This window comes from Grus americana, chromosome 6, assembly GCF_028858705.1.
Source record: "Grus americana isolate bGruAme1 chromosome 6, bGruAme1.mat, whole genome shotgun sequence".
NCBI lineage: Eukaryota > Metazoa > Chordata > Aves > Gruiformes > Gruidae > Grus > Grus americana.
Window position 1 is genome coordinate 9,922,831 of NC_072857.1, and position 72,089 is coordinate 9,994,919.

The window sequence follows — 72,089 nt, forward strand, 5'->3', positions numbered from 1 at the left end:
TTTGAGCTTTAATTGATGTCACGCTGACCCGTGCTGGTTGGAGAGGACTATGCGTTATACAAATGTAGCAGGTGAAAAGACTGTCATAGCAGGCAATTAATGACAGAGAAGCACTGAAAACAAATTATTCCCTGATGCACCTTCTGAAAACTGCATGAGAGAAGGCACAGTCAGTAGTGATATCCATAACAAAGGGTATGACCCCATTATTCAACCTGTTTTCTATCCTATAGGATTAAAATCTGGGTGATTCTGCCATACACATCCAACATGAGCTGCTTACCCACTTTCTTTTTAGAAGAAACTGAAACAACAGGCACTGCTAGTGCAGCGCTCATCTCACCGCGACAGAACTAATCCAGAGTGCCTTTTTGTTTCTCCACCCTCTCTCAAGATTTAGACAGGTCTCAAGTCTGGATTTATACAACTAAAATGACAAAATTCTGTGAATTCTGCTCACATTACTGACAAAACAAACAAGTCGGTGAGACAGCTATTTAGATGTTGCACCTCCAGCTGAGCTGATTGCTACTGAGGAGGATACAAAAAATCTGGTTGTATTAGAAGGTAAAATTTACTCCTTGTGTCTTTATCAAGCCTAACAGCAATCACCACTTTTCTTATTCCCAATGGATTGTGGTTGTTGGGAGATGCACTAAGGCTTTTTGGATAATGTTTCACCTAACAAGTAGTTGCTAATTGCATATCACCTCACCTGATTTAACATACATGGATCAACCCTTCCATACGACTTCATCCGGGGCCTCTTTTCAGATTATACATAATACCTACAAGGCTTAATCTCCTCAGCCATGTCTCTAGACAAGCATTTCAGATGCTGTACTTCTCACCGGGTGGGCACGACAGCTGCTTGGAGATTTACAGCTGTCTTTACTTGAGCTCAAAGTTATTCAGCAATTTAGTGCTGCACTAATCGACATAACATTCTTGTCACCTTCCCCCGTACACAAAAGCTGCTCAGACAATTCCATCTTAGACCTAGTTTAAAGATACGTAAAATTACAGATAAGCTGTGTAGTTTAAACACAGACATCTCAGAAAGTTCTTCAGTGCAGCAAAGCCCCTTTTAACTACAGAGCCAGTGTAATCCTGGCTTAACTGCACCTCGACTCTCCACGGACCGCGGCATGAAGCCAGCAAGCAAGAATGCTTGGGTGACAGGAGAGACTGTATACCTGGGGCACTGCTAAAAAGCACCAAACCATCAACTTCATTTTTTGTTAGGGCTTTCTGTAGGTCCTTTATCTGACAGTATATATAAACCAATGCCACATTTGCTCCAACAATTATGGCGAGGAGAGGACGTAGTGGCAGGACACACCTAGCAAAGGTGAGCACCGCTGTCTGACCGTGCATGCCGAAATGTGCACCCCAAAGCCATATTTTGCCTGGAGGTTCGTGACACTTATTTAACAGGGATAACCTTTGCTACCCCACCAGAGAAAACAAGAAGTTTTAAGAGTATTGCCATGAAAATGTGCGCGCTACTTCCAAGCTGCTTGGGAGTCAGCGGTCCTGTCTGTCGGGGTCCTGACGCTGTGCTGACGCTGCTGTCAGAGTCACTCTAGTTCAGACTCTGAAATGAGACGTAAAGATGGTGAGTTTCACCTCATGAGTTGTTCCATGTATGGGGTGAAGGTCTGAGAAGCCTTGTATGCTCTTCCTGCCTGGAGCGAATGCTCTCTTAACAGATCTGGCAGAATTGCTAAACACTTAAAGAAATCCAAATGCACTCACACAACAGAGAAAGCAAAAGCAAACAAACGAAACGGAAAAGGAAACATCCTACCCAGAAACAGGACTATCCTCACTTCCCGACTGCGAACAAAGACGATCCAGAAAAGTGCTTGTACAGCGCGTGTCTCAGGCGGGCATAAACTCCCTTTGATATTCAAGACAGTTTAAAGTTTCAACTCAATATTTCTCACAAAGACAATTAATAGAAAACAAATCAGGAAAATAACTGCACATTTATGAAAGATAACACAGTTATTAAGACGTCTGTTGCTTTCAGTGTACTCCTGATTTACCCTAATAAGTGTGGACAGTCGACGTGTATGGCTGGGCTGGCGTAAGCACCGGAGCGCAGCCCGACTGTCCTCGCCAGGACCGCCCGCGGTGTTGGTAGTCCTGCTGACCTGACGAGTACCATGCAAGGCTCACTCAGACACGACTGAAATCTAAAGTTATATACGTATTTTCAGCGTGTGACTAACTGCACCGCGAACATGCTTAATGCACACTAAGCATTTAAACATCGGTGTGAATCTGGCCCCAAGTCTTGGGTATCAGCTGTCAAAAGTAACACAGAGTATCATAAAGATTCTCATGGCATCAAGCCAAGGAAATAAACAAAAGAACATATTAATGGTTTTTCAACAGTAGTCACATGTCTGTGCAAATTCAAGCCACTGACCCAGGCACAAAAGTTTCGGTACCAATTACAAGCCCCTTCAGCCAGTCAGTCCTCCCATCACCTTTTCATTTGTGTTTGCCATATCACTTTTACTTTGCACTGGTTCAGATCTATAGTTTTTCACATCTTGAGACTCTTTCATCAATTACAATTTTCTTTTCAGATGTTTTCTGAGCTTTCTCCATTGATTTCCACCTAGAATCAGCTGCTACATCTCCCTGTGTCTGCTCTCTTCCAGAGAGTGCTTACCGTAGGACCCACCTCCTCCACATCAGAGCAACAAGCCTGCCCTCCACAAGATGCTAAACTCGTGAATGGTTTTAGACAAGTCAGTATTCCACAGTGAAAAGCAATTTAATTTTTATGAAATTGCACTATTTGAGTCCACAGAATCAGCATGCAGATTTTACAATCTCTGGAATGTAACGAAAATTAGGGACGAATGGTACTGCTGTTGGATAACAGGGAGGGCAACACCTCTCTGAAAAGGGAGGAAATGTTGAGAAAATTCAGTGTTTCCACAGAACTACACAAATAACAAAGTATTCTTGTTAAAATACAGCCAGATGGGCTCTATTCAAAACTCACCGGTTTATTATAAAGTTTAAAAAAAAAAAAAAAAAGCAGCATTAGGCAAGGTATTTTAAATGTATGAAACCTTGATATGAGCCATAGATCACGGACGAGATGTAGGAAACAAAAAACTACAGCATGCCTGTTGGGAGCACCTGAAACATTTATGCAGGGTGACACCTGAATGATCCAGGTTTCAACTTCACATTAGATATTTAGCAGTGTCATGTGGCAAGCCTGGTGTGCAATTCACCCTGTATTCTTTAGTCTTGTCTCAGAACCAAGGGTGCTGGCAGAGGTCTGCTCCCTTCCCTGTGTGGGTTTTAACCCATCAGCAGGGCTCGACAGCAACCTCTGCGTAGCGTAGCGTAGCATAGCGTAGCGTAGCATAGCACAGCACAGCACAGCACAGCACAGCGTAGCACAGCACAGCGTAGCACAGCGTAGCACAGCGTAGCACAGCACAACATAGCACAGCAGAGCACAGCATAGCACAGCACGGCACAGCACGGCATAGCACAGCACAGCACAGCACGGCATAGCACAGCACAGCACAGCACAGCGTAGCACAGCACAGCGTAGCACAGCGTAGCACAGCGTAGCACAGCGTAGCACAGCACAACATAGCACAGCAGAGCACAGCATAGCACAGCACGGCACAGCACGGCACAGCACAGCACAGCACGGCATAGCACAGCACAGCACGGCACAGCATAGCACAGCACAGCTCCTCTCCGTCCCCTCCCGGCAAAGCCTCGTTAGGGTACTGTTCCCCATATCGCTCCTTCCCAGCAGCACACGAGCGTGAAATGCTTACTAGCACAATATGAAATTTCACTACTGCGAATCAGAATGTCGGCTAACACCAGCAAGTAGGGTTTGTTAATCTCTGTGGTGCCGTGTAGGTTTCCTGGTTTCCCACTCTTACTCCCACAGGATCCCAACAATATTGCCTGACATTTGGGTTTGACATGGGAAGACCTGAACTACAGCAATAAAAAGGTGAATAATAAACCCCTGCGTCTCCTGATGAGTATAATTCTGCCCGGCTGTAAGATGGCTTTGGGCGTACCAGCCAGCTGGGCTCCCTGTGAGAATTAGACACAGCGTGAACTTCTGAGGCACCTAAAAACCCCATCAGGTCAAAGACACAGGCACCCAGTTTCAGGAAACAGCAAGGGGCTGAATCGAGCATTTTGGCTTACACTTTTGGAATTTAGTACCTAAATTCTGCCTATATCCTGCCCTAGGCATGGAAGTGTTTTCCTTATCTAGCTCTGAGAACTTGCAAAGAGTAATCTGGAATCACAAATGCTGTATGTTATAAACATAACTGACATGTATGCTCATATATTCCATACATATTATTGCCTCATGGTACTCCATTCTCACGCCTAATAGAAATATTACAGATTTACAACTGATTTAGGGCAGTAAAAGATCAGAATCTGATCCAGGCAGTACACTGAACTGTCACGCAAACAGAGGTTTTGTAAAAACCTTCACTGTGTGATATACCTAGTAAATCACAGATGAGAGGAAGTCTGGAGTCACTCCTTCTAAAATATATATTATCTTCCTATTAGAGATAGTTCTAAACCTCACTTTTATCTCCGAAAGTCCCTGACCTCTGGCAAGTTTCAGATTCCAAATTTAGAACAGCATCTGAATTTTGCAGCTGGTCTCGCCATTCGTAATGAGCCAAGTCCAAAGTGAATACATCCAAATTAGAGGGGAGTATCAAACTCTGGACTCACATCTGAGTTGTGTAGCAGAGTCTTCTTTCTAATGCTTATCATGTGCTCACAGCCGTAACGTACAATTATCTATCAAAATCATACTGATCTTTTTTTCACAGTAAACCCAGGTAATCCTGCACCAAACAGTCATTAGTGATATTCAGCATAAGCTCTCACATGTATTAGCAGTCTTAATACAAATTAATCAGTCTAAGCGTCTGGTGTACAAGACACTTCTGATTTATTGGAGGGTGGAGATCAGATCTGCACGCAGACAAGATCTACTGGAAGTGAATAAAAGAGAAACCATCGCTCCTCTATGAGTTTGTCATCTGCGTTGCCAATTCTGCTTAAAAAAAAAAAAAAAAAGACTACATCAAATTCTTCCCTAGAGAGACAACCAAAGTTCAGTTGCTCCTCCCATTTCTATTTGCAGCTTTCTTCTCCTAATGTCAACTCCATCTGTCTTCCACAGGAACTTAATGTCTTTTGAATTGTCTATTTAATCACTTGCAGGTTTGTCCCCTTGTTTGGCTGTACTCTGCCCTTCATTTGTCAGCTTCAGTGTTTGCCACACGGAGCATCCTCCCTCCCCCATCCCTGGAGCTCTTCCTTCCTTTTCAGTATATTGCATTTTATCAGGTCACTCTTCTGCTGTCCTGAGGTTGCTTTGTTTCCACCCAATGTGACCATTTCTGCTTGAGAGGCAGTATTTTTGTAAGCATATGCATCCCGTCTGCTACCTCTCTTTTTCTACCCCTACTTTACACAGCATTCTGTCTCTCATCTGCTTTCCATGATGCCCTTGGAGCCTGCTCCCCATTCTACTGGCATCTTTGTGCTTATAACAAGATTTTTTTTTTTTTCCTGGTTTGTTACTTGGAGTAGAGAAGGACTTAAGATTAGAATAAGTTTCTCTGCCAGTAGCAGCAATTTGTTCAGTGCAGTGCTGCTGCTGCTACACAGTGTTTTAGTTGACTATTTAAGAATCATTCTGCATTATTCATTTCTGTATCCAAAAAAAAAAAAAAAAATTACCAGGAAGTGCACTCAAACTCCATTCACTCACTCATATGTACTCATGTTATAAGAATACACACAGTATGCTTCTCCTTTATGCATATATGGAGATTCTAAACGAATATTTTTTTTTCTCTTCTGATTATGTATCAATAGCTGCAGGCTAGGACACAGATATTCAACTCAAAGGTAAATCTTCATGGCTGGAACACCCTTGACATTTCTTTCTGGCTGCTACAAGAGTCTACCCACGATACCGCATTTTCCAGGTACTATAGAGAAAATCAACCAATCATTATCCAAAATAAGCAATTTTCCTTTGATTTTCACTACCTGCTTTATTATCCTCAGGCCTTACGCTTAGTTTCAGTGTATTTCCACTTTAGGAGAAAGCAGCATTTCTACCAATAGCCAATTAGATGTGTCAGTCATACTTTGAAACAGGGACTACTGTTCTACATTCTGGAGACAACCCCTCCGGACCCCTGACTAGATAGAGGTTTTAGTAAACATGGGAATCTACGTCCCTGGAGAATGAACATAACCCAGGTTTCACTATGTTTTAATCTGAGAACAGAGCGTGCCGAGACATGATTTGAGGATTTTATTCAGATATATTCAGGAAAAGCCAGGTATGTTTTGCAATGTTCTGCCTCGGTGTAAGTATATATGTGATATTGCCTTCCAATGGCCAACCCCACGAGGAAACTAATGAAACTACCAAAAATATCAGCTACAACTGCAAGAACAGTTCTTCCTTCCCCAGCTGATCTTTGTGGCTTTTAAGGGTCTGGAGGATCAGAACCACACTCCAGAAAATTTTATGGACTGTCCAGTTTCTATGTTGGTTGCATCCAAAACCAAGTTACACATGAAGCTTTCATTTAATGCATTTCCATTTGCTAGAGGTATAATATTTACCTATGTTATTAGAATAACTGTTCCCCTGCCAGTCAGAGGAAGAAAAAAACCCAATATGTTACTTCTGAAAGACCTCCAGGGGCCACTCTGGCACTAAAAAACAAAACAAAACAAGACCAAGTCTGTGCTTTGTCATTTGTGCTGTCTTATTTTTTGTCGAGATGTATACACGTACATATATATATATACATGCCCACACATATGTATTTTCTTTTACCACTTCATGAAAGAAATAGAACTAAAATTTGGAAAATGAGTCATTCCCAGAATTTGGTCATAAATTCTTGCCTTAAATCTTAAGAAAAAAAATACATATATGGAAGTGCTTAATACAGTTTATCTTACAGTGTATGGAAAGTGAGATGTACTCAGTTGTAGACCAGCATCTCTGTAACTTTTGGTCACCAGCACCCCCATGAACTCTAGCTCCACCATGACCTGAGAACACTGAAGACTCAAATTCTCTAGCAAAACTTTTTGATAACTGCACTCTCATGCCCCACCATCAGCTCACCTGTTTCACAGATCAGCTCTTCAAAGAACTGAGTTTCCGTTGCAAGACTTATGGCAATGACTTTAGAAAATACTGAAAATCCAACATGCTGAGCTCTTTGTGAGACACGCTTATTAATTCACATTTGAAAATTAGTACTTGGTGCAGAAATCTTCAGAGCTTCCCATTTACTGTCAGAGAGCTGCCTCATCCTAACAACTTCACATGTGTCTTTGGTTGACCACAGGGGTCGTAAGCATAAGCTTGTTGGCCGTTTCCTGGCACTGATCAGAGCTGTGTGTGATGTACAGTAAGTAATAATATTTCAGAGAAAGGTTATTCTAAACCAAAATATTTACTCACCCTGACCTTCTTATTTGCTAATTTTCAAAACTGTCTGTCCTTGAATAATTGCAGTGTACCTAACTTGGCAATCTTTTCGCTTTCTGATATGCATCATCCCTGGTAACACCCAATTATTACAGAATCAATTGCAGCTTTGCTGTAGTTATAAGAGGTAATTAGTCAAAGGACCACGGCAATTAGAGGGCCTCTGCCTTTGCTTTCTAAAAGTCAGATGAAGAACTCTGTTTATGCTTTGCTCTTGTGCCTTTAAAAGCTAAACAAATATGTTGAATCAAATTCACATACAAATAACAATATTTTCATGAGCTTTATTCGGTGACTATAAATAAATAATCAAACAGAAAAGCATAAGAATGACTTTAAAAGGTAAATAACATTTACTTATCTCCTGCCCATTGATGGGAATGGTTTTGAGGGGTTACTCAATGACACAAGGTGGATGGTGTTAGCCTGTTACTAGAGGAAGAAAAAGCAAAGCAGTGTCAGTATGACTATTTGCTTCAGCAGCAGAAGCCAAAAAGCCCTTATTTTCACTAAAATGCATTAATCATCAGACAGTGCTCTCAGATGATGTAACAATCAGCCTAGCATAAAGTCCACGCACAGTATAAACCAGAATAAAAAACTGCAAGAAAGCATCTCAGCCATGTCTCAGCCAAGACTTCCACACGTCCGCTTTCAGCTCTTGATTTCAGCCTTTAGAAACAAATTCCAACCACAACAACAAAACAGTCTATACCCAAGCTGATTGCTCACGTAAAAGCTCCGCTAGACAAGGGGAAGCAAAACTTCCCTTTCTGCCCTCTCTACAACAGCTTCTTCTGTTCTTTGGATAGGACATAAGCTCTCAACCAGGTGATATTTGAATATCTAGTAACTCTTTCTATGTCACACCCCATTTTGTCATCCTTACAGAAACTAATCTTGAAAATCCCCAGTAGTTTGCTTTGATCCACTAATACTGGAACCACCAATTTCTTTGTTCCTTAATAAGAGGTCACACACTGTAACTTGATTAAACACCCAAAGTCAAAATGCCATGACAAGCATTCTTGGTAGTAGTGCAATAATTCCTCTGATGAACAAAAAGTGCCCTGAAAATAGCTTGGTTTTATTAATATGGGTAACAAAAGTAAGCAAATCAGAACATTTTGAGATCAAATCAAGTAGCACAATTTGAGGTTGAATCTGATTTCATCAATTGTAAGGTGACCAGTGCAGGATATTTAATGGAAGGAAACAATCTGTTTTCCTGATCTCATTGGGAGTTACATATGACTATATAAATCGTGTCAGCAGTGAGCACGTTCAACTGTCACTTCCCATTTTCTTATGAAGCTTTTATTTGTGAGAAAAGGGAAGAATTTGTTTCCACCAAAGTTGAAGCTAGCTCAAAACTTTTTATGCAGTCTTTGATTGTGTACATCCTCTGAGTTTCCCTCACTGAATGTCTGGTTTTAACACAATATTTCACCAGAAGTGGAAAATTACACATGCATGACAAAACACCAGATGGACATGCTTCTGAGTTATGTCTCACAAATTGTATTTTGTTTAAAAAAAACAGTCCATAGGTTGCAGAAATAAAATTATAATTTTATGTGCTAAAATATATCCTTAAAAAATATTTTCTTTGAATTTTAATGATTGTTAGTGGTTTCAAATTGATATCTGTAGTTTACCAGAATACTGTGTCTTCAAAATAATTTATTCCATTTGATACAACTCTCTGGCAAAAAAACCCCCCACATTAAAATGTTTTTAATATCCACATGCAAAGCTTTTGCCTTACTGATTTGTCATAAAACATTCAATATAAAGCATCAATAATTAATTAGGGCTGTCTGATTCATCAAAATGCAGATCACTAACTTGATCAAAGCACACTTTTGTAGATATAAAACTGTAGACTGTAAAAGTCTTGTGGAGTATACATCTCATGGATGACATTTACCTTTACAAAGAGGGAGCGTGTGTCATTTTGGATGTATTTAATCACTAATTTAAGAGCATGGGACTGAAATCCTGCACGGTCTTCATGAACATGGAACTAAATTTTAGGGACTGGGATGTTCAAAGTATAATCATGGATGTCAAATCACTTGCTCTCGGCAACCCTTTTTCTCTCATTCCTAAGGACTCCTCACAACAGGCTCAGGTGATGCTACATGTTGACCAGGTAGCGCTGTGCTGTGCACACACAAGCGGGGCTCCTCCCGGAACGATTACACCACACTGCACTAGGTGACTATATTGTCCAATGCAAACCCATAACAAGGTTAACCAAATAAGAATGGGAACAGATCCGGGAACAGATATCAAAGCAGCTGCTCTTTGGAAGAATCTGGGACAAGATAGTGCCTCACAAGCAGAAAATGAATCAGCAGTACCATATTACTGGGGCGGAGGGGGGGGAATCAATCTTGTTGAAATGTAGATATTTTCTACTGGAAGTATAGCCTGTAAGGCAAGTGGAAGAACCCTTCAGATATTTCAGCTTTGGTAAAACCTCAGCTAAAGTATTGTGATCCATGTGGGATGCTGCAACATACAGGACCCATACACAAGTTACAGGGAATCCAGAAGTGAACAGTAAAAATCATTCTATGACTTGAAAATATTACCTACGAGGGGAGACTGAAAGAGCTGTTGCTGGTTAGTTTAAAGGCAAGACAAATGAGTGTGGGCTGTACAATGTTCCTTAAATACAAAAAAATTATGCTATAAAGAGAAAATTAATAGCCTGTGTTATAAAGTGCAGCATAGAAGATGCAAGTGAAGCAGTTAGAGGAGCTGAGAACTGAAACAGATTAAGAGTGTCAAACCTCCATCCTCGAGGTTCATAGGACAAGTTAGACTAATATCTGTACATGGATATATCATCAGTAGCTGAGAAAAACACTTGAAGGCCCCTTTGAATAAATAGGGAAAACAATGATAGAGAATTGACCCTTGCCTCCATGAGGTTACCCTCTGTGGCACTTCCATCTGGTAGCATTGAACTGAACTAGATTTTTGCAGCTGAAGACTAAATATGCTAAATATGTTTTGCCTTGGCTAAAATATGCTTCAGCTACTTCTATCAAAGATCATCATAATGACATGATGACAACTAAGACTGAACAACAGAAGATTATGTAGTTTGATTATAACAAAAAAAATTAATCTAGCTAAACGCTGTCCTTTTCAAGGAAGGATTGATAAATTTCCATTAAAATAGAATATGAATAGACAAGTGAGGTTTTTACCTTAGTAGAGGATACTGAAGTATAGAACGAGTCAGTTATAGGCTTATCCAAAGCCTGTAGACATCATAATATGACTTCCCAGTTATTGTTAGAGCTGACAGATTATTGATAACATGTGTCCCTGAAATCCCAAAGGATTCCCTGTCAGTTCAGGAAGATCAGAGTTCCTGCAAAGAATTAGCAGTAAACTGAATTTAAGGTAATCACGAAGCTGCATGGAGAATCAATGTTTTAGAATATATATCTGTTACGGGGAATTTTATTGTGCCACAGCACGATGCTACAGCTCTGGGTCTCCCAACCCAACCGGTCTGCTTGCGTGTTTTGGAGCTTGTAGAAAAGGAGAAGCTACACGGCCAGGTGAGGTAGTAAGGGAGACATGTCCCTTCTTTGCAACTCCAGAAAGAAAGACACAGATCATAATACTGATCCCTGAGAGCATAAAATGGACATCAGAAAGTCAGTCTCACTTCATTCCTGAAGACCGAGCCAAGGCCATTTCCACAGTTACTAACATTCCTGAAGAGCATAGTCAGAGAGAAGAAATTGGCATATCCCTTTCCTCTTAGTTTCCCATTACTCATTTACAACTGAAGGCAAATATCCGTATGTGATTGGAAAAAGTGACAGCCTTTACAGCTACAGGAAAGCCCATCTCCCTTCCTAATGACTAGGTAAAGCATCCCAAGGCAACAATTACAGCTGCATTCTGTATTCACATGGTAAAATGGGGGAAAATATACAGACCCCAAGTTTCACTCATCTGAACAGGAAAATCTAAAAGTTTCCTAGGACTTGGAGGCACTAACTACCTTCAGAGCAGCAAGCTAATGTTTCTTCTGAAGTAGTTTTTGCACAAGCACGAGGGACTGGTTTCAAGAGACTCCACGGCGTAAACAGTTACTCATCACAAAAAGGAAACAAAGCATGAACTTTCTCCTTCCTTCCCGACAGCTCAATAACATCCAATCTGTGAAAGCTAATCAGCAGCAAAGAAGCTGTCGAGACCTGCACAACCGTTGCATCCGACACAGCTGTAAGCCTGTGGCATCTTCCCAAAATCTAGATGTGCGGAGACACAGCAGACTGGCATGACTCTGTAACGACACGTGTGCCTCTAGCCAAATGCCCAAAATATAACAAAAGGCAAGTCCGTCATCGCTCTTAATCTCTGCAGAGCAGCTGGGCAGGAAAGCAGCTGGCTGACACAGTCCCACTCCCAACGAGTAAGCACAGAGATGACACAGCTCTCCTCAAGGACACAACTCTTCAAAAGTTATCAGAGATCTCTTTCCAAGCTAGAGTGAAACACCACTGCCCTAGGTGGTCAAAGCTGCAAAATGGGAAAAGCTTTGTCATGGGGAAAAAAAAAATAAAATATTCTTACAGATTGAAAACCTTGTGTGCACATTACATTTTGAGCCATTCTTCTTTCAGTCAATATTCATTTTTCTCACAATCACTAGCTCCAACAGAAACCTATTCAAATACAATATTTGTCTTTTTTCCCCCAACTCTTCCCCCCATACTGTTTCTTCCAGAGAATCCACAATGTTGAATGTGACATTACATTCATTTCCATGGCAACAAATGGGATGCCTTAAAGAGTGTCTTAATCCAAAGACAGAGTGGTAGAAAAAAGTTAGATTCTGAAAGAAAGAATTCTTACTCAGACAAATATCAAAGATAATTGCAAAGAGGATATAGAAAATTACTTGCTAAGTTAATTTTCTTTTATATATGTAGAAGTTTGCTTCTCTTCACGAAGGACATTCTCACCTTGAAATGCTGAACGCTCAGAATAATGTTTATGGGGAGAGGTGATTTAATATGCTAATATTTATCTCATTTTCCTTGATTACATGACATGCATCTTTTTTTCTTATCAGCTGATAAACTAGTTTATATTAAAATATGAGGAGAAGATGCTATGCTTGATTATTCTCAGCCTACTGAAATATGCAGATGCCGCTATGTGGTAACACAATTTATGAGAGCAGGAAACAGGCACATTTACAATGACTTCCAGCCTGATGAATTCTACAACCCCTTACAAACCAGGCTGGATCCAAAAGACAGTTAAATTCTTACTAAGTATTATCTGCTTACAGTTTGATTCCTCCTTCAAATTCTTGAAGTCCGAGAGAGTTGGTCCCAAAAGGATCATGTGGGACACGGCCAAAAGAAATGCGACCCTTTATCCTCATCTCCTTTTTGCAATACAGCACCTTAACCTGACTTCACTTGATACGGACCCTCCTGTGGATGTGGAAATAAATAAATTGGAAAAGAACAGGATTTTCTGTCACTGAAAACACCCAAAACTTTTGCAAAAATGCCGTTAATAGCCAAGACAAAAATAAAACTAAAAATATTTTTTGTCAATCCTCCATTTTTTATGTGGACAGTATGTTCTTTCAAATGTTGTGATTTAACCATATCATTCCTCAGTTAATTTCTAAATTAAGAAAATGCTGGAACAAAGGAAAAAGTTAAAAAGTTGATGTGCAGAAAATGTCATTGAGTCCTTAAGCGACATGGACAGGATAGGAGCAGCTGACGTGATGGGGATGCAGGTGGGACTCTGTGTGTGAATGTCTCTAAGAGGTTGTTCTCCTCCAAAATGAATAATGCCAAAGAGAAAAACAACCATCAACTGAGTTATTTTTTTCCCATAAAATAATGTTTATCTCTTCTATTGTTCTGTAGCACATTTGGATTTAGCAGTTAATGCACAGAGCTACAATATAACTCCTAGCAAAAACACAGTTGTATTTTTCCTAACAATTCAAAATTAACCAGAGACTGCAAATATAGTTTACTCAGGAGGCATGCTCTAATTACATCTTAAAGACTTCTGTCAAGCTATTAACTATCAGAAAATAAAAGAAAAAAAAAATCTAATTCACGCTTGAAAACAGCATTAAGAAAGCATTAATGTTGTGACACAAACTGAGAAAAGTGATAAAAGGAACACATAAAAGCACATATGATACAATATCTTTTTTTAGGGTTTAGGCACAACAAGATACTTAAATTCTTTCTCAGTGCGCCCTGCTAGACAATCAGAGGGCATATGGCAGGGTTCTGCCCCACTACCTGTCGTCTTTGATGGTGCTTTGTACCCTCATGTCCTTCTCACTACAGGGTTTGTGTTTCCAAATTCACGTTCCTATAAACATCACAGAGCAAAGAAAAAGAAAAGAAGAATTGAGTGAGGTAAGGTTTGAACCTATCTTTGAAGTTTTGAGGGAATGAAAGGGACTGGTGGAGGTTTCCTAACAAAGCTCATTGGAAACTTTATGTAACTGGAAATGAACTGGCATTTCACACAACTGCGTAAAACACTTTCTTAAGAAATCCTCCAGTAAGATAAAACTAGTCTAGCTTTTCCCAAAGTGTTTCATCTCCCAAACAATATATTCATTTAAAGTATTCTTTTTTGTCATCTACTGTAGCTGTTGCAAAATGGAATGATTTACAAATAACTTAAGACACTTGCATATTTACATTGTTATAAGCTGCACAAGTATTTAGAAATTGTAGTAATGAAGGTATACCAGGAATAATAATACTTATACTATGATATCAATTGCAAATAATAGCAATCTTATTTTTCAGAATAATGTGCCTCTTTCCTCATTTAAATCACACTTCCATGGGACGTTTTACACACTATGTTTTTCTTTAGACAGGTGTTTTCTCCTGTGCTGAATACTGAACAACTAAATAATTATTTGTAGGATTTGAACCAGAATCAATATCCATCAGAACAAAACCATCCAGAGGACTGTGTGCTCCTTTTCATAATAATAATAAAGAACCATTTCAGTCCAAGAAACTGAAACAAAGAAGAGTTTTTTATAACTTTTAAAGTGACTAAACCAAATCACGCAGTGTATCGCAAGGAAGCTCACAGGTAGATATTAGAAAGGTTTTATTTTAACAAATGGAATATACATATTCCCTGTGTTCTTTCATTTAGATCTGAGACTTTTATGTCTTGTTTAGTTGCTTTTTTAACCATTCATGGCATGTGATGAAAATAAAAATAGTCCTCTGTAATATGGTACATGAAAAGTTGTCAGCTCTGTTGTGCTTCTTGCACCCTGGGTGTTACATCTTTGCTTTGCATATAGGTAATAACAAGACCTTTAAAGAATACTACAACATTCGTTTTTCCTCACCTGCCACTGATGTGAACAAGAAATCCATCTATCCAAAATTAAGGCTTATTTCAATCCTGCTTCACATCGGAGTGTCTCTGGTATAACCAGACTGAAATCAATAGTTTTTTGCTGACATTTCACCAGCAGAGGAACCAAGCTGTTCCTCCCTAACTGGAAATAGTGAAGCAACCTAATGCACGTGTCAAAGTTTCTTTTTACAGGCTAAGAATAAACCTGGAGTTCCTGCCACAAGCCACTCCAAGTGATCTTAGGGTAAGCCGTATCTAGCTTCTCAGCCAGAAGCACGCAATATTTGATTGAGCACTTCCTTGCACGGCGCATTGCAAAGAGTCTGGTGTATCTGGACCATAATACCTGGGCTGGTCACTTCAGCTTTAGAATGGATTTTTGATCTTTTTTTCACTATCTGGGGGTGAGGGGGTGGGAAGTTGCAATACGTGCTTTGCTTACAGCTAGAAGATCTCAGGGCTTGCTACATGACTACACAGAATAGATGGGGACCATTGTCCCCCAGTTTGACCTCAGAAAATGGGAGGATATCATGGCTCTGTAACCTTTTAATGCCTACTAGTCACTCCTCTGGTTTTAGACAGCAAGGTACGGCAGTTTGGGCTGGAAAGGACGTGCTGGAAAACTGCCTGTCTCCATCAGGAGCAAGAACTTACAGCACAAATACAGGGCTGGGCTTCAAAGGGAACTTGATCACACCAACGGGCAGAAAGAGGTAACGTTTTTATGTCTAAGCTCGACAGCGCATATAGTCACAACATTGACTAGGACACACGGTTTACTGTCTGATCTTCCAAGTCCTTTAGAGTAGTCACACCACAATTGGTACTAGCAACAGGCAAAATGTATCTGTAATCTGAAATTTACAGGTGCAGCTCTTGCTAAAACACACAGGAACCTCAGAATCTGTTTCTTCCTTTGAAGAAAGCTTAAGTGTATCCATATCCAAAGTTACAAGGAAGCTATTTAAAATTAACAAACTTATGCGTTTAAATATAGTGCATATATATGTTTAATAGGCTATGAATAACATCCCTGAGACTACACGTGACTGAACATTTAATCTAGAGAGCCTACATTTACTCTTGTGAAAATAAGCTCAGGTTTTGTTATTGAAGAGGTGGGAAACAAGATTAATGGTCTGATGGCTTGTGAGTTATTTTTAGCCTATTTCTCTCGCTGTATTGTATTGTCTGCTTGTGTAGTGTGAAGCAAAATGATGCTTCATATGAAATACATTTGGTTACCATATTTATCTGGCTATTAAATTAATTTCAATATGAAGGATAATGGACATCAATAATCATTTACTTCTAAAAAGCCTCAAGTTGCAGCTTTATGCTGAGATATTCAAAATGATGTAGAGGACTCATTGGCATTCTCATTAATTTTAATACAAGATATGTATCTAAATCATGCATCTAAATCCCAAGATTGTTTTGTAATCTCAACCCATTTTTCCTAATGACATGACTTCACTCAATTATGTAAAGATGTAACATGATTTGGCTATGAAATGTAAATCAGTGACACTATATTTGACAGCTCCTACATTCCTTTTAATATTTAATGGTTCTCTGGGTAGATAAGCAAGAAAATCTAACTGAATTAGCAGCATCGTGATTTGAAACATGTATGTCTAATGTTCAGTGGATGGTCACTATAAAGTAATTCAGTGGGTCAGATTTAAATACAGTCAGTATACCCCCCTACACAATCCTTAGGCAAAATAGAATACAAAACACTACATTAAAAACCCTGATATATATGTAATTTTGAAACATCAGAATAAATTATAGATATGATTATTATTTCATGACTCAGCAAAAAATAGAGGAGCCTTTTTGCTTTAATTACTTTTAAAAATTATTTGTGGGTAGACCTTGGCAAGCTTTTACACTAAAAAGAGAGCATTTCATGTCTAAGCAACTACGGGGAGGAATTAATACTTGAAACTTCTCAGTAAATTAGCACTACATTTATTATGATGAGGCATTAGGAGTAATCAAGAACTGGTCAGACATGAAACAAGGGATGCTTTGCATTAAAGGCACCACAAACAAGCCATAACAGAGAAGTTTTGAACACCCATCCAACTTGCTTTTTAATCATTACATTACGGACAACTTCAGATTCCTTTATTAAAGACCTTCTCAGCTTAAACCACTTAACTTGTGAACAACCTCTCTCTACAGTCTCTGCCCTGCTACTGCCATCTTTGCTCTGCGAAGCAGCTGGGACAGCTGCTGTAATATAGTGATGTCTTGTCAAGGTAATCAAGGTAGTAACATGGTAGGTGATAATAATTGAATTGGAGAGATGTCAAAAGAGTAAACAACGCGTGTGAACTGACTGCCTTTCTAGAGAACGGAGGTGGGGGGAAATTATCATTGTATGTCAAAATACTTTGTGCCTTTTAAAGACAGTCCTGGGTAGATGAAAGCTAAAGGATGTTCCCGCATTTAGGCAATTGATAAAATACACAAGGCAAGATAAAGACGAGGGAGAGACAGAATCAAAGCAAATCCTTTAAAGCAAGTCTTTTCCATCTCTGTAATTAACCAGAGTGCCAAGCTGTCGGCAGGAGAGGGTGCGTCTGATCTACGATCACCTCTGCATCTCTCAGCAGCACACGTAAGCGAAGCTTTCAGCTTCAGAAGCTGCGCTGTAAGGCAACCCAAATGTCATGCATCATATCAGAAAGGGAAGATGGAAGTCAAAGGGTAAACTCAGCCTGCTGCATGTGTGAGCTTCAGCTGAGCCGTTATCCAAATGTCAGGTGCCGACTAGTTTAGTCAGAACAGGTGAAGCCTTCAAAGAGGATCCAGAAGAGAAAAAAAAAAATCAGAAGCACCATTACAAAATAATAGGTCACCTATCTCCTTTTTTGCATGGTGTCTTACAGGGCTTGATCCAAAGCCCACCAAAGTCAAAGAAATATTCCGCTGACTTCTGAAGCCAAACTCAGAGGCTGATCAAATGCCTGGTGAAGTCATACCTTTATTTCTAAACCCTCGACTTCTGAACAGGCTTACAAGTGTTACCTTTGGGCGGGTTGTTCTGCATCACTTCTTTTTAAAGAACTGCAATAGATTGGACAGAAAGGCAGTACCCCTCCTGGTAAAATCATACAGCAAATTAACTAATAACTATTTCATTTGTGGTCCAGCGGCTGAATGATCAAACTTGAATATTTAATTGTAGGCATTTAAATATGAATCTAGACATGTAAAGAGGAGTTCAGACTGGCACTTGTCTAAACTATCATAATTCAGGTAACTGAGACCAGCTGTTGCTGTTTGATGCCTGAATTGCTGAGCAACAAGTGCCTGAAGTGATGTGTGAGTGCTCAGCAGCTGCAAACAGGACTCCTGACAACTGAAAATGTTAGCTGATAGCTAGTTGCTGCATTAATTTTCATTATTACCCTGGAAAAAGTTAAATCTTTATTTGCTCTAATTCTCATCAAGAGAATAAGTAAGGGGTTTTTAGGGTTTCTTATGTCCCAAGTGGAACCCACTTATACCTTTGGCTGGGAATGCTGTGAACACTCCTCCAAAAATTGTTTCTCAGACTTAAATCATGCAGTGCAGGATTTGCTCCAGTATAAATGCAAATGACAGTGGAATTTGGTTCCTGAGTGTTTAACACTATGACAGAGCATCACTAGGAAACAAAACCCAAAAAAGTACCACCCTAGTTGCGCTACTTGCCAAGGGTCCAGGTATGTACTTGCTTCTCTCTTCAAACACTTGTTCCTGAAAAAGCGTGAGTGATCCTAGCTAACACATCACAGGTACAAACTCTCCCATAAAAAAAGTTATCTGAGTGGTATTTATGTATTAATATTATAAATATTGAAGTTCTTAGGGTTGTTGGCAGAGTTCAAGGGCTGGCTGAGGAAAGACAGTCTGTACTGTTTTGATATTGGCTTTGCCTCTGGCTTGTAAATAATTTTTCCCCAAGTTAGTTTTTAGGATATGTTTTACAAAGGTCAAGACAAAGACTCTCCAACTCTTACCACAATCCAATAGATCATTTAGGAGCTATAAAAGTTTTACTTTGGACAACTTAACAGCTTTTGACTCCACCCTGCCACTGCTGCACCAGAACTTTGTGGGGTATTTACTCTTCCGTAGAATCTGAGGATTTTCTCATCAGCCTGTTTTCATAATTATCTCTCAGTCTCTGCTGGTATCTTGACTGAGGCAGAGATTCTGGTCACTGTAAAGAGGATTGCCCTACTCATAGTAACTTGTGGATATTGGCTATACCATGTGGTGTGCGGCCAAATGAAAGAGGAGCCTGGGAGACAGAGATGAAGCTATGGCTTAAGAATACAGTTGGCAAAATGATTGTTATGAAAAGCTCATCAGGAAATTCAGAGGCAAGCCTAAACAAGTTTTGGGCAGCAGGTCCAAAAAATAAAAAAGGCAAAATCAGCTGCTTTTTTACTTTGTAGTGTTCCTACCATCAAGTTATATCATGCTTTTGTTTTAGACGATGCCTTGGGTCATTTTATTCACATGTAGTCATAAACTCCCAGGAGAAATCCAGTAAGACATGATAAAATACAAGTGAGGCATTGAAATGTTAAACTTCTCTAAGATTAAGAACTGTAAGAGTTTTGAGCACGTGATATTTTGTACTTGAAGGATTGCACCCAAAGTACTCTGAGAAAGAATCATAAGCGAAGCTGTGATCAGAACTGTGGTACCCCTCATTTTCATTTTGCTAGGAAGCAATGGAAATGTAGAGGATAACAACTCTGGCACTTTGGGGTATGATTATAAAGCTCACTGGTTTTGGTGGACTTTTGGATGAGGTCCAGGCAAAACTTGTGAGCAATAAAACTTTATAAAGGACATCAGGAGACACAGTGAAAAACCACAAGATTCATTGTAGTCCCAGTGAGCAGTAACATTTTCACAAATTTCAGTTGAAGCTGAAAGGGGATCATGGCTGTGTTTAAATCAATGGACCTAGAACCACTTCCAAGATATTAAATACAGGTCTGTGCCCTTGAACATCCTGACTCCATTAGAGAGAGATATTTTTGCATGCAACAGCTATCATGCTCTGACTTCTGCTGAAAAGAAACCCAGCCCACACATCAGTATCTTCTAGCCAAGTCCTTGATCTGGAACAACCCACTAGGGAAGGTGCATAACCAAGTGAGTCATAGGCAATGTATCTGTCAACCCAAAATCCCTATTCCAAGTAAGACTGAGCATAATCACTTAAACAGATCAACGTTGAACTACTGTATATTACTGGGATTTCCTCATTGCACTTCATTTGATTTTATTTAAAGTGACTTCATGAGAAAATATTTTACAAAATTGCATGGAAAGTTTCTGCAGGAGTGGAAAACCTGAGACAGTTCATGCACATGAAGGCAATGTTTTGAAAACCTTGCTTTCACAGAAATTTTAATTTCTCAGGGGAATCAGGGCTTCCTACCCCTATAGTCAGTTTACTAACAATGAATAAAAATAGGTACTGTAGAGACAGATAAGACACATTGAATTTACAAAGGTAAACGTGTGTTCCCTGAAAAACACTCATCCGTAGTTCAACAAAAGGAACCTTGCACTGCCGGCAAAACGAGCAGCTAGCTGGGCACCTCCGCTGCGTGACACGGACCTGCCTGGAGCTCTGCTGGTGGAAAACGTTGGAGATGTTCCCAGTTGTGTGACTGGACTGAATTCCCACAAGATGGGAACTTAAGTTACAATATAGGCTCTTTTGCATGTACACTGCTTCTGGGACCAATATAAAAATCGGAGAAAAGAAGATTGAGCTGATGTGGAAGTTGGAAGGTGAATGGTAACATTATGTGTAAGTAAATGCCTTATATCTTATCACTTTTCATTATCATATTTTTCATTATTACCAAAACCTTCTCTAAGAAAAGTTAGTTAAAAAAAGATGTCACTCAAATGAGGTTAAAGATTTTCAGAGCTGCACCAATCAACTTATGGACTTTTTCAATGACTTTGCAGTAACTGTCAGTGTCCTGGCATTATCAGAGGTCAATTAATGTCCTGGTCACCTCTCTCATCATCAGGTACTGACCATTTATGTAACCCTGTGCATTTGTTGTCCAGCCTACTGCTCATTTCATAGAATCATAGAATCATAGAATGGTTTGGGTTGGAAGGGACCTCAAAGACCATCTAGTTCCAACCCCCTGCCATGGGCAGGGACACCCTCCACTAGACCACTTTGCCCAAAGCCCCATCCAACCTGGTCTTAAACTCTTCCAGGGATGGGGCCTCCACAGCCTCTCTGGGCAACCTGTTCCAGTGCCTCACCACCCTCACAGTAAAGAATTTCTTTCTAACATCTAATCTAAATCAACCCTCCTTCAGCTTAAACCCATGGTTTTGATTTCATCCAGGAAGACATTTGAGGAGAAGATGAGGAGCAAAAGATTGCGTCATTTGTATCACTAAAAATTGCTTCAGAGGCTGTTTGTATTCACAGTTCATGGAAGCCACTTCTCTGCTCTTCCTTGGACATACTCCACAGTGTGAACCCCTCCCAGGCACACGAGTGACCCCCACCTACCCAGAAGTGAATGCTCCCTGCAACCTTACAGCCCCAATACTGTGACATAGAAGAGAATACCCACGGGGCCAGGAATAAGATAAACACATCTTAGTGAGGTATAGATTATGTATAATCACGTTTCTAAAGAAATGGCAACAGGAAACACTTTGTCCAAATAAGGGTGAACTTCCGTACGAGGTTTGGTTCTTATTCCCCTTGAAGCTTCCTACGTCGCACTGCCAACACGCAAGACTTAAAACATACCTAAACCACATCCACATTCACTTTAAAACTCCTCAGACCATTTCTAACCTAGAAACTTCTGCCTGAAAAAATAAAGTCGTGACCCCTACCTCTCCGGTGCAATGGTGCCAGCTAAACAGGCTCCCCTTGCACGGGTACCCAGCGACACTGGCAAAGCCGTGCTCTTGCCACTGCGGCTGGTTCCTCTCGTGGACTCTGGTTTTGTGATTGCTGGGAAAGCCCTGCTTTGTCAATTAAGCTGCGTCAATGCTCAGGGTGACTTGCTGTAAGACTTGATACTCCCATGCAAACAAAGTAATTCCAAGGTGAGAGCAGGGATTGCGACATACTGGAGATTAGCTATAAGTACATTAGATAGTGTCTTCAGCTTCCCCACAGATATCTATCTGTACAATATCAATATAAACATCAAAGTCTCAATATAAACATGATCACTTAATAACCTCAGTGTAAGGGAGAATCAGACCTATCCTCTTGCCCTGCTTAACAAGTGACCTTAATGATGTCAGTACCTACCGCACAATTGTCCTGGTTTTCTCTGAAGCTGCACAGCTATCTGAATTTGTGATTTCTTGCCTTCGTTTATTCTGTAAGGTATGTCTTTCCACAATGTATTCTTTTACCTTAACTGTGTAAAGTCCAGAGCACTGTGAGCAAAAAGGGAGCTGTTCCATCAAGTAAGAAAGGAGGGAAAAGAAATGGATTTTGGATTAACATTATAACATAAAAAGGAGCAATTTTTTAGTTTTATGAAAAGCTGTATACCTTGTTCTACAAAGTCACACAGCATGCCTCAAAATGTTCCATGTTTACTATCTTTACTGTGTTTGAGAAAGTAAAGATACCTCCTCAAAACAGAATTGAACAGCATGTATCTACTCATAAGAGCATCCCTCTGCTCCCTGTACCCCGCCTGCCAAGTGCATTCTCAGAAAGTGAGTCTGAATGAACTGGTTAAGCACACATTGAAGGACAAGCTTAGAAGAATACTTAAAAAACCCCCATGCATCCCAGCCAGCTGGGAATGTAAATGTTTCCAAGTGCTGGAGCCAGCAAAGCTGCTGAAACATGAGATAACATTCAACAGAGGATCCCTACATCAGGATCTCATTCTGAATGTGACTTTCCCTATTGCTTGTTTTTCATAAGAGACGGGCACGAGGTCAGTGGAGTGACAGTGTCACAAAAAGAAAGTAGGTCTTGGCTCAAATGCTAGACTGGATGTTAAAAGCAGAGGAAAATCTAAAATTATCCAAAGAGGGCTACAGGTGGTGGCAGGGACTACAGAATACGAAGCAGAAAGACCATTTTAAAATTCAATCTTGTGCATGAAGAACAAAAAACAATAAAAGCCCCAAACCAGCAGCTTCTGCCTTAGATTCTCTGTCAAAAGGAAGCAAATGGACTTGAAATTCCTGACCATAGCGTAAGTATGTGCAGGATTTGCGCTCTGAAGTGTAACATCACCTGCTTGAACAGATTGTTATAGATACAGGCAAATCACATAATGGATGTCCTGGGTCCAAGGCTCCGCCAGGAGGACAATTAAAGATAATTTAGGAGAAAAAAACATCTAGGGTTTATCTGAGAGACTGTTACCTACCTGCTAGGTAAGAGTCCTATATATATGTATGTATGTATGTATGTATGTATGTTTTTCTTCTGTTTCTGCCCTTACAGTTACCTTTGAACCTCTTGACCAAGGATGCACTGGATACCCTGGTAGCACCCTAGAGTCATGAGATCTTCTTAGATCCCTCCCTTCTGAAGGAAAGAGTGATAGGCTTACACTTCCCTATGCATTCAGGGACATATGTGGGACTAGCCCACTGTAACTGAATTCCTCTGCAGCTAGAGCTGCTGGTGAAGCATCAAAAGTCCTGCCCTATCACATCACTGGCAAAGCAAAAATGATTTATGCCTATTTTCTTTTAAACTCTAACCACAAAGTACAGTGCGGCACTGTATTATCTGACATACTAACCATTATGCAAAATGTGCTCATTTTAGTCCTATGTGTTCACAGCCTTACTCCATGCTCCTTTCTTTGCATCCTATAATATATTCAGGATAGCTACTATCTCTTTTTTTTATATGTTAGCAAAGCAGTTTGCACAAGAAAGCCTTGTTTATTATTTGGCTCTGCAGTTCTAGTATAATACAAAACAAAAAAATAACAAACCCTAATAATAATAGTAATGAAAATAACAACAGAATATTGCCAATAGAAGACAAAACATGGAAGAAAAACAAAGCATCCATCCTTGACTACACAAATACAAAATTAATGTGCAAATACATTCATAAATTAAAGCACTGACTTCTGATTGCTGTTATTTCTAGAGCCATATTATTCATTGTTTGCTGTGTTGTACTGAATTATACTGTAGTCTTGTGTGAATTCCCTGACAACCATGTAAAAATGTTCATTTATCTTGCAAGTTTCATGAGTTTTAGCACAAGTAATCATTTGTACCAGAACTGCTGTATTTGTTACACAATATAGATTTTTTCTTCTTTTAAATATTTTGATAATTTGAATAGAAATATAAGAAAATGTAATATAATTACAACATGTTTAGTAAATAATGAATAGAAGAAAAGAATAGGTTGTCAACGTGTCCTTGACAAATAATTTCACAAAACTTTAGGAATAATGAATAGAATTAAGAGAAATCAGCAACTCGGTGTGACTGATTTCCCGAGCCTAAAAAGGCTAAATTCACATGGGTAAATTTTCAGAGCCACAGTTTCCTTGGGTCTGCCAGATCTCTGACAGCTTCACCAGCTGAAGCTCTGCTTTGTGAATAAGATCCAAACCCACCCTTTCTACTCTAAAGCTAACCATCATTTTTATAAACTTAAATTGCAGCTTGTGTTACATACGGGAGGCTCCTACTTCACACTGATAGAAGTGGAAATTGTAAAGCCATCAAGCGCAGTGCCCTTTACCAGCGCGATGCTATTTCAGAAACACCTGTGCTAAACACCTGACCTACTGTGAAAATGCACAGTATTCGGCAGCTTTAAAATTTTTCATTTGTTACCCACGGCGAGGAACGGAGGAGGTGAAGTGACTGCATACTAGACCGTAGGATAAAAAAAAAAAACCAACATACTGAGACAATGGATTTTAACTCCTAGAAAGACCTTGTGATAATCTGCCAGAAAGGCACCTTGGGGCTTCTTCACCTGTTGATCAATATACCCTGTTTCCACATTGATATTTAATCACTTCCTAATGGGACTGGGAGGAAATTCTAAATATAACCCCCGTGACGCGTGCTGTGAAGAACTAGGACCCACAGTTTCCATTACTTTCAAACAGAAAACCAAGAACAACATTAAGGTTTGCTCGTTTAACAAAATCTGAGCCACCCCACCCCATACAGGGAGAGAGAGCATAGGAGTGGAAAGCAAAAAATGGGTCATTAACATGAAGCACACTACAATGCTATTGAGCACATGCAGTTAAATCAGTAAACTATGAAGTGTTACTAGCAGAAATAACTTGGCTTTAAACTACACTGGATTACGCTATCAATTTGGAGGAAATAGTTGCTACAGAAAGAGAAAAAGAGACCAAAGAATCTCAGTTAACTGCTGGCACAGTAGGCTATAAAGTGACCTGCAGAGTCTCAGCAAGAGCATACTGGGATAAATGAACAGTGAATCATTTTCATGAATGAAAAGTAAAAAGCCCCCTCAGTGAAGAGAAAAGAAAAGAAGAAAAACTGAGGATAACCTGAAGAGGATCATCAGATAACTCTCCTATCTGTAAGACTTAGGACACAAAAAGGAAACACGTTGAAGAAAAATAAGACTAAACATACGTTTCAGATTCTTATGAAATGCTTCAGTTCTGCATGGAAATGTATTTACATAAATATTCAAGCTGTAAACATCCACAAGCACTCATGTGAATATGCTTGTTCAGATTCTCCGTGCTGGGAAAAAATTGCACAGCTCATGCTCCTGTCCAGGTGAAGTTACAGGTCCCTGTTCAGGGACCAGAAATTATCCCAGCTCAGTAATGCAATCAATTCTGGAGAGCAACCAGGAGTTTACAAGTAGACAAGATTCAGACCCTTAGGAAAGCAAACTGACATGCCAAAGTCAGAAACAGAAGTAAAACATGCTAAGTTTTGACAAAAAAGGTGAGTACTCCCCACTAGCTATATTACAGAGAATGTTTTTGACACTTCCAGCAGGAATACTCCGGCAGGTGTTTATCGACATAAGCATTCCCAGCACTTTCTCTTTCTACCAATTAGTAGGCAGCCATGTATCATCTCTGACTGCAAAAGAGCTTAACGTTGAATCCTTGACCCACAGAAGTCACTCAAGCTGCTTATCCTGCCGAAACGCTCGTTGCCCTGCGCTGAGCAAAAGATTTCATGTGGATCATTGAAGAGGAAGAAACGAGATCAAAAGGACGAGGCCAATTAAGAGATGCTGTGGCTGATGTGGTAGAGAATAAGAAAATATTTTCCTTGTAAATTTTCAGTCGGACGAGATGCAACCAAGGAAGCTAGAAGGAACAACACTACAGAATATGACCAAAAGCTGGTTTAAGAATATTTTGTTACAAGGCTAGTAAGAAAAGGGGAAATATTACAGATGGTGTGGAAATTAGGAAAGAAGAATTTAATCAGGCCATTAATAGAGAAGGAGTTAAAAAATGGCAGGGGAGCAGATTATAATCTGTTGTAAACAACTGTTTTATTGCATTTTCCCATTGTCATCGGCAGATATTCTGTCCTCGAGCTGGAAAAATGTATTGGGTGGAAGAGAGTGGAATGGCTGACAACAACAGAGGAGAGAAAGATCACAGAAGAAATAATTATTGAAGAATAGAGTTTCATTTAATACTGTAAAACTGAATTTAAGCAGGGAACACAGATTGCCAGGATGACAAAAGCACGACCCCAAAACGTAATAAAAAGCCTGGAACACCAAGAAATGCCTTTGTAGTGTGGAGCTTTTCCTCCAGAAATGTTTAAAGATAATTTGTCACTTTTTATAAATGTCAAGAAAACTTAGTTTTGTCTGCAAGATCTTTGAATTTATTGCCAAAACTGTCATAGAAAAGGCACTAGCAGTTTGATCCAAAGGTCACTGAAGTCAGCCCGAAGAGCACCACTTTTTTCATGGGGCTTTGGATGAAACAAAAATATGCCCTGTACATATTTTAGTATGGAATAAATAAATAAGATTCAACAGAGTATAAGAGAAAAGGGAAAATAAGGAACGATCAGCCCTAAAATTAAGGCCACCGTGTACCTTCCTCTCTGCCACTACAGCTATTATTTTCAGAAGAGAAGGCAAGGCAGGCTCCCTTTCAGTACAGCCGATTTAAGTACAGCATAGATTACGCTCTCTCAACAGTCCTACGTCTCTCCTTTATTAACTAGTCCTGCTTTGAGCTACCTACTTCTGTGCTTCTCTTGGGATGGCCTAGAGCATATAATTGGATCCACTTCACATGGAGAAAAGAGCCTGTTAACCAGCAGTTGCATCAGCAGATGCTCGTTCACTTGCAAAAATAAAGACGGAAAGTTTCCATCAGTCATGTAAAGCTATAAACTTAACAGGCGGGGTAAGCTTTCAGCAGCTTGGCTGTGCATGTGATCATCCGCTTTTTCCCTTTCTGAACCAGTACTAAGGCGTTCAAAAAATAATTCATTGAACTTAAATAATGGTGTAACAGATAGTGAGAATCACAAAAGCCATCCCTGCCAGTTGGCAGTGCTTCCTCAGTAATATGTCACCGAAGTAATTGTATCTCGCTACAGATTAGCACAATGCATCATCCAAATGAGGGCTCTTGATGATGTATTGATGAAGATGGGACTGTCCAAAAAAAGAAGAGATGGATTCAAAAGGCAGCCAGCTTTTTTTTTGACTATGCAAAAAGGAAAAGGACTTCCAGAGAAGGAAGATATTAAACTGGGCGTATCGTATATCGCTTTTGACAGTGATACAGGTGATGTGAGTAAACAAGGGCAAAATCGTGACCCTGCTGAAAGACTGTTTCTTTCCTTCCATCACACACAGATACACGCAATCCTCACGTAACTGACTGCGCTCACTTGGACGAGTTGCACTAGGATAATAACGAGTTTCAGGGTAAAATCTCTGGTAAAGGCTACTCATCTGCCTGAGGACTATCCACCACAGTTCTACTAATTATCAGGGGGGTTTTCCTTTTTTTTCTTTTCTTTTTTTCTTTTTTCTTTTTTTTCCCCCCTGGCTTCTCTCTCCTTGTTAACCCACAGGGCTTCTTTATAACCTAGATAAGTATAATTTGGGGTTAAAAATGTTTATAGGATGGACGGTACATTGCTTAAAGTAGATAACCTCTTACCAAGAGCACGTCTTTCTTCTCGCAGCGTCACGCTTGCCACAGCACTGCAGAGTCCAGGACCAACACCAAGCACTCAGACATGCCTCATCTGCGGAGCGGGGTCGTGACTTGGGCATTTCCCAACCAGCTAGTTATCACAGGCTGAAAGGTAGCTGCGTTCATACCTACAAATCTCTGAAGCTAAGGAAGCTTAAAAGATTAAAATAATAGCTAATGTGGCCCAGGTCTTAAACGACAAGGGATTCATTTGCTGTACTTGGGGAAGAAAACTTGAAAGTGTGCAAACAATCCTAAAGTGTAAAGAGGTGCGTTTATTTTTAGAAACTACTTTTTTCCTAATGTCACGTGTTGAGGACTCCATTTCATCACACTGCATGAAGGATTCAGATTGCACAGCCAGAGCTGTTCCCCTTGCACACCAGAAGGGCACCAGCTACTTTGCCTCTTGGCCTTTAGGCACACAGGGAAAACAAACAGGATTTGGGCAACAGAGAGTGATATTTTCTTGAAATAGCTCGTTCCCCTGGTGTTATGCAAAGCCGGTGCAAGTCTGCAGGCAACATAAGCAGCCACCAAGGGACAGCATAAAATCAAAGCAAGTGCAGCTTTAGTGTCTTAAGCTGCAAAATTCAACTAACGTAGCAAAATGCAGGCGTTAGCCTTAAAATTTCATACAGCAGTCAAATGGTTTTTAAGTCATTTGCAAAAGTAGCTGTTTTACCAAAGTACTATAGATTATAAAGACTTTTTTTTTTTTTCCTGGGTGGAGTTAGGTGGAAGGAGTAATTTTCCCAGGAAAAAAAAAAAGTGCAACCAGCAAAGAGATCAAATTTTAGCCTTCTATCTCATTCTTCTATATATCCTTCTTATAAAGACACAGCAAATTTCAGAAATGCAGAAGTTAAGCAGAAATTTTAGGACCGATTTAATCCTTTTATTTCATGTAACTACATGGTAAAGTCTCACATTTCAAAACAAATCTAAGCAAAGTGAAGAGGATGTCTATGAGTCACTAACAGGAGTTAAATCAAACTCTTCCTCTCAGCTTCCCCTTCTTATTAGTTCAGTATTATGTTAAATGTCAGTGAATAACAGAAGGTAAAAAAGAACGCATTTGTATCGCATGATACGGAGGAACATCTAAATCTGGAACTATGCTGACAAATGGGGAGCTGCTGCTGTCCTGCAGCAAGGAGCAATCTCCCTGTGCTCAGAGCAAACCCAAGCGCTGCACGAGCTCCTGGGGACAGCGCGCTCGCACAGTCCTGCCCTCCGGCGGGTGTGCAACGCTCTGCCCCTGCATGTGCAAACACACGCATGGACAAACTTCCTCCCAGACATGCACGCGCTCTTGTACACATGAGTGTCTTACAGCAATCTGGAGTTTGTATTAAATTCATATTAAAGTAGCTTTTTCAAAAACTATTTTTTACCAAACCCAGTAATTTTTGCTTTAATGAAGGCTATTATTTTAAATTTCAGCGCTCCCTCTAATCAGCAGTGAGACACAGAAGCACAGCTCAGTAGACAGACAGAAGTTCACTCGCTAACACGTGGACTAAATGCTATAGGTGGTGATGGACGTGGTGGCCGAGGAGTCCATGTGGAGCTAGGCGCTGCTTCGCAGATTGGAATTTCTCAGCAGTCCGCATCCTGCCACCCAGACAGCAGTGTCTGAGCAGGGTGCTCATCTAGCTGTCTCAGAAAACCAAAAAGCAGGCGTGCACGTGAGACCTGCAGCCTGCAATCTCAGCAGCTCTCTCTGTGCTGGCAGGGCCGTGGGGGCACTGTGCGTGCGGGAGGGGACCCCTCCGTAGGGGCATCCAGGGAGGAGAGGAGCCGACTCTGTCCCGGCAGGGCTCCCAGCCGCTGCCCCGGCACCGTGCTTCCCTACTACACAGCAGGGCTCCAACGCGGCATGAGTGCAGGTTGCGGGGCATGGCACGCAAATTTAGGCCACTTCATACAGGGATGGGTTAGGATGGCCGGAAAGAGCACAGAGTGGATGGAGCCCGTATCATTTCCCCGCACGAGTCTGCCTGGGATCATCCAAGCCAGCCGCGCTCTGCAGATAAGGCAATAGGAGCAGTGATGCCTCTGACTGGTATTAGGCACTTCCCAAAAACCATTAGATGAAGGAACAAATCCATCAAATGCAGAAAGCAGTTTTGTGCTGACCAGTCTGCAAAGCACCTTTGGAAGACATTGAGAATTCTGCTGTGAGAGAGAACCAGGGTAACACAAAGTTGAACTCCAGCTCTTTCCCTCAATAAGCCTGTTTTTCATACCGAGTCCGCTACTCAATCTAGTTCTGCCCACCTGCCAAAAATCAAGAGACCCAAAAGCACAAGGTAAATCATAAGAAATCGATTGACTATTCCCCAAAACCCTAATTTATGCCTTTATTTTGCTACAGTAAGGAAATAATGAGACTAAGAAACATACCCTCATTTATAAAAACTCATTTGCCAAGAGGAGGGTTTTCTGTTTCTTTCAGCAAGCTGGAGTTACCAAAACAACACTAGAGATATTAAATGCAGACAGTTTTTTACGTTAAACTGCATCTTATTTATTGCAGAATACATAACCGTGTCCAAAAGAGAAACAAGCGGCCAACTACACGAAGCTTCACGGAACAATTCTAATTTGACTGGCAAAACATGAAAAGCTGGTCGATGCGACGAGTCCCACAAAGTCCAGGCATGCTTTGTGCCAGCAGTACGTGGGTCCCAGAATGAGAGAGACACCAAAACTAGAGAGGTGCTGCAAAAAGGGGAAAGCAGGGTGGAAGGGCAGGACTGTCTGGCTAGCCAAAAGTGAGACTATGTATGCATCCCTGATCTCTCACTGCAAGATAAATTTAGTAGATGTTTTGGCCACTTACATATCCTGTGGAAAATTAGTTACGCTACAGACCCTCTCTCACGTCATAAGCTGAATTTTTAAATAAAAAATCACAATAAGCATTTAATAATACATATTAAAACTAGGCAATGATGTTTCTAGGTATTCACATCACTTCTACTTATATACTGAACTGATTAATAGATTGTAAATTTTAACAGCAGGAAAGAAGAGGTAAAGAAAAATACAAATCTTTTCCACATAGCCTTGCCTTGGGTATGTTGAATTACTTGAACTGATGATTAGAGGAACAGAAATGTGATCTCTGTAATTTTGACATGAAAACAGTAGATACTTGGCAATAAAAAAGACATTTTAGGAAGAAGATACAAATAAGAAATCCGTAACAAGCAGTAAATGTATCAGTGAAGTTCTTTACCTTCTTAAAGCAACGTCACATGCTTGATGTTTATAGGCAACGATTTTTTTCTTTCAGGAATAAGCAATTTATAAATTAAACATGTAATTGTTTTTTAGAAGCAGCTGCTGAATTAGGAACGCCCTTCCTAGTGAAGCAGAAAAGTCTTAAATAACCTGAACATTTTTGAGAGCCATAGTATAAACTCTACTATGCTGAAATGAGTCTTTCCCCAGTTGAGAAGGTTTGATTGGGATCCAGATTCCAGTTCCTTTCTCATAACAAAGCCATTTACTTCAGGAAAAATCTCGTTAAAACCTAAAGCGAGTAAGATCTCAGATAAAATATTTAAACCAGTCACACTTTCTGCAACTGAGTAGTTCCTTTTGAAGCCAAAGGTCTTTAAAAAAAAAAAAAAAAAAGATTTAAAAGAAAAAGATGTTTGTTTACCTTTTCTTAATGTTCATCCTGAAAGGCTGTTTCATTGAGAAGTAAAAAGAGTATAGCTATAAAGAGCAGCTCATTTTTCTCTCTCACAGGTAACCTGCTTCACAGATAGAGCTATGAAGGAAAACGGTCTCTGGCTCCAGCTTTCAGTACGCTCAACCTGAAAACCATTGCTGACAACACACTAAGGTAGGTCCATGTCTAAGACAGTACAGCTCTCCCCAGAGAAACCAGGACACTGGCCACAACCTAAACCTGTGTGCTCCTTAGCTGGGGAGTTTCATCAGGATATGAACACATATGATGGAATCATAGAATGGTTTGGGTTGGAAGTCACTTTCAAAGATCTTCTAGTCCAACTCCCCTGCTGTGGGGAGGGACGTCTATCACTAGATCAGGTTGCTCAAAGCCCCGTCTAACCTACTTTGAACTATTCCAGTGATGGCGTATTCACAACTTCTCCAGGCAACCTGTCTCACCACCCCCGTAGTAAAAAATGTCCTCCTTATATCTAATCTAAATCTATCCTCTTCCAAGTTTAAAACCATTGCCTGTTGTCTGATCGCTACAGGCCCTGGTAAGAAGTCTTTCTCCATTTTTCTTATAAGATCTCTAGCTATATTGAAAGGTATCAATAAGGTCTCCACAGAGCCTTCTCTTTTCCAGACATGATGCATCCTTCAGAAACGATCATTTCATGACAATGTTTTACAGTGAGCGATTAATCCTGAAGCTTTCATCTGATTTTTTTTCTTTTTTTTTTTTTGCAGGTTTTGGTGATTATACTAGATTTGCAACAAAGCAAGAACTCTGAATAGATAGCACTGATGTGATATGAGTCAACGTACTCTAAGGCAGGCACAGATCCTGGCAGCAATGCAGTGAGACTCCACGAAGGGAAGCAGAATCCATTTTCCAACAAATCTTTAGGTCTAGTTCCTTTGTAAGAGATCTATTTCTAACATATACCTTGAAATATAGTTGTAGAGGTTTTTTAATCAAGCCATGACAATTTTGCGACTCAGCACAAGGAATTTCACATACTACTCAACAGTCAAATCCCAACTTTTCCTTGGAAAACACGCAAAATAAGAATACACGGAATGCAAACTTTAAAACGTTATCAATATAAAATACTGATCTGTGAACCATTTCAGGGATCACACATATTCCAAGTCTCTCAAACATAAGCGCTTCTGTGGAATTTGGATAGGGGAGTTCTGCTGTTACACATCTCCAGATTGGGAGGAGAAGATGCAATAACATGACTTGAAATAAAAGGCTATTCAAATTGACAGGTCGTATCCTTTAGAGTCAGATCCATAGAAATCTCCCACTATAAGTTGCTTTATCACTGCAGGCTCTGCAATGGCAGTTAATATGGCTGGAATTGGTGGATGTTGTTTCATTCCAGTGATCAAGCAGGAGAATATAACCCGCATCACCGTAAGGTAAGTCTCTGTCATGTTTTAGTGGCTGGTAAAATATTAGTTCTATTAAAGTTGGCAGGTTAAGGCTGGAGGCTTAAGCTCTGCAAAGGTACCTGCATATTTTTCAATTACCTAAGCATTAGCAGGAGACCACAAAGGACACAGACAACCCCTGAGGCACCCTAATGTCTTTGGATGTGCTGCTTTGTGCCTAATAGACCCAAAGTGACTTTGTTAGAGATGCATACAATGGTTGCCTCCAGCTTTGTGGATCCAGCTCTGTTTGGCCATCTGCAAATGCCGCGGTGTTGTAATGCTGAGAGTTATCGAGCCAAGGTGCCTTTGTGGATGTCAGCCTTCACATCCTGCAGCAGAAGCTCAGGTTTGAGTCAACTCCGATTTAAAATAAAGAGGAATTTAATCACTGGTGTCGACTGGCCTTGCATCAGGGCTTTAGAGGGAACCTTCAGCCTCACTCCCTCGTAATGACCTATATTGAAACAGTTCTCAGAAGAATATTTCAATTAATTCAGTTATCAGCTGGATCCTTCTCCTCACTTCTTTTTAGCACTAGTCGTTTTATTGCCATTTTTCTTATCTTACTAAACAGAAGCAAAATTTCCTACAAAGTAGTTCTTAGATGATGCTAAGCTAGTGAACTTGATTGAAATTTCTTGGGTAACGGCAGCTGGAGGATTTTTTTTTTTTTAATACTAATTATATGTGTCCTTAATGAACATGAAACAGAGCGCAGGAAAATGTGCAGTGTCTTTTTATCTTTTAATAAGTAAAAATTCAGAAAAGCCAAAGAAATTTCATTTGTTGGGTAAGGAAGTACAAGAGTAAATAGGCAAACCTGTTACTCATTTCAAGAGAGATTTTATTTTCCTCAACAAAATGCACTGCAGTAGGTACTGTTTTGAGACTAGCTGTCCCGTTACACCCCAGTGCTGAGACTATCATCTCGCAGTACGCAGAGTTGCAGAAAACTGGACAGACTCCGCTCTGGGATTGCAAATGACCACCACTTGCATAGGCTGTCCCAGTACTGCAGCTGAGCTCAGAAGGAGCTCCGCATCTAAGGCAAAGAGAAGTCAGAAGAGCACTAACATAAAGGATTGAGATCCAGATATGTAGTTTCAAATTTAAAAATTGCTTCTAATAAATGATATTGATGGCTCTGGATTTCAGATTCTTGAATAGTCCCAAGGCCAGAATTGTTCTGATTACAGTTAAAATAGCAGAACAGCTAGGAAGGCGAGCTCGTGTGGAGCTCCAGGCTTGTGTCCTTGGATTCATAATCGTAACCCTGAGACTTGAGAACATTTCACGACTTACCTCTAACGTGGGTCATGTTACTGCCAGCAACATTTGAATTAAAGAGGTGCCAGTTGTGTTTGGAGGTGTTGAAGAAGGTGCAATTTGAAGGACCTCCTTTACTGCTATGGACTAGAAAAGGTGCTGAAAGACAAGGAAGGGATCTACCCGTTCCCTCTCATCCATTTTGGTGGACCTTGTTTCATGACAAAATGAAGTTTTTTAAGGGGAGTGCAACCAGGTGCGGATATGTCCTGCATAAGGCCATCAATCATTAGCAGCTGGTGACAAGACTCCAGGGACTGCCACAGGAGCTCCAGCTCATCTTGTGGTGAGACAACATCAAGGAGCCTGTCATTTAATAGCATTCTTAACCCTACCTTGCTCACTGCTTATTAACCTCATTTTTCACACTGAAGATGTGAGATTTGAACAGATGGCCTGGTAAACTACTAGATTACAGACAGAATTGTCTTGTTACCTGCTTCTCTTCTACACTACAAATGTAACAAGAGAGGCTCAACAACACGGTGTCAAGACAACTTAAAACCAGTACTTCACAACTTATAGGATAGTTGTTCAAGTTCTTAGGCTGGTTCAAGCAGACCATAAGTTAGTTCAGGTAGATGGGGTTAGCAATATTCCAGCCAAATGCTTCTGCTTGGGACCAACACCCCCAACACATCAGTGTGGTTCATCTGCAGGTGAACACCACAGTCTCCAGATCTTCATGTGCGCTCCAGATATGCACTGACTGGATATATCTGTAGCATGTGTCAAAGTGATAGGAAAACCCCTAGTACAGTAAAAGTATTAATTTTGGGGATCAGTGTTTCAAAGAGATACTCTCTATTGTCATCATCATATAATAAGCATTGCTTTGGAAGTTTTCACTATATCTGAAGGAAAGCACTAAAACTAAATTGATTAAAACTCATATCTAAAATAAATCCATTTTCATTCACAACTCAAACCAACTGCACATTCAGCAAGTGGCTGAAATTAGGCTCTGCTCCAACTGAAATGGATCTTAGATGGCAGTGGGCTCCCTCGTGGCTTAGGTCAGAGTGCTGGTGAGTATGCACAGGGGCTGAAACGTAAGCATCTAAGAAACGTTGTTGCTCAAAATGCAAGCTCCTAATAGGTATTTACAGCTGCTGGAACAAAGACTTTTTGGAGCACCTTCTCAGATTAAGATTCATAACTCCATCTAAATGGTGCCATTCTGGATGTTTCCCTCACCTCCAAATTCGCTAAGCCAGGTTCAACTTTAACTCTTCATTTTCTAGCTTTTGTTAGTGCCGTTTATATTGTTATTTCTGTGTCACTGTTTTTCTGGCTTGGTGGTTATTTTGTTACTTAATGCAATTCAAAGCCATTTGAAAACCAGGGAAGATTCATAAATCTTGGAAAGAAGAACTACTGGAATACAAGATAGCCTCCTGCCAAAGAAAAAGAACCAGTCAACAAATAAGTGTACTCTAGCATACTATGCAAATTTTGCATCCCTGCACTGGCATGCAAGAATAAATCACTGGCTTTAACCTTTATAACATCCCCTGAATGGTCATTGCAAAAGTAAGTATTGTACAGAAAGTATGACATCATGTAAAGGTGTTTAGTTCTATGTACAAACCCAAATAATGGATTGGTAAACCATACAGTTACTGAATAAAAGACAAGACTAGTTGATGGGTTAGCTGATTGGTTTCACTGCTTCCACAAGAAATACAATGCACCAGAAAAAAAAAAAAATCTTTTCTTTTGAAAAGTTGGGTCCTCGCTACCATGGAAAATTTAAAGTGATAATTTTATAGTAAATTTAATATTGTTAATTCTATTTTTAATATTTGTGTTTGGTGTTTAACAGAGTGGTTAGGCTTGACACAGAGATTACGGCCCTTACATCTTCCAAGGCATTAGAAGCTAACAGTGTGAATAAGCATCACTATGGGTTATGTCATTGTATTTCAAGCTGAATTTAAAAGTGTCTGTTAAGAGTGGTTTTGTTTTCTTTTATGGCACTTACATTTGACAGGATATTTTACATATAAAGAAAATAAGAGAGTAAGGAATTGCTCAGAAATTGTCTCTGTCATGCTGGGCTTTGAAGCAAAATTCTCAAGATGAACTCTAATATTGAGAACGAGCCCAGAGAGCTCTCTACCTTTTGCTCAGCCTCTCCCCCACAATGGTTATAGAAATCAAGCCTCTGATACAGCAGTCTGCGTGCCAACAGACTGTCTTTGAAAAGCTGTGACAGAGAGGAACTGATGTGTGAGATGAGGAAAACAACAGTGAAGAAAATAAGCCACTTCTGAATGCTGAAAAGTATTTCACAGAGGTGACTCAGTATTAGATCTGAGAATGATTCCCTAAAAACTGAAAGGGAAATTGCTCCAGTTACTCAGAAAGCATAAATGCTGTAAAGATATTATTTACTTGATCTGTTCCCTGCATGAAACTGCTCTTACCTGCTTCCTTTAACCACACAAAGAAAACCCAGCCTATTTCAACATTTTTTTTTTTTTTACTTGATGTTAGTTTTAACTGTCAACATAGAAAACAGAGTTGGATTCTCTATATGGCATATTATCCCAGTAAGAACACATATTTCCCATTTATGCATACTAATGAAAATGTGAGCATTCCATTAAAACAAGTAGTTTAGTTATCAAGCCCTTCAGATAAATGTTCCTTCAATGATGCACTAGAAAATGCATCCATCTCTGGAATTTGGGGGGAATATTGCCTGAATAATGACTGCAAGACTGAGTGGAAATTTTTGTTAACCCATAGAAGGTGGTCAAGAAGTACTGTATCCCTTCCTTCAAACCAGGAATAGAAACTTTGGGATTTAATAGGTAAAATAAACTCCTGGAAGCATTTGGAGGAACTGAAAGCCAGTGAATCCTCATAGTTCTGGTAAACCATAAATCAGCTTAGGGAATCTGACATGATAGACAAGGTCCAAGAAGAAAAGGTCATTTGGAAGGTCTGAATGATAAGCTGCCCCATGAATACTGGGAAGACATGCTAATAGGACTGACCACAAATGGAAAGAGTACTCAAAAAATATGGCTAGAAAGAGAAATAAATGGTTCTATAGCACAAAAGTAATTCTTGGCTTTATGTTTCTGAGTCCGACAGTTGCTGTTGAAAATCCTAAGCATTTTCTTTTAAAAGCATTTTGTGCTGAATGAAAAATAAGAGCATATAAAGAAGTAACAGTATTGCATTAAACTTGATTAGGCTATGAACCTGTAGGTGCACAAGGATATAGATGCTATGTATCTTAGTGGTCATTTACAAGAGAGGAAACATGGAGAGATGGTTTCTGGCTTTGGGAATGGCATAATACACAATCCGAAACAAACTCTGCATAGCTTCATTTAATAATCCCTCCTTGATTAGTTACTATCCTTTATTTAATAGAGGTACTTTTACCATTCGTGCTCTTAACTGCAGCTACTCTAATTTAGTATCTGCCCTTGTTTAGCAGCCTCACCTTTAGCATAAGCTTCAGATTAAAGTAATTACATTTAATAGAAGCTGCCCACTTTTGAAGCTGCCCTTGATTTAGAGTTTCAAGGAGAAGTACTTAAATATAATAGAAGCCATGGCCTGCAAACGAAGTCTAGAACAAAGATTAGTTCATATACCCGGTCTAACACTATCTATAAGTAAAATGTGCCAATGAGATAAAATAGTTCCTGGAAAAGACTATACTTCATATTGAAAGAAGGCTTCATTCGGTGCTGAACAAAAGGACCACCATTGCCTTGTACCATCTTAGCAATTTGCTTTTCTTTAGGCAAATAAACAGTCCTTGAAATGATCTTACCATAAAACCTTATTTATTTATTAAGCCTGTTTGTTTATCAACTTACTGCAGAGCCACCCAGCAAATAAGACACTATGAAGGAAGTGACAGCGTTTCATGTCAAGTCTCTGATACAGATTTCCTGTATGGCTAGACAGAGAGATTTGTTGCCTGTTATCTCTGTTTGTGAAAGTGAGATTTCTGTTAACACCTCCTCCTGTCCATTTGCACCAGTAAGGCAGAAGCTGGTTCCTGCTATGGACTTGTATCCACTAGATTTAAAGTGGGACAATATCCTAGAAATCACTCCAAACACCTCCGTTAATAATGGTCTCTCAGAACAAGCTATGATGGTCACCCTCATCAACAAAAAACCCCAAGGTCACCAGGGCTGGCCCGTTGGTTTCTGATTAAAACTGATATATTTTACTTTACAAAAAAAAGTGCTCCTAAGGTCACTTCCAAAGACCCAGCTGAAGGGAGAGTTACATCCAAGTGATGGTCAATCTCGGACAACTCGGTTAACAGGCACAGCTTGTCCATGCAAATCAACACAGCTCTCCCTGTATCTTGAGGCTCTCTTCTGGAAATAACCACCAGTCCAAAGCTGAGATTCTCCACATGTTGCATGTTAAAAGTAGGCGTATGGCTCCCAACTTTGTCTCCAGTGAAGAGATGCAGGTTCTCCTGCCATCTCGGAAGTCAACTGCCATGGCCAACAGACTACACTCCATTTGTCCGTTCCCCTGGTCAGAAGCGTGGATTCAGAACTACTTTCCTACTGCCGTTGCTGATCAGGGCAATGGTTTTCCAGTCTCATTTGAACCCTTTCAGTGCTTCCCCAGTGTATGCCGATTAGGACAAATAATTGTAATTTTAACAAGAATAAATAAATTACATATAGGAATTACATCATAATGGGAGTATATTAAATTATAATGTAAGCATATTATAATGCTACATGCTGTTCTTATTATGATTACAGTAGAACATAACATGCCAGACATGGTAATGAATGTTTACTTTGCATGTGAATGAAAACTATGATATATTCAACTGTTTGAGCAACGCTGAAATTCTTCCTGTCCTCCTCCTACGAAAAAAAATTTATACCACCCGGACTGAATTGATATATACCTATAACTAACGCAAGTGCTACATGGAAAGATTCACAATAAAATACCGTAAACATTCAATTCAGCTTTTCTATTGACCTCAGCATGGCCATGGTTCTACTCAGACTGTTCAGGCTAAAGAAGTATCGGCTAAAGACGACCCTTAATGAAGGATCTGAGCTCACTGCTTAAGGGTTACAGTAGGTACAAGGGATTTTTGCTGGTAATCCGGTGTTACTCACTTGGCAGCCAACAGACCAGATCTCATCCCTGGTCCGACTGCTGTTGCAGCCCTGTCTTTTCTAGACAGAAAGGCTGTGCTTAAGGCTGCTTAAGGACATCCTAATGTCTGATTCTTTGAGGTCTAGTGAAGAAAAAAATATATTGTTTTCTGCTTGAACCTACATGTTTCACATTGCTGAATTTTAGAAATCATAACAGCCTATGCTAGAAATACAGCGTCAGTGGCTGACAGAGATCTGTATCGTGCAGGACTGCTGCGTACTCTCCGATCACACAGCTCCTGCCTTGTGATCAACGAAATTCTGAGAGCATTTCGCAACAAGGAACTAAATATACGTGATCTTTCAAAACAAGTCTTTGAGTGCCCTTAGTTAGCAGTTTTACAAGTTTTATTTCCAGTTAAATTACAGAAATGAAAAAATTGTTTGCCTTAGACTGACCTTAGTGAATTCCAATCCTAAAAAAAAAAAAAAAAATCTTTACAATATCTGAAGAAAATTGTGAGTGCAAATAGCTTTCAGCATCAAGCAAGAGACAACTGTCAATGAAGTGACTAAATTTTACAGCCACTCTTACTGATGAGTTCTTGAAGTATTAAAAACATTGATTTAGAGGTGGGAGCAGTGGACAGGAATCTATTAGAAAGCAGGAAATATGGCATGACTATGAAAATCAATGCAGCTGGCAAACAGAGGGACAGAAAATGTGAAAAAATGCAATCATCTTTAAAGTGGCAATGAAGGGAAATGTGAAATAGAGCTCCCAAACAGATGGGCTGAACAAGGCATCTTCACTGTAAAAATGAAGAAGGAAGCAGGCACTAATTAATTTCTATAGGGACCAGCACAATAAATAAAATTAGCTTATAATAAGATTTTTTTGATAGCTAGGTTAAACCATTTGCTGTCAGCTAAGCAACTACTCTGTCTTGTCAGTGTTAAAAGACAAATGTAGACATTTGTAGGAGTGAATACAGACATGGTACATCTCCCTCTACGATTGTCACTGTCATGACAGCAGAGGAAATTGAGTCGAGCGCTGTGCTGCCTGCACCATACCTCTGCAAATAGCTCCATCTGAACTCACGGGCTAGAACTACTGCACTGTGTATGGGGACACAGAGATGGACCGTGCATTTGAAAGAAGTCTAGGATTTCTCAACGTGTGAATTTTAGTGGAGAAAATTTTGTAGTAGGGAACAATTTTTTTTTTTTTTTTTTTTTAAGTTAACCACAAAATTCCTGTATACCTCACTAGGGCCAGAATTGTACCTGACTACGCAGACTTAAACACACTAATCAAAACGCCACCATGTTTGCTATTTTATGGAGGGCTCTTGTCCCATTCCTACTAACAAATAGGTGGTCCATGAGCATAGCTTTGCCTGATGATGGTGCTGGAAGAAAATGCTCCATCACCATTGCACCTAGCAAAACAAATGGTAAAATATGTCCTAACAAGAAGTGGTTTGAACTTCAGTATAAAGTAATGTCTTTCAGATAGACACTTCCTTTTTCTTTACAAAACAATAAATGTTTTATGCTGTAATTTAAAATGACCATAAAATACCTCATAAAAATAAAGATGATCTCAAGCCATAAGACTCAGAGCCTAATCACAGTTATTAGCATTATATAAGTGTAAGTGTTAGAGAATAAGATTATAGTTTCCTGTAAAAACAGAAGATATCCATGTTTCAAAAATTTGCATACAATATATTATTTTCAAAACACAAGTATAAAATGGAGTTTACATTGGGAGTTTTGCATTACGTATTGCACCAATAAATAAAAAGATAAATTTCGTATGTACAAAATATATTACATCCAATGCGTATCTGTTTCAGCTAATTAATTCTTCATAGGATCTCTCAGACCATGACCACACACCAACTTCTTCTCATGGTGCCTTTCCTCTTGCCAAACCACAGAAAGCGATAGCACATGAGTTTCTGTTACTTAAAAATAACCTTTTACTTCATCGCCTTTGTCTCCTGCCTTCCTCTTTTCCCTACAGCTTGAGAGGGATCAAATTTGGACACGTTCTCCTAGGGAGAGAGCACGGTAGCCAAGAACTGAATGTGGCATAGGTAATATTAGACACAGCCGCAGAAGTTCCTCTGTGCTGAGCAGCAAAAAACGTGACAGTGATCATGCCTGATGTACCTAGCACAACTATTTTTATAATATCGGTATTTGGCTGAACTTTGGCCAGAAGTGCTGGGCTTTTATTTTATTATGCCAAACCTAATGTTGGACCGCAAGTGCCATCTTTAGGCACCGTAACATACTGGACTAATATCCAAGTGAGCTAAGATCCAAGACTTTAATCAGTAAAATAATCACTATTACACACTATTACTCTGGCCTGGACTGCAACTCGGACTGCACACCCACCGACCCGTCCCTGTAGAAGCCTGAATTTGCTGATTATTTATTGTCCACTTACTGACATAACAGTAGAGTTCTTCAAGCTCTCATCTTTCCTGTTAAGCACTGAGCATGGGGATTGGGATTGTGAGAAATATCTTTAAACTTTGTCTTTGGCCAAAAAAAGCAAAAAAGAAAGATACTCCCATATTGGACAAACCAGAGAGCGAAGAAGATATTGCCATTCAAGGTGAAACACTTCATAAGGCTTTAGAATTTAAAGATGATTTAATCTTAAAATATCTGGGGGTTGGAATAGATGTAAATCAGCACATTTCATTGTTTTCTTCAGGAGCTGACAGTCTGTCCCTGCCTTTTATAAATATAGTTGCAGGAAACATTCAGTAAAAAAAAAAAGGTACAAAATTCACTGTTTAGTTTTTCCCATAGTTCAACTGAGAGTGCCGGTTATCTGTAAAGTCCACCTACCCTCTCGTGTTTGCAGGTGCCAAATCCAAATATAACCCATTCAACCCATCTGTGATAATTACTGGGTAGGGATTTAGTAGGACATTTCTCATTATGCCAATCCAGTATTTCGGTACCTTATATCCCTAGTGACTGGATGTCTTTTTTTCACCCTCCTTTATCTTTATCTCTCTCTAGTATTTCTTCTGCCTAAAACCTTCAGATCATATTAGCTGACTGATATATTTATTAGGCGTCTTCAATACATTAAAACATTGTTCTCTGTGAAATGTGCTGTTAAGTATTACCTTGGTTAGTAATTTAATTTAATAGGATAGTGACAACACATTGACATTGTGCAGGTTTGTGACCTAATGATTTATGAGACAAGTTACATTTGCAGACACATTGATTTTGGTAACTCTGCAATGAACAGAAGTGAAGAACAATTTTCACTTTTTTTTTTTTTAACATCTTTTCTCCTCTCCCAATATTACTTTATACATAGAATGGCCTCTTTTAAAGCTCGCTGATGGTTTGAAAGAGGTTTTAGATCATGGCATAACTTTTTGAATGATGTTTAAAGCCTTCATATACTCGAGAAGCCCTGTGCATCCCAACAAGTTCCAATTAATGTGTTCCACATCGCTGGGCCTTACAAGTGATACGATAAAATGCACTGACTATAGTAATCCAATTTAAATGACGGTGATAACTTTGTGCCTTGACACTCAGATAAAAGGAGGAGGAGAAGCGACACAGCGATCCCATCACATGCAGAGTGCTTTCCTGCATCAGCTGGCAAATGCAGGCGGCCACATGCAGGAGGAGCTGGCTTGGTTCACTTGAACTAAACTTTCTGGGACCATCTGACTGGAAATCAGGTTTCTTCACTGCTTGTTGGAGAAATGTTTGGCTGTGTTGTTGCACAGCCACATCAGCCTTACAGGAATCTCATCAGGTAAATCAGATGGGGTGAATGGAGAGGGTCCAGGACATGCTATGGGAGATAACCCCCTGCAGACAGAACAGGTGATGGTAGGAATTGCCCTGCTTTTACCCCATCCATCCCCTAGCAGCTATGGGAACAAACCACATGAACTTTACAGCAAAGAAGGGACTACACAAACATTTGCCATCAAAAATACGCTGCCATAAAAGGGAAAAGAAAAGTTTGTGCATGCCACAGCCAGTAAACAATGGCCAAGATGGGCGAAGGCTGAGTAGAGACCGTGTCTGTGAGAGCACCATGGCCAAGACTCGGGATTTTCTACAGATCAGAAGCAACTGGGGAGTTGCAAACCCAGTTTGCAAACCTCAGGTGTAGATCCACCAGGGAACACCTTACCTGGCTGCTGCTTAGCTACAGCCCTTACACAGATGGAGAGAGGGGACTGCACCGCAGTGCAGCTGGTACCTCCTGAGGAGATGGATACTGTGGCACCACTGGGTACCACGAGTGGAAAAATTCGAGGTTAACCAAGTACTTTCCTCTTCAGATGGTGTATAACTGAACTTATCCACAGCTAGGAACCGTGCAAAAGCCAATGCACACTGGCACAGTACAGCCAAATAGGGAGCATCTTCCTCTACTCCATATATTCAGTGAGAGAAATCACATGCTGGTTGGACAGACCTATAAGCTAAAGCTGAAGCTCAAGGATTACACCATGCTAAATAAGACCACAATAGTGCAGTATCTATCTTAAATCTAGAAAGTCTCTTGTTCTTTCAAAATTTATCCCAGTTTAAATCTTCATAGCTGATCCACATTTTCAAGAAGACTAATGGAAACTCTTCCCCTCTTCCTGCCCTCATCATGACACCCCTGCATGTGCTGGCAGAGCAAGTCCTGTTCCTCTGCTGTTAGCAGCTCAGTTCAGCGTGCTTCAATTTATGTCATCCCACCTCACATTTATACCCACTTCACATTTATTTTAAGCTATGCTGTCTTCCTCATCAAATATCTTTTCTATCTTCAGTCTGATATGGATATTTTATGTCCATGACAGCATTTCAATATGATTTTAGATATATCTTTGTCCACTTTGCAGACTCCATCAGATTACTTGTACCCTTATCCTTTTTCATTTCTTCTGACATTTCCACATTGAATAACATTGTTCTAAAATGAGAAAAAAAAAAAGGTTTTGGGGTTTTTCAGGGGTGTGTCTTTTTATGCATTTGTACATCCCCAAATAGCCACATCTTACTTGTACAATACTATTAAGAGGATTTCTACTTGGATCAATACTGAATCAATCAAAAATACTGGAGCTGGCTCTGCAAGAGTCCCAAAGAGAAGCAGAATACAACAGATGACACCCAATAAGTGTAATGCGATGTCCCATTATTTCAGGTAGCTCATTCAGAGCTACCTTGAGTATCTTTACACAGGTATAGCATAAAAAGACACTTTAAAGTCAATGTGTGAGACAGGATTAACGATGGAGGAGCTTTAAGAGAGAAAAGAAACTAAGTTGTAATAAGAACAGGGGAAGACAATGCCAGAAAAGCCTTTTGAATTCACTGCTCTTTTACAGCAAACTTTTTTGTTAAAACTACAAGAAATGTAATAATAATAATAATAGCAGGGATTAATTGAGATCCTTTTGCTGCAAAAGCATAAGACCTTATCACCAATCCTGCAGAACCATCAATTTCCACCATCGCCAATGTGAATTTGACACTGGGGTTATAAGCTAATGTTCAGATGGCTAAGAAATAAGAGTTTATGCAAAATGTACCTTTTCATCGCCTCAAGCTAATACTCTTATCCCTCTTCTATCATTAAATTAGGTTTTAAAATAAAATAATTTTTAGGTTTCTGTGAAGTTACTGATGGATTGAAATGCGTGTGACACTGATGCACGCGTGTCTATGAATGGAATGATTATCCATGTTAAGAGAGATCTGCAGAGGTCACCAGTGTTAAACTGCTATTCAGGTAAGAGCCTTTCAGCAAAAACTGAAAGCATTTAAATATTTTTTTTAAATTATAAATGAATTTGAATAAAAATACTTGCTTAGTAAGTTTATCTGCTTCCAGCTCTACTAAACACCACAACCTCTCACTGATTCGAGTGTTTGGAGATCAAGACTCAGTTTGTTTCTCTCAGACTCCCCGTGTGACCCTGAGCATCTCTCACAGACAGATCTAATTAGGTACTTACAAGTTAAGTGCTGCAATCTAGAACTCAGACTGAGTCACAGAGGGTCCCCCAGGGAAGGAAGAATCTCCAAACAGTGACTGAACCCACAGCAGCCACGAGCAGAAGGGCTGCAGCCTGTTTTGGCGCGGTGGTCTCGTGGCTGGAATAGTGTCCACAGGCAGAAGAGACCTGGATTCAATTTTCTCTCCCACCCTGTGGCCCTTAAACCCTGATCTCCTCCTTAAACTAGCAGGCTACATACATTAAGTGGGTTTTATCCCTTTTACATGCTCCTACGCTGGCCCTGAAGTCTTGACTACTACTTTGTACGTGGGTGCAACTTCTGTAAATAGCATTGAAGAATTATGAAAGGATGAGAATAATAATAAGAAATTAATGTTAAAAATTACCAAAAGAGGAGGATATATTTGAAATACAACTCAAGAAGAAAAATTAAAAAGAAAGCCCTATATTTGCCAGGAGGGAATAAATACATGGGTTTTATTCCAAGGGCCATAAGTTCCTATCACATTTATGCAGACAATATATTAAATGTATTTGCAGAGAAACAGCCAGATGCTCTCATCCACCACTGTAGTTAGAAGCAAAAAAGCAGACAGTGTGGGAACTGTACATCCCTTACAAAGGAGTCTAAGCTACGCACGATTCTTAAATGGTTGCTGACTTCCTGGTACTTCGATTACCACTGCAGTGAAAGCAATAAGCTAGTCAAACATACAGAAAATTAGAAATCTGAACATTTTCAATTATAGTTATTTCTCTCTGAAATCGTTTACTCACTTAAGGAAAATATTTTCAATTTTCAGACTTGTCAGTCCACTGAAAGTCTCCCAATATCCTAAGAAAAAAATCCCGTATTTACTACTTAGTTGTAAGGTACCGTTGAACATCACAGGAGTCCTCTCATTTACCTTCATTGTTTTTCATATTAGTGGATGGCTTGAAGATGCTCACAAACAGTAGAGAAGGTAAATGCTAGAATACATACATACAGAATCAACAGAGTGGTCAAAATTAGTTCTGAGAAGCTGCTACTTTTCTTTAACTTAGTAAAAACTAACTTAATGGGTACTTTATGATTTCCTTAGTTAGCACTGCTTAACTCCTTGCTAGAGTTTTCCATTCCAGTAAAAGAACTCATATTTTTTTGCTTTTGAGACTATGGATTTCCTCAGTGCATCCGGAAGACTATCACCCCCCGACACTGCATTGCAGGTATCCCTTTGCAGAAATAGCACTGAATCTTACGCACACCTGTTTATTAGTTTATTGTTTACAGACTCTCTAGTCACAGTTGTACTGAGTTCCCATTAAACTGAAGTATTGCTCAGTGCTACTACTGTTTATTTTGGTGGATACTAACGCCCAGGCTGCCCTCATCAAACGAGCATCACACTGTGGCGGGCACACATACACAGCAAAACCAGCTGCTGCTACAGAAAGGCGTTATCTTCACAGGTCTCTGCGCCATGCCTAAGCTTGATCCCCGTTATCTGCCGTGTAATTGAACAAGGCACGGCGACATTAAATATGACGAAGAAAAACTCAGGGATTTCCCACGACTGAGTTCCCATCAATCATGAAATCTTCAACTGATCTGGCAAGAAAAGACAGATCGCAGTTTCGGTCTAGTGACAAAACAATCTTTCTAAAATCTGCCAAAACTGAGAAGTAGTCTTCTGGCCACCATACGAGCCCTCAGAAGGAGATTAGTCCATATGGCCATGAATTCCTACATTGTTCTTTTCTATTTAAGAGAGTCTCATAAAGGTCTATTAACTAAGCTCACAACATCCCTCCCCAGAGTCAAGTGTTCAACCCATCAAGCACATCAGCTGCAACAGCCTCAGGAAGTTTATACATCAAGAAAACTCCAAAAATTTTTTTCAAATTATACAAATGACTGCTTTCAGTTTTAAGATTAAATCTGTGTGGTGCACATGATCTATCCAGCCTCTCTGGAAATTAACCTTCTTGAAATACCTAAGGAAAATGATTCTTGAAATCTCCCTTAACAACAGCTGTCGTCTGATCCTTTTATTATTGTTTTTATTGTTGTTTGTTTTTTTTTTAAGCAAGCAGCCCAGGCCAGCCAAGTCTTAGCTGTCGGTACAAGATTCATTTTGCAGCCCGCTGCCTAAGGCACCCTTTCCACAGCAGAGGCATGTCGTATCTCGGGCACGCACTGCCACAGTGCATCTCCCCTGACAAAAACCAGCACCAGCAGAGCTGATCTGTCCCGGCTGGCAGGTCAGGCAGCGCGAGGGCACCCGCAGCACTGCAGACACCTACGCACAGATACGCACAGAATATTTTATGCAGCGAGAAGGCAGGACGGCTCCTTGCCCTGCGTGGTCTCGGGCAGAGTCTTACGTGATGGGACAGTGGAAAGATGAAAAGTTTGAAGATAAATCTGTAATCCATGGTATCCTAGTAGGAAATATTCAAAGCAGTTTGATTTGCTGCAGATGCACAGAAACCAAACTAGTCATCGTTTAGTAAAATAACAGATCACTCTCAAACACATACTCAGGCAATCAAAGAATTACTAAAATCTTTGTTGGTCTGGGTGTTGGTTTTTTTTTTTCTTTCTGAGGGAAACATAGTCTGAAAAACTAATGTGGAATCATATCCTTAACAGACAAACATCAGAAAATTGAAATTGCCAACTAACATTTGTTTACATAAATGGTAACACCAATGACTATGTTTTGGAAAAAGATGCAAAAGGTAATTATGGCACACACTTCTCAGAGATCTGATCCAGTCTAGTAGAAAAGTGAGAAAAAAAAAAGATGCAAACCAAATCAATTAGAAATCAAATACTCTGAAATGGAAATTACTAATTTCTGTAGTTCGTGCAAAGTAATTGAAAAGCTTTTTGAACTTGGTTATTTTCAGAATTACTTGGAAATGAAGATGAGCATTCCTTCCTGTCTAACTGCAGTTTGTTCTTAAACTATACGTAAAATGTAGTATTAGATATAAAGTAACTAACATGAAATCACAACTGGTGTAGCTGTGTTCTGGGTGTTACAATCATGCTTCATATTACATCAAATGAGCAGACTGGAATTAATCAGTGTACTGAATTTATGATACTACAGTGAACATAGCTTAGCAGTAATTGATCGAACAGCAGGTGTGTGTGTAAAATCTAAATATAGGTTTAATAAATTAGACTCGTTTGCTAATTTTCACTTTAGATGCTCATTTATAAACATAATGTCTCAAACGTGCATCACCACGTACCTTGAAAAGCCTATTTCTGGGCTGTCAGCTTGTTCTGCAAAAGTATATCTGCTTGGCATATACCAGAGTGCTTCCATTTGTTATTAGTGAAATAAGTATATGCTCACAAAACCAAGACAAATTAAGCGTGTCAGTTTTGCAGAGCAAAACACAGGATTTTCCTGTGGCTTCACCCACAGAGCAGGGCACGCACTGTGGCTGCTGGTCGAGGGAAGCACCAAGGCGGGGGGGACGGAGCCAGGCAGGGGGCCCGGCAGCAGAGCTGACGTCAGCCTGCTGAGTCATGCCACGCTTCCTGTTCACTCCATGGGATGAGATGAGTTTCTCCAGAGAAAAATTCAGATCGGGAGCCTAATGCAGTTGTTTTGAATCGCCTATTCTCTCCCCATTGACTAGAGAAGGAGTCTAAAAAGATTAGTTTTAGTAGGGTAGAGTTACCCCCAACAGTGGCTAATGGACTAAGACATATGTTGAGACTCATTAAGAGCTTGATTCTCCTTTATTCCTGCGGTATCAGAAAGCTCCAACACCTCCAGATAACACACAATGTTCCTGTTGGGCACGTTTAAATTATGACACTATTTTAAGACACTCAACACTCTGGGCGAGCAGTGGGCTGTCGGGGTGCCACAGAAATCTGCTGTTCTACTCCTTTTCCCATCTGTTGCATTGCCACCATACTGCCAGTGCCAGGGGAAGAGCTTAGAGCCCAGTTTGCAGAATAGATGCACAGGCAGTAAGTTCCTAAAACCTCTGAGATGACTTGCTTCTCCATCGTGATGCCATTTGCACTCAAGTGCAAAGACAGTCTGGCATCCCACGCAGAGAACGCACTGTTGTTCCTTCAGGGATGTACTTGATGGGAAACACCAGTAAGCAAACAAACCAGCTAATAGTCAAGTCTAAGTTCAGTTCTGTACACAGAAATGAAAAAGAACACAGTTTGTATGGGTGAAAGTGTGAAAATATGATCCTCAAAGCTGGATTTGAACTATGGAAAGCATATGTAAACTGCATATTCTTGAAGGTGAAATCAGACATTAGCCTCTACAACTACAGCAAAGATGAAGAGAAGCTGCTACAGCAAAGATGAAGGGAAGCTGCCTTGAGGGAAATAACAAGAAATCATTAGTGATGGACCTGCCTGCCAGTTCTTGCACTGGGGTCACCTCAATTCCCGAGAGGGCTGGTGAAGTGCAAGCTTGGGGAGTTGCAGGAATAGTGCAAATGCTAGTAGAAAAGCTGCTCTGTGGGTTGGACACTAATATTCTGCAAATGAGGAATAACTCCAGACATCGGCGGCCCTCAAAAGCTTTCAGCAACTCAGAATCTTTTGGTTTAAAACTCATCTTTGTCAGAAACCATTGACCAACAGGGCTCCTTAGGAAGGCTAAGCAGGAAAACAACAGAGGAAGGATAGCAAAGACATTTTTAGAAGAATTGTTTATTCCAAGTAAAACTCTATCTTCAACTGTAGTAAACCACTGCAATTCAAAAAGTGGAAAATTCCATTCCTGAACACTTTTTTCTGAATTTTCAGGATTATTCATGAAAAGTATCCAATATCTGATAAATCAGAATACATCCTTAACTAGAAAGATAACTGATGACATTGAACAGCTGCTGGGACAAGTTTATCTAAAAGCCTAGGAACAGCGTTCTCCTAACACTTTCATTGCAGTAACATATTTGGGTTTGTAGCATTAGTTGACAAGAAATGAACATAATCCCATCTGTTATATATGCCTTTCAGTCTTGAATTACCAGCTGTCAGCTTCATTCCTGGTATTTTGGGGCAAACATAAGGTTTTTTTAAAAAAAAAAAAATTTTAAAAGAATATCAGAAACCTCCATAGTTAGCTTGCCCAATTCCTCTGCCTCCACCTAACCAAGCAGTCTGAAAACATCTGTCTTCCTGAACTCAAATGAAGCAACCTATGTATTAGCTGCTAAGTTCCATTTAACATAGCGCGTTAACAGTACACGTTAAACACCAGCTACTCATGAATGGTTTACACTGAGATTTGTTCAATGTTCAGAAGACATTCCTAAAACAGATGAGTGGAAGAAGAACATCCGTTTTCACACCATAGCAAGTGCCTGGCATGATTGCTCAGTGCTGCAAGTGGCATCAAAGCTCAGGAAGCCCGTGAGGATCCGGCGTTACCAGTGCTGTTTACCGAGAGATGTATCACAGAGTGCTGTAACGTGCTCTCTGATGTCCAGGGACCACAGGACTCTTCAGCCAGAGCCACTGGTGTGTTGCAATTGCTAATTCCGGGTCTTTCAGGCAAGGTATAACCTTGCTAAGAAACAAAGAGAATCGTACACACTGCTGTTCTTCCTTTTGTTTCCCTCCTGTTCTGTTACTGCCATGCCAAATGGGTACTGGACTTTGATGCTGGTTTTTCAGATGCCAGCAAGGATGCCATTTCGTAAAGGACATACAATCAGTCAGCAACCAACTTCTGCAGTTTTTAAATGATTCTTCTTTGTCCCAGTTCATCCGCTGCTTCTTTGGTTCTCTGATACCTTTGAAGAATGGCCAGATAATGCAGCGTGGATTGCAAAATACAAGTGCAAATTAGAAACCACAGAATAGGGTCTACGTAACACAGCCGATCTGAAAGCTTTTCAACAAGTGGCCTTGAATCAAATCCTTAGCTCAGAGCTACCGCTCAGTGAGATACTAAATGTCTCATCCTCTTCTGGGCCTGACATTTCATTAGGGCACTGCAAGGTTTATCACACTAGGGTTCCCTTGAGCAACTCTAGGTTTTGACAGATTTCAGAGGGAAGGTCCACTGTTTACCACCAGAAAGGCAATATTTGCTAAAATACTTAGTTACTCCACTCTCCTCAGTTAAACAGGAAAATGTGGTATTTCACTGCATTGAAGCAGCTGGTAAAAGCTGAAAAATGACAAAGATACAACTGTTTGGAAAACCTCATGTAACACGGGTAAGGCTGATGCTCAGTTCATGCATATTTCCTGCCTTTCATAAACATTGCATTCATCCTCAATTTTAAAACCAGATCTGTATCTTTGCAGAGCAGATTTTTTCATCTGACCTCAAGAGACAGAGGCAGAATTTGCATTCTGTTACACTCTGTGTTCGCTCCTCTGAGCACCCACACAATGGAGAACCTGGGGTCCAAGAATTTCAACAATATCTCTCACTCAGGGATCTTGAATGCACTACTGAACAGGCCTATTTTCATTTGGGGAGATAAGAGCAAACCTGGAACAAGATCCCCTGTCCCTGGCTGCAGGGTGGAGGTTCAGCAGCACGCCAGGCGTAAAACCTGCAGTCTCCCTTCCAGACCTGGCTGACCACTGCAACCCTGGGTGACAACTACTCAAATGTAGCGGGATCTTCACTTTTACCTCTGGCCAGGAAAAAACAGTAAAACATTTTATATCAAAGAGGTAAATAAGCCAATCCCGTAATTTTATGTACATGACTTGATTTGTAAGAGGTGTGTAAAATGCACATTAAACCTGCTGTTTAGTGTGATGGTTACATGCCCATCCTTCGGACTGCTTTAGGTGCTTACGAGTCTCTTGTTATTAGAGAGATTCACAATCTTTTATGAATGTGTCCTCAGAAGACCTTGATAGTAAGGGTAATGTTATTACCTCCATTTCAAAATTTGTGGAAATGAGGTACATGTAGATCAATGTTAAGGCTAAATGGGTGAATTCAGGAGCTTCACATGGGATTATCCCAAGACATCAACAAGAAAAATCAGAAGTCCAGATAACATGAACTTTGTGAGGAAACATCAATAACATTAAGGTTTCTTAAGTTTAGGAAGAGACTATTGATTACTTATATGAGTTCAAACTTTAAGAAGAATGAAGTACTGGAAGAGACTGCCTGAATCCTAAAGGCTTTTAAGGAGAGATTAAGGAGACATTGGCCTAGGAAGGCTAATGAAGTTGAAGTTGTTTTTACTTTTGTGGAAGAGGGATGGACTTACTGACCTCAGGAAGTGCTCACTGATGTAAGCTGAAAATTTCTCTGTGCCTTCAGAGTGATCTGAGTCCAGATCTAGGTGACGTAACCCATTAAGGATTATCTCAGTGGGAACTCAACACATCCCAAAGTCATCCTTTTAAACTCAGCACAGCCTACTGCAGTAGTCGCTGGGGTAGGTAAATCCAGGCTCATCCCACACCGTCTTTTATAATTCAACAAAGCTTAAAGATGTAGGCCACTGCTGTTGGTAGGTAATGTAGATAGACAATGTAATTATGCCATACAGCATACATTAGAAACAACAGCTGATGCCCTGGCTTGTTTTAACATTAGGAAATAATAGTCACTACAAATCTGAGTCTCAAAATGCTGAGCATCTGCAGGTGCTACTGAATTCTGCTGGAGTTGTTATAAGCTCACTGCATCCATAAATGAGACTTGCACACGTCTGGCCACTGTGGTGATTATTATTATTATGAAAAGAGAGTGCACAAGAGCTACATAAAACACACAATGATGCTCTTGATCATTCACTTATTTCTTTCCTGTAGCAGCCTCCTGTATTGCTAAGACAAAATAAAATAGTTATTCATAATAACATAACACTTAATTAGCTTTACAAGACGACACTAAGCAACACAGCAGATGCTAATGAAATCCTGAAAGTCCATTTTGTAATGAAGCACATATGTACTAACATATTTTAATTTCAAACTGGTTTAGAGATTAAAAATAGAAATTGTAAGTTACAACCTCGAGACGCAGTCTCAGGACTGCATACAGACATGCAAGAAGCAAATTGACATTATTGGGAGTAGGATTTATAGTTTAAATAAAATACCACTATGAACAATAAAAAAACCCCACAGCCAGTGCATTCATCAGATTAAACCAACTATGGCAGCTGGCAACACTATTGTTAAATTCCCTGAAGATAAATAGCAATACCAAGTCAGAAATCATTGGTAGTCTGAAGGTACCCTAGGAAAGTCTCAAAGAAAAAGACGGGGACCTCATCTGATGAAAAGTGAGGAAGATCTGCAAAGAGGGAGACATGATCAAAGGATTAGGCCAGGAAAATTATCTATTTAAAATCCTTTAAAGCTACCAGTGTGAAGCTCTAAGTCTCTATTTCTGCCCAAATGTAAAGTATCTCTCCAAGGGCCTAGTTCAAAGCCAATCAAAGTCACTGAGAACCATAAATTTCAGATAAGGCCTTTATGATCATCCTGAGGATGTCCATAATTACCGTCATTACGTTGCCCTTCTAGAGGGCAGGTGAAAGCAGCGCATGGTCTCCGGATCTCCTGCGTGCCCAGAGCAGGGATTTGAGCCAGAGCATGCCTTGTGCCAAGGACTCCCTGGCTACCAGACCTGCCAGAAGTAAATGGAACCTCTTGTGCTTCCCCTGGCCATGCGTGGAAAGTTCCCAAGTGGTGCTTCTGGTCATATTAAATAGAGTAACTCAAAGAATAAGTTTTCTGATGACCTGGCTTCAGATCCAGTAGGGCCACGTTGCTGGACTAGCACGAGTTTGTGCATGTCTTTGAATTGCTGCGGTGCTGAAGAAGCAGGTACCTGGTAGAGTCAGACGCCTCTAGTAGTTGGGAGTAGCAGCAGGGTGGCTGTTTCAGGATTGCTGGTGATGGATTTACACAGCTAAAGCATCTGGGTGTATCAAAAACTGGAGTTCTACCCAAAGTGAATGGAAATGGATCAATTAAGAATTAGTTAGTTTTTGAAAATCTGATCCATTAACTGTTGGGACAGCATTTTATGATGGACGTCTTTGTTGCCATATTGCGGTACTGCACAGCTGTGTTGTTATTGCTTTACCTTATCACAGTCAGGAAAGTCTCTTTATTCTTAAGGAAAAAAACCCATAAAATAAGATGTCTGACCATATCTTACAGCAATCCTCCAGAACACTCCACATAATCCCAGTGATATTACAGAGACTAGCGCAGTAAATATTTTTAAGGACTGAAGTAATGCAGCACTCTTGGAACTGAATTGATGCTCAGCAGCACAATTATTGTTTCTCTCTACTATTTGAAAATACTCAAGTTTCAAATTCTTTGAAGTAACCAGAAAAAGAAACTGCTACAGGAACTCATTTCATGACCACTGTCAGAAATATTGTTGCTAACAGTAAGATTACTGCAATGATTGGGACAACTCCCAGTTCCCTACAGAATGCTTAATCGTCGTTACACATATTATCTAATAAAACATGCTTTTTTTTCAGGCATAGGTGGAAAATAAAAATTCACCTAAGAGCTTTATGTGAAGCTGAATAAGCGCAAAAATGAGCAAAATAGACGAGATACATTTTTATTAACATAATGAAAACTAAACCCAGTGAATTCTCCCTCATTTTTAAATTAGCAGTTGGATCTATGTTGTTATTATTATGCAGTTCTCCTCCTTCCTTTCCTCTCAATGTATTGATTTTTCTTTTCTGCTAATGAACTAGGCACTTTGACAAATGTAAACGTGTCAGCGTCCAGTAATTTCAATACACAAACCTAACAGGAAACATTTACAGAGATATTCTGCGGTACTCACAAAATGTTAACACCCTTTGCATAAACGTATAAGATTGCTCAAGTGCTCCATAAGCCACGTTACCTTGTTGAAGAACTTGGACAAATTGTTTGACTTATTCTGTGCTCATATTCTCAGCACGAGTTGGAAACACGCCAGAGGAATAAACTACCCAACAGATGTTAATTGTGCACTAGACCACACTGCATGCCTCCACATTGTACACGATTTTAAATATTGCAATTACTCAAAGATACAAGGGCAGGCTCTCCAGACAGCCTTTTGCACCTTAAAAATTCTTTCTGGAAATGTGTAAAGGAAACAAGACAAAGTTAAAAGCTTAATGTAAAGCACACAAACAATAGTGATATTTTCAAAGAGTTCTCTCAAATTTTCAAAAGTTTCAAAGAGGGTGAGGTTCAGAAAAATGCAAGTAAAGCAGCTTTGGTAGGGAAGATAAATAAGGACTGGCAAAACCCAAGCAAACCCAGTAAAATCAAAAGGCAGAGAGAGGTTTACGCTCCACAGCAGCGCTGTGGCGGCAGGGACCCTTTATGCACCTCTGGCTGCTGAAGAAGTGATTCAGGCGCATGAAGGGAAGGTGGGCATCTATGGATCCAAAAACATACGCTACAGGTGGTGTATTTGAATTCTAAATCCACGTTTGCTAATTTCTCCATATTACAGCTGAATGAGTACCAAAGAGATATCTTAAGTCCCAATCTGTATTTTCTGACCAAAATCACCTTGTCTTACAGCATTTTTTGCTTTAGAAACTTCAGATAAAAGCTGATTTACATTGTCCCTTCCTTCCCTGTATGGTGTTCACCTTTTCTGAGTTGTCAGTGCTTTGGACATTTTTTGAAGACATCCTTCACTCCGTCGTTATACAAGGTATATATAATAGGACCCTGACCTTAGTGTGGGTACCATTTCTCACTTCTATTGCCCTTTTAAAAAGTCTCAATAAAAAGACTGAAAAATCAGAAAGAATTAATTTTTAGGTTCAGGTATTTCTCTTCTCAGCCTTGTTTTGGTTGTCAATATCAGCTTAAAGGAGAAGATATTTTCCAGAGATGTTAATTTGGTGAGAAAAGGAATTAATCTTCTCTTACAAACTATTATCTAAATATAATTAGATAGGTTTACAAAATATATTCTTTTTTTATTATTTTTTTTTTCCTCCAACGGAAACCATATTTTAAAGGAGATTTGTATGTGTAACTTCTAAGCAGAATCAAAGGAGCTCATCAACATACAAGTCTTTTATTGTCTGACAGGCATGGAAATTTTGCCTGAGTAGAGATTGATTTGATGCCAGCTTGCTGCAATTAGAAAGTAATTAGCATTCTTTCAAAGTGAGGACCAGAAGAATGGCCTGAGGTTGACATTCAGTTCAGTGAATGAGCAAGAAAATTCATGTCTCCTGCTTTTGAGTAGTTGGTGATAGAATTTGGAAATAGCTGGCTGTACTCTAAACACCGCTGGCTCTAATGCCAAGCTCAAAACATGCAAAACAGAGACCTTTTTAATTATCGAACAGAGTATCATGACTCCTACAAAGAAGTCTGCTAGTAGCTTTTCTGATTAGCCAACATTTCTTCTTTGTCTTTTAAGATGCTGCCCTACTGGCTTATTGACTAAGAACGCTCAGCTCACGTATGCAGTAGGGATGGTAACACTACAAAGATAACCAGTCCAAAGCCCTCATATCCCGTAAGTTCTAGTTTAATTCTTTGCAGAGAGCTTTTTTTTTGTCTCTTTCTCAGGATTTTTTTCATTTCAGCCTCTGTTCAAAGGCACGCAGCAGCCTTAACATGTGGCAAAGGACTTCTGCACCTTCACAAAACACCGTGAAACTTTAAATGCAAGTTACTGAATTAGTTCTCTTGACACAAACACCAACCTTAAATTTCATCGTGTGCTAGTACTGCAACCAACTTCAGTAAACGCAAATGTAAATACTCTGTTCTTACCATCACCCATTACTTTCATTTCTTTAATTGGCATGCTGTTAGGAAACTTGCTGGGAGGTATAGAAACTGAGAACATCGAAATATTTGAAGTTTTCAAGAAAAGCCGTTCCTTATTGGAAACAAACAAAAATGCAAACCAACGATCTCTCCTATGCTTTTTGTTGTAAGTTTTATATTTTTATGTCTAAACCAGGAAAGAATGGAGAAATTAGAAGACAAGGGGTCTCTGATTCTGCATTAAAAGCAGTAACTACTAGGCTATCCTTTCTCCCAGCATCATCTTTGAACAACCATTTCCTGGAACAAGGGGATAAAGAGAATGAATGGTAGTATGCAGTGTAGGAGAAAGTGATCTAAAGACAGGTCAGGATATGGGAAAATGATCCAAATTTTTCTCTTTTTCTTTTACTTGCCTGTAAATATCATGTTTTCTGATAATAACACCAATAAATAGGATCTTACTGGAAATAGAGATGTGAACCAAAGGAGGACTTGACTTTTGAGACCACCAGCTGGACATGAGGCTAGCCACTCTTTCATGCCCACCTGTAATGGCTCTGTATTGCTAGCAAAACAGAAATACAAATATTTAACAAAACCTCACAAACAGTAGAAATAAAGGAGGAGAGGAAAGAGCCAGCCACAATGCTGAAGGGAGAAAGGGAGAAAGAGAGAAGGAATTTTTTTCCTGATCAGAAAAACTCAGTTTACAGAGAGGATTAAATTTAGTTTTCTAATTAGAACCTTGTTAGGTTCGAATTCCACACAACAGTGCGGAAAGGAAATCACAGGGGAAATGGTGTATAAGCTTATGTTAATGCTCAGTAACAACCACAATAGACAGGCTGTGACCAAAGGTGCAACTGTACAAGTTTCTATTTCTTCTCTTTAAGGACTGAAAGCAGAAAAACTTTAAGTATTAAAGAAAAAGTAACTTCACCAGGAGTAAAAGTTTTAATAAGTGACATGCCAAGTGAATACACTTGGTCTTACAGACTTAATGAACAATAACTGATCCACAAATACAACAGTCTGAACACCCTTATTTTTTCTGAAGATTGATGTTCTGGCAAGACCCCAAAACATGATAAAAATCTCATTTAAGGGAAGAGAAACACAAGAGAAGAACTTAGGAGGGTACTCAGTAGAGGAAAAAAAGTATTATTCTCTTGGAAAACACTTTTAAGAAGACAGAAAAGGCTGCTGTAGCCACTGATGGAAGACAAAACTAGTAACAGCCTTGCTTGACGTGGCCATTATGGATGATGAATCCTTAGAGTGGGCACACTTTTGAGAACTGTGCATGGATCCCAAAGGGAAGCAGAAGAGTGAACTAAAGAATGAAAGAAAGAATGAAATGAACCAGCACAAAAAAAAGGAAAGTCAATGTTATACCCTCATGCTTACCCTGTAGCTTGGACAGCTGTGGTAGAGCTCTAGGATTCTACACAGGAGACCATGCCTAGAGAAATTAAGAAAAGCAAATCTCTGGTTGCTGATTTTTTTTCACATGGTGCTTCCTTGCTATTTCTATTTCACCTAAGAGCCTGTTTATAATGTCACGTCAAGATGAGCTTTCTGGCTAAAACTTGGTCAGGATTTGTATCTACACTGAAGTTAATGACATTGCCCTTCAAGGGTGACGAGCAGCTTGGTAAACAATTACATGTAACCATAAAACAAATTAATGCTGAACCTTCAGTTATCCCTCACTGTCACGCGATGTACTGCAACCTCAGCAGTCCTCCATATGAACATTCTCTCGGTAGAGCTCCGGTAGAAAATGGATGCATCGGAATTGGGTGGAGGGAGAAGAATGTAAAGAGCGTTGTAGTTTAGTGGTGAAATTAGGAACCAAACTCTGGGTATTAGCATAAGTTTAAGAAACAAGACACATATTTATATTTATATGGATAATTAATTATTGGTGCATGCTACCATAAAAAGCTATGAATTTATCATGTATTGTTGGCTTCAAATCAAGACTGAAGAACTCTGTAGAATATATACCATGATAGAGCTGAAGTTAAGAGGTTCAACATAAGATAAAATTCCATGGCCTCTATTACACAAGGTCAGTGTAAATGATCAAATGTCCTACTTCGTCCTTAAAAGCTGTGGTTCCATAATAATAATTTCTGAAACAATGGAATGAAAGAAATACATAAATTTTCTGCACTGATGAGGGTAAAAGGCTCCTTTTCCACTTCTTGTACCCATCAAAGAGATTCATCTTCTACACTAACCTTTGAATCAACACAAATTGCCACTTTAATGTCAACCCTTTTCCTGATAAAATGACAATTAGACAGTTAAGAATAAATGTCCCAGAACTAATGGTTTAAAACAAACAAACAAAATTACTAAATGTGTTGTTACAATAACTGGGTACTTAATTATTTTCGTGTTTCCCACCAAGGAAAATACTTGTTGCAACTTTGAAAAACCCACTTTGTTGACAGACTGTTTCATCCCTCCATGAATGCAGCAAATAGATTCACTTAAAAAACTTTGGTGACAATCTTACTTAACGTGCACGCAGCTTTAAAACAGAAACCAAACCAAAACCAAACAACAAGAGGTGGCTCTTCCTGGAATGAACGTTTACAGATGATTTGACCAGTTTAGTAAAATATCACAAAACTTACTTGGTTTAAGAAGAAAGCCTGCAACCCCTTCTAGAGTATTCTATTTTCCTTAATTATGAAAGCAAGTAAAAATTTTTTTTTCACAGTCTCTATTCTTATCAAAGGGATTACTGACAGCAGAGTTCCCCTGTCTCTCATCTTCACTGAGTTTTAATTTCAAACTCACCCGAATTTTCTTCAGTCTCAAATCTGCCCACATGCAAGGGGTGAGACAGAACCTCCAAGCCATTTAAACCCATGCTGATCTTCAAAACAGAACATTAACTGTTCTTTGGCCTTAATTAGGCAAATCAACCATCTAACATTCACGTATTTCTCAAAGCTACCCATGTGGCACCATGTTGGGTCAGAGCTCCTCTACCAGTTTCAAACAGCATTTTTCAACCTTCGTAGGCTGTCCCAGGTAGGCAAAAACCAGAGGGCAAAAACCTCTGAGAACAAGGTAAGACTGGGGTACACAACCAACCATGAGGCTTCACCGCCTTTTCCTGAATATTGACGTAGCCAGAAACCAGGTTGAAAGCAGACATTTTTGGGTGTGAGTGAGGGGAACTGCAGGAGAGGGGAAAAAGCAAATTAAGCAATGAGCTTGCATGCCGCTCCCACGTCCTTAGAAACACTTCTGATGTGACAGAGAAAGATTTGGGGTTTGATACGGTTCGAAAGAAGCTGAGAATTGCAAGGGATTACTGTGTCTCCTGTTTGATTCTCCTTCTGTTCAGAAAAACAGGGGGTTTTGCATTTTTTTTAATTAAGATTGCATATAAGAGATAACCAACTCCCTTACCAACAGAACTGAAACAACCCACAAGACCCGGATATTTTGATTAATTGCCCATGTCAAACGGAGAAGGGGGATAATACAGCTTTAAGTTTTAATAATTGGATATAGTTATAAGACCAACATCTCTGAATGTCCTTGGGATCACAATTTCTTTTGGCAATAAAACATTCAGAATGGTTATGGTGAGCGTTATGAATGTTTATTAACATAACAGTACATTCTGGTTCCACAACATGCGGGATGTGTATAATGGTGCTGCATGCATTATTCATATTATGCAAGACCAAAATAATTCCTCGCTTCAGTCTTATGGATTCATAATTTAAGATGAAGAGACAGTATCTCTCCTACAACAGAGATGTTTATTCGGTTCTTATTTAGGTTCGTATTGAGCCTTGCGCAGACACAAAGCAGAGAACGTGACCTAACCAATCAATATGAAAAACAGTTAACGGCATTTCTGAGCACCCGGATAATCTCAGAATAAAAAGCAACACCACAGTCCCTTTTTCTCATGCAAAGTATCATGTGTTAAACATAACGGATGGAAAACAACATTATATAAACTAGCAGGTTGATAAATTCAGAGTAGGAGCACAGTGCGTGTAGGAGCCAGCAACCTATTATTTCCTACAGTTGTTCTTTTGTCTCCTGCAGCTCTAAATTTGGAAACAAACTAGCTTAAACTATTTTTGTGAGCCAAGAGAACTTAAACAACAAGCACTGATTGAGAATGAGATTTCAACCTGGTAACTGTGACTGCCTGAACACCGAGGTTAATAAAGGAAGTGTTGACAGATCCCTACCTACAACATGCTAAGATACCAAAATGTCGTATTTGCCCAGCACCGTCTCAACAGCTCCCATCTCTTGATGGACTGAAGGGAACACAATTTCCTTCTTAGTAGCTTTTCTGGTTTTTTATGTGGGGTACTGCGAAATAAATTTCAATACAGATTGTACTGAAATATTGTTTGTGTACTAGGAATTTTTAGCAGTTTATATTCTTCTTAAGCACTATAGAACATTAAATATTTTTGTTAGATATATATTGATTTATTGCTTATAAATTCAGACTCGGATCAAGCATACTATTCAGGAATTTATAGAGAAACTGTCTAAAGCATGCAGCTGAAAAAATCTTCAGAAACAAGGTGAGAAATGTTGAACTATTTCATTCTGACATTTTCAGACACAATATTTGAATTTTTGTCTTAAAAATGCAAAAAATAAAGAGAAAAAATAATTTTTTTTTCATTTTAGTGGTGGAAAAAATATGAAAAAAAATAAAATTGTATTGGCCCAAAACAGTTCACTTGGAAAACCACAGCAATAATAAGATAAGTAGTGGCAGACTGTGCACATTGAAAGAAAAGCATGAGAAACAGAACGTGAAGATTGTAAACCTGACCATTGCATTCGCATGTAGGGCCTGATGATCTGAGATCAAGGGCTTTCCTGAGCCAGATGATATAAAAATAGACCAGGATGTTTCACAGAAATCCTGAAACTGTGAAATTGTCTAACCCCTTTTTAAATCCCTTCTCATTTTTGGCCTAACAATTTCCAGTATGTGTATCTTATAAAAACTCATTCACGACAATTTTTTAAGACATTTAATTATGCATTAATTTATCCAGTAATATTAAGTATATATGCTGCGGGAACTGATGATCCACATACCCTACAGAATAACAGTTTTAAGCAGTCAGAGGAATTCTTGGTGCAGTTTTGATATGTAAAGCCATCCATGTCTTTCCCTGTAGCTGGGCAACCTTAATCGCTGCAGTTTGGCATCCTGAGGTTGCACTACGCAATAATCGACAGAGTTGTTTCTTCCAGGAGGTACAAGTCAGATGCCACTTTAAAACTTTTGTGAACAAACAGTCCTGAAATCACACCGTAACGCGTGCCATTTATATGTTCCTCTCCAGAGTTCTAGAATTTACTTTTTAAGCATTCAGTTTGACAGGTGTTTTGATGTATAAATCATGCCCATAAATTATGTCTGAAACAGCTTTGGTGTCTGACAACAAGCAGAAAGTAAGGATGCCACTTATCTAGAAAAGCGATGAAAAACGACACAAAAGAAGACCTTGTCTGTCCTTGAATGAAGCACAAGCACACGCAGAGGGATGACTGCCCTGTGTGATGCAAAGTGAAAATATCTGCCCCAGCTTGACCAAGGCAGAAGAGCTCCGTGTCCAGCTGAGTGCATCACCAATTCTCTCTGTGCCACGGGCTTGCTGTGTCAGCCTCTTCACGTCCCATTTCTAAAAAAGATGCCTTTAAACATTCTATTATTTTGTTTCCATTAAACAGAGTTCACAGCTTGTATCTATTCGCACAACATTGCCATTATGCCCATTAAATATCAAACCTAAGTCAGAAAAGAAATTGTGAATCCTTTGCATTACAATAGCCAGAATACATCTGCACCATACTTTTATTTCACAGTTTAGTCAATGTTTCAATTTTTGGAGCACAGCAGTGGCATTTTTCCAAGTCCAAATCCAATTAGTCTTTTCATTATATGACTGCAATGCAGAGTATAAAAAAAATTATTGGTTTTGGTGCCAGTTATTTAATGTGGGTGTAAGTAAAATTGCTTATTTGATCATTTATTTAGGACTGAACATTGTATCACAGTTTTACTGATCACACAATTTGATTTTATTTTCGTTCGTTATTAGAGACTCCAAACAGTGGAACAAAAAAGTCTATTTACTACTTCCAACTAAAACTGAAGAACTGAATTTCCCACCTGAGTCAGCAAACCACCCCCAGCAAGCAGTGAGCTTGTGTGCATGTTGGTGTCAAGACTATAGTGCTTCAACAGAAAGATATTAAAACTTTGTCAGCAGGAACACAATCAAGTACGTACTGCGGTGTCTAAAAGAAAAAAAAAAAGCCAAATTCCAGAATTGCAAAGGGAATTTTAGCAGAGAATGATGGCAGAGTTGTTGTCCAAGCACTCAATACAGCACTTCTGATCATCATGCAAAAATAGTCCAGATTCTGCAATTGGGCTTTAATAGATATGACACGACTGACACTGCCTGAGAAAACAATTTATCTGTCTTTATTTTCTTTTGGCTCATAAGCATTTCTAAGAAGTCAAGAAGCTTTCTTATTCTCTCCTGAAATTCATTTTGTTGCACAGGAGGTCTGCTTTAACTGTTAAGACCAACCATTTTCCAGGCTCTTCAGGACAAGGAAAAAGCGTAATCTGCAGTTTTGAAGAAAATTATTGTGCACAGTATAGGTTAATTCAGCTCTGATCTGCTGTAGCATTATACAGTTTTTGCAGTTCTTTATATCTAAGAAGTCACACAAACAAATTGCCCTCAATTTTAAGAAAGCTGAGTGTCGTGTTTGAGATTTTTGAAATGAGAAGCAAAGCACTGTTATGGAAAAATGTAACCGCGGTGGTATATGTTTTTAGTTTAATAATATTTCAAACACTTTAAAAAATGTTTCTTTAAAAGAAAAAACATCTTTCTGGGGGGAGTTGCCTCTCCCATGAGCTGTACTCCATAATGGGCTTGCAAAGAAATCAGGACCCACAAATCTGCCCATGCAGCCCCACAAACAGCAAAATTCTTCTCACTCCAGCATCATCTGTGGTGTTGGAGAATAGTTTGTTTGTCACATATGCTCTCTAAGTGCGAAGTCATTCAAATGAAATGAAAGACAGTCTGGTGTGGCTCATTCATTAATTTTCACAGCAGTTGGTGCCCTGTTGGCATTTCAAATTAACGTAAGGAAAAGTTCAAGAGATTTTAGCTTCATTTCAAATCATGTCTACTATGATTTTCAAGAAATGTTACAGATAGATTAAATTGCATTAGTAAAAGCTAATTGCAGAGCAAAAGAGAAGAATATTAAATGCTAAGTACCAAGCTAATTTCAAAGTAACGTAATTTCACCAGCTGAATCATCCCCTCCGTGAAAGATTGCGCTCAAGTAGCTGCAGCGGTGACTGTGCGGCACTGCGCAGGGCTGAAATCCCTAAAGATACCAGTTGCAAGTGTTAAATGGCAAATTCAAAAGAAGGAATTTCAGTCCTGGTCATTTCACAGCTCCAGGCCCTTCCAACCTTCTCTGCAATTGGAGCCAGGGTCTAAATAAGCCTCCACACGCCTGCAGCTCTTACGCACGTAATAAACTCTTTGGGGCTACTGAAGAACTGCAGAGCTTTAAGAACACGCCAAGCTCTTATGATGGGGCTGGATTTTCCTGACAATTGCCTTTGGCCATTCAATTTCAAAACTCCCAGTAACTTTTTTTGTATTAAACTATCCTGATCTGACCATGAGCCAGGGAACTCACATTAAAACCCTGCAATCTCAAGTAATTGCAGCTCCATATTCATTTCTGCAGTGGCTGGTGTTACTGCCTGTCCTTGCTGTGTTACTTTAAGAGCTCAGACACAGAAGACTCAGGAAATACATCAATTCAAGAAAATTAGCCATTTACTATAAAGAGAATTAAAATACACCAATTCTTTCTGAATAATGGATTATCCAATGCGTTTTATGCCTTGCTTCCTTCCCTGCTCTGTGGGGAATTTCTGCGTGAAAATGCTACAAATTACAATGAAAATGTAGATAATTCAAAAAAAAAAAAAAAAAAAAGAAACAAAATGTGATAAACACTGGGGAAGCCTGAAAATTGTAGCCAGGCATTATCTAATTACAAATCAGGGAGCTATTTAATGAAGTTGGATCAAAGCTGATGAAAAGGCTGAGGTGCAATCACCTAATTTAGATATTAGCAGTGCAGATGGCTGCAGTTAGGAATTTTCATTCTATATAACGGAGAGAAATAGGTTCTTCTGTGCCATGGTTTATCTTTCCCTTGTGAAGACATGAGAAGTGCTAATTTTTCTCATTACCTATTTATTTTCCCATTGTCTATAGTCCAGATGATATCCAAGGTCAGGCAGGTTGAATCCTGCTCCCTGGTACATGGGTGCTACTGAGAATCCCAGATGAGGCATTGGCACCCTCGAGAGAGTGCACCAAAGGGATATTTATGACGTAGGGGGAAGGGATGAAATTCATCAAGTTTCCAAAAGAATTTACCTAAGGGCAGGACCTAAGCTGCTGTGGCATCACATCAGTCAGGACTGTGTGTATGTTGACAAAGAGACAAATTCTCTAAGGAATAAACATTTCACTGAAAAGTTTCTGACCTTATTTTTCTCTAAACAAGCATGACTTCATGCTGAAACAGCAGCAAGAGCTGTAGAGCTTCTGTGATCGGCTGAACTCAAAGCTGAGTTAGATGGAGAAACAATAAATATCCAGTGGTACTTCACAAATACTTCATGCCACAGGAGTGGGAGAAAACATCCATAAGGAAGTCATTTTATGTTTCTTATATTCAAAGCACGGGAGGAACACTGTGAGAATATTTCTGAGCTTAGTAGACACAGAAGGACTGCTCCGGTTTGTTTTCAAAGTAGAAGCTGCATTAACAACTCAGTATTTGCTAAGACTACAGACCCAAGAAATTAAGCCGGGAAAAGGGAAAAGGGAAAAGGGAAAAGGGAAAAGGGAAAAGGGAAAAGGGAAAAGGAAAAAGGAAAAAGGAAAAAGGAAAAAGGAAAAAGGAAAAAGGAAAAAGGAAAAAGGAAAAAGGAAAAAGGAAAAAGGAAAAAGCTAGAGATGTGCATTGTAGAGTATTGAATAAATGAGCTAAGGAGCAAGACTAGGCAGCAGAAGGAAAAATACATAGCTTAGACTTTAGTTGCATTAAAACATTTATGTCCACCCATAGTAAGTGCTGGCCATGAGGTTGCCTTATCTGTCTCTAATAAAATGCAAACATCATAACATAGCATAATGTAATAATGCAGCCATCTGCACGCACTCCCTCAGTGTGACGCGGAGATGGCTCCCATCACAAGGCAGACATTTCTTTGTGCCTTGTGACATAAAACCCTTGAAGAAATCAGCGTGTAGACCACTGTCTTTTCCTACTCACAGGCTTCGGAGTAACAGAGTAGAGAGCAGAAGGGCCAGGAGTCAGGCAGAAGAAAGTGAGATAGCTGATCATGGACTCCCGTACTCAAAGCCAGCAGAGCAAGTCTAAGTTCCCAGAATGGCTCAGAAGCAGAAAAGCTTGAAGGTGATCAGTTAGGGGTCAGCTTCAGAGGTACAGTAACACGGTATGCTATGTCTGCAGCAGAACTAAGGTTCAGTCCTACCTTGGCTTGTGTTTTAACTGCTGAAGTTATTTGTTCTTCAGGCCTGGGTACCAAAACTCTTCCCTTCCAGATCAGTGGTGTCAGACCCATGGAGCAAGCTCTACTTGGAACTTTCCGTACCTACACGGGAACAGCTTAAAGGCAGTTCCTTTCCCCTGCCTTCCTCTTGGATCCTTAAAGATGCTTTTGCATGAATTCCCTCTACTTCCTCACCATGCACATTTATCCAGGGGTGCTGTCTCATCCGTAGGTTCAGCACTGCTCATCTGACATTCATAAACTGTCAAAGCACCAAAAAAGCTCTCTATAGAAACTCTATTCAAAGTACCTGCAAGCTTGTAACTTGAGTGTTTTGCAGGTAGTTGAAAACATGCAGCAATATTGCCCCATTCACTGTGCAAAAAGCTGCAATAATAAACACTTTATTTAAGGATCTTTCCTTCCTTTGCCCCCTCCAGATCTTTGAACTTGGTCTGTGGTTCGTTCAGAGGCCAAGGGGCTCCCAACAGGAGTTATTGTTCGCCAGCAGTTTACTTGTGCGTAACTACCCACGTCCATAATGATTTTGCAACATATCTGTAATTCCTTTGATTGAATGCAAACAGCCAAAGCTCCAAATCTAGAGCAAAATAATAAAACTACACAACAGAATGATGGGATGCTTTAAACGCGAATCCAAAGAATTAATTTCTTCACATATGATACAACATGCTGTGTGAGGTTTTGACCACCTTTCGAATAAATGAGAGAGACAAAGCAAAAAGGGACTGTAACGAAATTCTCATTGTCTCAAGCTGTTCTCTCATCAATCTGAACAAGCCAAGCAAAGTCGTGCTAAATGAAAGGTTGGGACTGAGGGTCTCCAATTGTTGTTTGACATGTCAGCATCGCAGCTAAAGGTCTGCTGCTTTGGAGTGGTCTCTATATTTTCCAAATTAAGCATCGGGAATGTTTTTCAGCTACTTTTAAGAAGGTTACAAAGTAATAAATAAAAAAGAATGAGCACAAATATCAGACTGCACATTTGAAAATGTAACATCTCATTCGATGGGTGCATAATGTATTAAATTCATTACACACATAATGCTGAGAGACAAAGCTTTGCTGTCTGTAACTTAGTCCCAGATCTCAAAAGGAACTAAGGAATTATCACATCCAGAGAGGAAGAGACAGTGATTCGCATCTCCCAGAAGGTCTTCAAGAGCAGTGGAAAAATCTTGGAGAGTGACACACTATCACAAGGATCAATAGTTTCTTCAATTGCAATTATCTACAAACAACTCATGTATTTTGCAAGTGCTTTTGTGTCTACCAGCAAACACCATAAAAGCAGTAGTAATAGCACAATCTCAGGAATTGTTGTGGTGTCTGGAGTGTTTCACAAGTGTTTCAGTTTAAAGAGCTTTTCATCAGAAGACGATGAATTTGCCGACACATAAATATTTCATGGAATTATACTGAGTTCCATATTTTGGGTAGTAACCTGGGGATGAGGATGGAATTTCTGGGAAAGTCACAACATCCTGAAAAAAACAATTACCCTGCTACTGTCCCAATTCTCTAGGTGTTGCAATACAGTCGTACCTTTAAGAACCTGGACCCAGGACCTCACATCCCATTAATCAGAGGTTTTATGATGCAGACATCATATTCTGCACAACACGCTGCTTAATAAGCACACCGCTACAATTGCGTAGTAGGCAGAGTCTCTAGGGAAACCGACCTTTTGTCATGTTCTGTGCAGGCCTGAAATCCCTTCTTCCCCTGAGGGAATGCCAATCAGCCAACGCCAGAAGAAATTTAAATGGACTATGCTTCGTTCTATGAGAGAGAAGGGATTCATGTTTATACCAAGAAGATATAAATGAGATCTAATGGTTGTAACCCCTTTACACACATCCACTTTAGGAACATTGCACATTAACTAAGTCATTTCCACAATTCTGGAAAAAAAAATAAATGAGGGTTTTAAGGTTTTTCCCCCCAAAAGAAAGGTTTGGGTTTGTTGGGGTTTTTTTTCACCTCTGAACAGAAAGCAGCGAGATGCACTGTAAGAAACTGCATCACACAATTCATAGCCACTGTATGCCCTGGTACTTCAAGAACAATATTATTCTTATTATTAATTATTTTCATCTGGAAAGGACTGTGGGAAAGGTCCTATAATAGGTCTTCAAAAATAACACTTTAAAATCCATCTTTGTTACTGGCAAGAACACAGAATTAATTCAGTTACTGCCAGACTTATTGGAAATATCGTGATTATCAGGAGAGTGCCTGGTCCAGTTTGGAAGTTTCAATAAAAAAAGTTTGGTAGTTTGAAAGATCACAGACCTTTAAATTATAGCAAATGAAGGTAAAAAGCAAATGTAGGTTAGTTTAGGAAGAAAAGGGTCAGCTTGTGAATAGATAGAAGGATGAAAGTTATAGTTTGAAATGCTTTTTCTCAATTACAAATACAACTCAATCCTTCTAATCAAAAAGTAAGCAGAAAACTTATAACTAGAACTTTTCATAGAAGGGGTATAAAGCTTTCAAAAGAGATGGCTTTATCAACACAGCGCAACACGTGGAGATTTTTCCACGTTCTTACATCATCTGAGCACAGATAAAATGGACTTAAGGACACATACAGACAGCTATCTGTAGATTTACATAGTTATGATGACACAATTATTATGAAATGGAGAAATTGCGACAGTAATGGAAAACAAAAAAAGATAAATAAATGAAACAGATAAGAATAAGCATAAAAGTCTGATTGTAATGCTGTACCATGGTAGCAGGCCTATATATATAAACAGTGATGGAAAGATTTGTCTCCCAGTCCTAATGATGATGAGCAGAAAGTTGGCACAGAGGATCTATGCAGGAGGAGCAAAGGCCTTCTGCAGCTTTGACAACAATTTACATCCATAATCATGAACAACATTGCATAGAATGTACATTTAATGTGATAAATTATGCTGCCACCTAACTTTCAGCAGCAGCTTTCGATGTGCTGCTTTTATTATCCTGCCTGTCTTACAGATGGTGAAACAGAAGCAGTGCAAAGTGAAATGGTTTGCCAAAGATCATCCAGGAGATGAAAATCTCCTGAAACTCCAGACCATTGCTTTATACTTCCAGAGTACTCAGCACAGCGTGTTGCAATGCAGTGCTGTTGCTGGAACCAAGGTAGACTCACCGTTCCTCATTAGTTCTCTGCATTACAGAAATCACTGCACCTGTTTACAAAATTATGGCTCCCTATGACGTGCACAATCTCTTTTAAATAACAAAATGACATATTTCATGGTTCAGATTACTATTTATTTACTATTACACTTCCTTTTCTTCCTCTCTTCCCATGGAATAAACAACGAGGATTTGACATTACCCTGCTCACATGATTTTGTCCTATTTTACCAAATTTCAAGAAACTATAGGCAGAAGGAAAAGCATATATTTTCTTCTCTCTTCCTTAGAAAGATATCCCAAAATGTATTCATTAGACGATCACAAGATTTACACAGCCAACAAAAATTCAACCATATCACATCTTCTCTTTATTGCAGTGACACTGAAGAGGTAAGTAGAGGCAGTTTGCCCTCAAAAAAATGCCAAAGAACTATATTCATCTCTAATTTACCAGAGAAGTTTACAGACACGTGGCTTGGGGACAATCAGGTGTTTTCTTTTTTTGTCACATCCCAAACATTCTCTTGACCTAAAATGATTGCACACTCAAGGCCAGCAATTTTAAAAAGGTTGATATAACTAAACTGTGGTGGCAGCAAAAACCGAGACAAGTCCCTGACTTCAGACAGGGCAGCAACACACATACAGGCAGCAGCCAAAAAAGAAATGGAGAGGAATGGAATGGGGACCAAATACCAAGATCACATTTGGTAAATGTGCTAAATTACCAAAACAAGCTGTCTCGAGATGATGACCAAGCAACTCTCACCATGTGAGATGGGCAGGCAGGATCTGGTTCTCTTACTACTTAGACCTATTTTCATCACCTGGGGAGCCTCACGTCCCTAATCCCAGTATTGCCCATGTCCTGCTCTCCCCTTCCATTCCATCTGCTTCCACCCTTTCAGCTCTTCTCCCTGCACAATTCACCCAGGATCTGCACAACACACACAGAGACCCACGCTCCTCCACCATAGCTCCTACCTACAGCGTTTCCAGCTCTCCCACATTTCCAGCAGGGCCACAGCCTCACTGTCTTCCAACACCTCCCACATCTGCTGGGTCACACGAAGGAAAGGACGCAGCACGCTTGGCTTAAGTGTGCTGTTGACCCCACAAGACTCCTTTTGAAATGAACAGTAATTGGTACCTTCCTGGCTTGCTCTCAAGGCTTTATTTGGCCTCGCTCACCTATGCAACCATTAATTTGCTTAAAGTTTGGAAGAATTTAATATTTTTGCAGAAGTTTGGAAAATAGATCACGTTTTCATCCTTGTGAGAAGCAGTACTTAAACTCCTTATCTTTGCTATCGCTCATCACAGGAACATCTTCAAGCCAAGGTTACACTGACTGGGAAAACGTACATCCTACATCAGCTCTTAAGTAAACCACCCAGCAGTGCAACACTGGTTCCACTAAAGTACGTGCAAAAGCTCAGAACAAGTTCAAGATAACCAGGCAACATACTGAAAGATTAATTTTATATTTTTTCCAAGGGTAGCTGGAATCTTTTTCCACCTACTCTCTCATTCTTTGCAGTATGCAAGAAAGCTTGCTATAATCATACAGATCAGCATAGCTTATATTTATTGCTTAATTATGAAAGAGTAATAATGAAAATGAAAAATGGCCATATAGATTTTCAGTCATATAATTCCAGTGTTCCACTTTGCTA